The 72,089-nt window shown below is 39.9% G+C and overlaps 1 protein-coding gene and 1 non-coding gene across 3 annotated transcripts; both read right to left on the bottom strand.

Moving 5' to 3' along the window:
• Positions 1–13,450: 13,450 nt before the first annotated feature.
• On the bottom strand, positions 13,451–43,571 carry LOC135965523 (POTE ankyrin domain family member G-like). 2 transcript variants are annotated; one of them, XM_065522597.1, is made up of 12 exons: positions 43,335–43,571; positions 42,964–43,154; positions 38,456–38,570; positions 38,123–38,296; positions 34,821–34,927; positions 33,357–33,494; positions 30,837–30,907; positions 24,953–25,023; positions 23,540–23,584; positions 22,350–22,516; positions 15,332–15,455; positions 13,451–13,672 (listed from the first exon to the last, which is right to left on the bottom strand). In XM_065522597.1, exons 1-12 carry the CDS (start codon positions 43,569–43,571, stop codon positions 13,451–13,453), a joined length of 1,662 nt encoding a protein of 553 aa, XP_065378669.1. The 2 variants fall into 2 exon arrangements, with proteins under 2 accessions (XP_065378669.1, XP_065378668.1); XM_065522596.1 differs by having other exon boundaries at positions 42,964–43,089; positions 43,177–43,571.
• Positions 32,025–32,131, bottom strand: LOC135965796 (U6 spliceosomal RNA). The gene has a single exon (XR_010578909.1). It is a non-coding gene; the product is annotated as a U6 spliceosomal RNA (small nuclear RNA).
• Positions 43,572–72,089: the final 28,518 nt, after the last annotated feature.

Genomic DNA, 72,089 nt, shown 5'->3' on the forward strand with positions numbered 1-72,089 from the left:
GGAGCCAGTGGACCAGCCTCCAACTTCACTCACTGTCGCTCGTGTACCTCATTTCTTATACACTAGAGGTAAGGCCTCACTGCAGTCTGCTTTTCCACAGGCCTCTGCTCCATCAGCCATCAGGTGGCAGCCAGTCCGGCTTTTGGGACCTGGCCATCCCTACTTCCCTGAGTGGGTGAGGTTGTACGCTGGTGCAACTGCTCCAGGCGCACCGTTGCAGAGGTGGCTGGTTGCTCTTTGAGCCACCATGGCCTTGCCTTGCATGAACATGCCCCAGCTGCTCCAAGTGATCTTGTCCTGCCTGGGGCCAAATTTTAAATCTGCCCAGGACCACAGAAGGCAGGTTCCTCAGGCCTCTGCTCCATCAGCACCTGCTCCAGGCACACCCTTGCAGAGGTGGCTGGTTGCTCTTTGAGCCAACTTGGCCTTGCCTGGCATTCACAGACCACAGGTACCGATGTGCTGCTCTGAGTGAGCTTGTCCTGCCTGTGGCCACATTCAAAGTCTGGCCAGGGCCACAGAATGCCTAGTCCCTGGATTGCAATCCTGGCTGCTTTCTGCACTTGAACATAAAGTCCTCCTCAAGACAGCCTGTGGTCTGCCTCTTGGCAACGAAGAAGCCCGCAGTATCATCTGAGCCCTGAGGAATTGACTGGTGTTTTAAAAGCAGCACACGCCCTGCTCCTGAGATTGCTGCTCATTTCCTCTATATGTCTCCATTTGTAAGACAATCACTGCACTGAGGCTTGTGCACACCGGGCAAGGCCAAGCTGGCTCAAAGAGCAACCAGACACCTCTGCAAGAATGTGCCAGGAGCCGGTGGACCAGCGACCAATCACACTCGTTGCTGGTCAGGATATATCATTTCCTCTACCCCAGAGTTAAGGCCTCAGTGTCATCTGCTTTTCCTTAGGCCTCTGCCACATCAGCCATCAGGAGACAGCCACTCAGCATGGGGGAACATGGCCATCCCTGCTTCCTTCAGTGGGTGACATTGAAGACTGGTCCAAATGCTACAGATGCACCATTGCAGAGATGGCTCGTTCCCCTTTGAACCACGTTGGCTTTACCTGGCATGCACATACCCCAGCTACGGACATGCTGCTCCGAGTGACCTTGTCCTGCCTGGGGCCAAATTTTAAGTCTGGCCAGGGCCACAGAAGGCCAAGTCCCTTGGGTTTCAATCCTGGCTACTTTCTTCACTTGAACATAAAGCACAGGCCACCAACCTCACTCACTGCCGCTCATGGTACATCAGTTCTACCCTAGAGGTAGGGTCCCAGTGCCATCTGCTTTTCCTCAGGCCTCTGCTCCATCAGCCATCAGGTGGCAGCCACACAGTCTGTTGGAATCTGCCCATCCGTGCTTCCTTGAGTGGGTGAGATTGGTGGCTGCTCCACCTGCTCCAGGGGCACCCTTGCAGAGTTGGCTGGCTGCTCTTTGAGCCAGCTTGGCCTTGCCTGGCATGCACAGGCCCCAGAAACAGACACTGCTGCATGTGAGCTTGGCCTGCGTGGGGCCAATTTCTAAGTCTGGCTGTCCCTGCTTCCTTAAATGGGTGACGTTGAAGGCTGGTCCAACTGCTACAGGCGCACCATTGCAGAGGTGGCTGGTTGCCTTTGAGCCAGCTTGGCCTTGCCTGGCATGCGCAGACTCCAGGTATTGACATGCTGCTCCAAATGAGCTTGTCCTGCCTTGGGCCAAATTCTAAGTCTGGCCAGGGCCACAGAAGGCCGAGCCTCTTGGGTTTAAATCCTGGCTGCTTTCTGCACTTGAACATAAAGTGTTCCTCAAGATGGCCTGTGGTTTCCCTCTTTGCAACCAAGAATCCTGCAGTGCCATCTGAGCCCTGAGGAATGGACTGGAACCCTCAAGGCAGTGCACAGCCCGCTCCTGAGCCTGCTGCTCATTTCCTGTATATGGCTCCATTTGTAAGACAATAATTATACTGAGGCTTGTTCATGGCAGGCAAGGTCAAGCTGGCTCTAAGAGCAACCAACCACTTCTGCAAGGGTGTGCCAGGAGCCAGTTGACCAGCCACCAACCTCACTTGATGCTGCTCAGGGTACACCATTTCATCTACTCTAAAGTTAGGGCCCCACTGCCATCTGCTTTTCCTCAGGACTCTGCTCCATCAGCCACCGGGCAGCAGTCACTCAGGCTGTTAGAATCTGGCCATCTCTGCTTCCTTAAGTGGGTGAGGTTGTCGGCTGGTCCAACTGCTACAGGTGCGCCCTTGCAGAGATGGCTGGCTGCTCTTTGAGTCAGCTTGGCCTTGCCTGGCATGCACAGACCCCAGCTACCAACATTCTGCTCCGAGTGAGCTGGTTCTGCCTTGGGCCAAATTCTAAGTCTGGCTAGGGCCACAGAAGACTGAGTCCCTTGGGTTCAATCCTGGCTGCTTTCTGCACTTGAACATAAAGTGTTCCTCAAGATGGCCTGTGGTCTCCCTATTTGCAACCAAGAAGCCCGCAGTGACATCTGTGCCATGAGGAATTGACTGAAACCCTAAAGGCAGCGCACACCCTGCTCCTGAGCCTGCTGCTCATTTCCTCTATAAGGCTCCATTTGTAAGACAATTGTTGCACTGAGGCTTGTGCATGCCAGGCAAGTCCAAGCTGGCTCAAAGGGCAACCAGCCATCTCTGCAAGGGTGCGCCAGGAGCCGGTGGACCAGCCACCAATCTCACTCGCTGCCGGTCAGGATACATCACTTCTTCTACCTGAGAAGTAAGGCCTCAGTGCCATCTGCTTTTCCTTGGGCCTCTGCTCCATCAGCCATCAGGCAGCAGCCACTCAGGCTGTTGGAATCTGGCCATCCCTGCTTCCTTCACTAGGTGAGGTTGGTGGCTGGTCCACTGGTTCCAGGTGCACCCTTGCAGAGGTGGTTGTTTGCCCTTTGAGACAGCTTGGCCTTGCCTGGCATGCACAGACCCCAGCTACTGACATTCTGCTCTGAGTGAGCTAGTCCTGCATGGGGCCAAATTGTAAGTCTGGCCAGGGCCACAGAAAGCCGAGTCCCCTGGGTGGAAATCCTGGCAGCTTTCTTCACTTCAACATAAAGTCCTCCTCAAGAGGGCCTGCGGTCTCCCTATTTGCAATCAAGAAGCCTGCAGTGCCATCTGAGCCCTGAGGAATTGACTGGAGCCCTAAAGGCAGCCCACACCCTGCTCCTGAGCTTGCTACTCGTTTGCTCTATATGGCTCCATTTCTAAGCCAATTGTTGCACTGACGTTTGTGCATACCAGGCAAGGCCAAGCTGGCTCAAAGAGTAACCAGCCACTTCTGCAAGGATGTGCCAGGAGCCGGTGGACGAGCAACCAACCTCATTCACTGCCGCTCATGATACATCAGTTCTACCCTAGATGTAGGGCCCCAGTGCCATCTGCTTTTCCTCAGGCCTCTGCTCCATCAGCCATCAGGTGGCAGCCACACAGTCTGTTGGAATCTGCCCATCCCTGCTTCCTTGAGTGAGTGAGGTTGGTGGCTGCTCCACCTGCTCCAGGGGCACCCTTGCAGAGGTGGCTGGTTGCTCTTTGAGCCAACTTGGCCTTGCCTGGCATGCACAGACCTCAGGTACCAAAGTGCTGCTCTGAGTGAGTTTGTCCTGCCTGAGGCCAAATTCTAAGCCTGGCCAGGGCCACAGAAGGCCTAGGCCCCTGGGCGGAAATCCTGGCTGCTTTCTGCACTTGAACATAAAGTCCTCCTCAAGACGGCCTCTGGTCTGCCTCTTGGCAATGAAGAAGCCCGCAGTGCCATCTGAGCCCTGAGGAATTGACTGGAGCCTAAAGGCAGCCCACACGCGGCTCCTGAGCCTGCTGCTCTTTTCCTCAATATGGCTCCATCTGTTAGAAAATTGTTGCACTGAGGCTTGTGCATGCCAGGCAAGGCCAAGCTGGCTCAAAGGGCAACCAGCCACCTCTGCATGAGTGCCTCTGCAGCAGTTGGAGCAGCCACCAACTTCACTCGCTATCGCTCATGGTACATCAGTTCTACCCTAGAGTTAGGGCTCCAGTGCCATCTACTTTGCTCAGGCCTCTGCTCCATCAGCCATCAGGTGGCAGCCACTCAGTATGTTGGAATCTGGCCATCCGTGCTTCCTTGAGTGGGTGAGATTGGTGGCTGCTCCACCTGCTTTGAGCGCACCCTTGCAGAGTTGGCTGGCTGCTCTTTGAGCCAGCTTGGCCTTGCCTGGCATGCAAAGGCCCCAGAAACAGACACTGCTGCATGTGAGCTTGGCCTGCGTGGGGCCAATTTCTAAGTCTGGCCATCCCTGCTTCCTTAAATGGGTGACGTTGAAGGCTGGTCCAACTGCTACAGGCGCACCCTTGCAGAGGCGGCTGGTTGCTCTTTGAGTCAGCTTGGCCTCGCTTGGCATGCACAGACCCCAGCTACGGACATTCTGCTCCGAGTGAGCTTGTCCTGCCTTGGGCCAAATTCTAAGTCTGGCTAGGGCCACAGAAGACCGAGTCCCTTGGGTTCAAATCCTGGCTGCTTTCTGCACTTGAACATAAATTGTTCCTCAAGATGGCCTGTGGTCTCCCTCTTTGCAACCATGAAGCCCGCAGTGACATCTGTGCCATGAGGAATTGACTGGAACCCTAAAGGCAGTGCACACCCTGTTCCTGAGCCTGCTGCTCATTTCCTCTATAAGGCTCCATGTGTAAGACAATTGTTGCACTGAGGCTTGTGCATGCCAGGCAAGGCCAAACTGGCTGAAAGAGCAACCAGCCACATCTGCAAGGGTGTGCCAGGAGCCGGTGGACCAGCCACCAACCTTACTCGATGCCACTCATGGTACATCAGTTCTACCCTAGAGGTAGGGCCCCAGTGCCATCTGCTTTTCCTCATGCCTCTGTTCCACCAGACATCAGGCGGCAGTCACTCAGTCTGTTGGAAACTGGCCATCCCTGCTTCCTTGAGTGGGTGAGGTTGGTGGCTGCTACACCTGCTCTGGGCGCACCCTTGCAGAGGTGGCTGGTTGCTCTTTGAGCCAGCTTGGCCTTGTCTGGCATGCACAGACCACAGGTACCAAAGTACTGCTCCGAGTGAGCTTGTCCTGCTTAGGGCCAAATTCTACGCCTGGCCAGGGTAACAGAAGGCCTAGGCCCCTGGGTGGAAATCCTGGCTGCTTTCTGAACGTGAGAAGAAAGTCCTCCTCAAGACACCTGTGGTCTCTCTCTTGGCAACAAAGAAGCCCACAGTGCCATATGAGCCCTGAGGAATTGACTGGATCCCTAAAGGCAGTGCACACCCTGCTCCTGAGCCTGCTGCTCCTTTCCTCTATGTGGCTCCATGTGTAAGACAGTTGTTGCACTGAGGCTTGTACATGCCAGGCAAGGCCAAGCTGGCTCAAAAAGCAACCAACCACCTCTGCAAGGGTGTGCCAGGAGCTGGTGGACCAGCCACCAACCTCACTCACTGCCGCTCATAGTACATCAGTTCTACCCTAGAGGTAGGGAACCAGTGCCATCTGCTTCTCCTCAGGCCTCAGCTCCATCAGCCATCAGGTGGCAGCCAGTCTGGCTGTTGAAACCATCTCTGCTTCCTTGAGTGGGTGAGGTCAGTGGCTGTTCCACCTGTTCCAGCCACACCTTTGCAGACGTGGCTGCTTGCTCCTTGAGCCAGTTTGGCCTTGCCTGGCATGCATAGACCCCACCTACCACCATGCTACTCTGAGTGAGCTTGTCCTGCCTCGGGTCAAATTCTAAATCTGGCCAGGGGCACAGAAGGCCGAGTCCACTGGGTGGAACTCCTGGCTGCTTTCTGCACTTAAACATAAAGTCCTCCTCAAGATGGCCTGTGGTCTCCCTCTTTGCAACGAAGAAGCCCACAGTGCCATCTGAGCCCTGAGGAATAGACTGGAACCCTGAAGGCAGCGCACACCCTGCTCCTGATCCTGCTGCTGCTTTTCTCTGTGTGGCTCCATTTGAAGCACAGTTGTTGCACTGCGGCTTGTGCATGCCGACCCACTCAGGGAAGCCGGGAATGCATGTTTGTACCATGCATTTCACTGCAAGTACCTTTCTCTGCAGTTGGTGACCTAGGTTTTCTTCTATAGGTTTTTTTATGGTTTTAGGTCTTGCATTTAACTCTTTAATCCATCTTAATATAATTTTTGTATTAAGCGTAAGGGAATAGCCCAGTTTCAGTTTTCTGCATACGGCTAGCCAGTTTTCCCAACACCATTTATTGATAGGGAATCCTTTCCCCGTTGCTTGTTTTTGTCAGGTTTGTTAAAGATCAGACAGTTTTAGTTGTGTGGTGTCATTTCTGAGGTCTCTGTTCTGTTCCATTGGTCCATATATCTGGATTGGTATGAGTACCATGCTCTTTTGGTTACTGTAGCCTTGTAGAATAGTTTGAAGTCAGGTACTGTGATGCCTCCAGCTTTGTGCTTTTTGCTTAGGATTCTCTTGGCTGTGTGGGCTCTTTGCTGGTTCCATATGAAATTTAAAGCAGTTTTTCTAATTCTTTGAAGCAAGTCAGTGGTAGCTTGATGGGGATAGCACTGAATCTATAAATTACTTTAGGTGGTATGGCACTCAGGCACAGAAATGTCCTTGAGTGGGGCAATACCATTCAGGACATAGGCATGGACAAAGTCTTCATCACTAGAACACCAAAAGCAATGGCAACCAAAGCCAAAATTGACAAATGGGATCTAATTAAACTACAGTGTCTGCAGAGCAAAAGAAACAATCATCGGAGTGAACAGGCAACCCACAGAATGAGAGAAATTTATTGCAATCTCTCCATCTGACCAAGGGCTAATATACATAATCTACAAAGAACTTAAACAAATTTACAAGAGAAAAACAAAGAACCCCATCAAAAAGTGGGCAAAGGTATGAACAGACACTTCCCAAAGAAGACATTTATGCAACCAATGAACATGTGAAGCAAAGCACATTACCACTGGTCATTAGAGAAATGGAAAGCAAAATCACAATGAGATACAATCTCATGCCAGTTAGAATGGCCATCATTAAAAAATCGGGAAACAATAGATGTTGGAGAGGATGTGGAGAAAGAGGAACGCTTTTACACTGTTGGTGGGAGTATAAATTAGTTCAACAATTGTGGAAGACAGTGTGATGATTCCTCAAGGATCTATAACTAGAAATAGCATTTGACCCAGCAATGCCATTACTGGGTATATACCTCCAAAATTATAAATCATTCTAATATAAAGACAAATGCACATGTATCTTTATTGAGGCACTGTTGACAACAGCAGACTGGAACCAGCCCAAATGCCCATCAAGGATAGACTGGATAAAGAAAATGTGGCATATATGCACCATGGTGTACTATGCAGCCACAATAAGGGATGAGTTCATATCCTTTGCAGGGACATGGATGAAGCTGGAAACCACCATTCTCAGCAAACTAACACAAAAACAGAAAACCAAACACCACGCGTTCTCACTCATAAGTGGGAGTTGAACAATGGGAACACATGGACACAGGAAGGGGAACACCACACACCAGGGCCTGTCAGGGTGGGGAGCTAGGAGAGGGATGGCATTAGCAGAAATCCATACTGTAGATCACGGACTGATGGATGCAGCAAGCCAGCATGGCATGTGTATACCCATAAAACAATCCTGCATGTTCTGCACATATACCACAGAACTTAAAGTATAATTTTAAAAAAAGGAAATTTGCTTTTAAGTAAACTTTTAGTCATAGAACTTTAAAAAAAAATCCTTTTGAATCTTTTACTACCACATCTTAGCTTGGACAAACTGCTGATATTTTAAAAGTAACACAAACATCAAACAGAAAGAACTAGACTTAGGAACCAAACTCAGGTTTCTATAGTTAACAGGCAGAATCTTAACACTGAGTCACCAAGACTACTCCTTCAGCCTGGCCTTGGCTAGCAAAAGATGACCTTGTTATGTAGGTGAGCCCGCTAATGTACAAACAAAAAAAATAAAAATAAAAAATATTTTCTGATAACTGGAATTTTTTTTTCATTTTTGCAGCCACAGGGCTTTTAGCCAATTCAGATGCCTTGCTCCCCACAATTTGGAACATTTCCTTGGATTTGACCAAGTCAGGAAGAGATTGGAGAAAAGTGAAACAACAACAATAAAACCCCAAACACAAACACAAACAAAGAATTGAGCAAAACAAACAAATGCACCATTTATATGATTACTGAGTGTTCTCATGGTAAGGAGAAATTAAAAGCAGCTGGTGGGTAATCTTAAATTTTAGTCATTAGAAAAAATTTTAAGACAAAATTCTAATTCAACTACTTACCTGGAAATAAGGCTCAGGCTGGTGATCGTTCTCTGCCATCTTAGAAGCTGGAAAAAACTGACACTCACCTTTCCTGTCAGAAGCAAGCCGAAACTCAGGAAAGGAGGTGCCTGCTCTCCATCGCCATGGAAGCAGGAAAACTTGCCTTCGTTGTTGGAAATGAGTAAAACTTCAGAAAAGGACTTGTACAGCAAAATCAACTTTAGATCTCAACCAAATTTTGGGTGATCAGGAACTCTCTGCAGGGGAGAAGCTCCCCAACCTCAGCAAATTATCCTATTGGTTTGGGCAATAAAGATAGCCCAGGTTGGTATCAATCAATAATGAGATTTATCAAAGGTCAGGACCACCTTTGTAATCTCCTTCTTTTTTTTCTTTTCTTTGAGACGGAGTCTCGCTCAGTCACCCAGACTGGAGTGCAGTGGCGCGATCCCAGCTCACTGCAAGCTCCGACTCCCAGGTTCATGCCATTCTCCTGCCTCAGCCTCCTGAGTAGCTGGGACTACAGGCACCCGCCACCGTGCCCGGCTAATTTTTGTATTTTTAGTAGAGACGGGGTTTCACCGTCTTAGCCAGGATGGTCTCGATCTCCTGACCTCGAGATCTTCCCACCTCAGCCTCCCAAAGTGCTGGAATTACAGGCGTGAGCCACCACGCCCGGCCCTCTGTCTTTTTTTTATCTTTATTGCTATAGTCCGTTTGGTCAGGAACTAGGAGTGCAACACTTGCTTTTTTCTGTTTTCCATTTGCTTGAAAAATTTTTCTCCATTCTTTTATTTTGAGCTTATGTATGGCACTGCATGCAAGATGGGTTTCTTGAAGACAGCATACTCAAATGGGTCTTGGTTCTTTATCCAGCTTGCCCCCGTGTCTTTCAATTGGAGCGTTTAGCCCATTTCCATTTAAGGTTAATCATGGTATGTGTGGATTTGATCCTGTCGTCATGCTGTCAGCTGGTTATTTTGCAGACTTGTGTATGTGGTTGGTTTTTGGCATCACTGGACTGTATTTCAGTGCGTTTTTGTACTGGCTGGTGATGGTCTTTTCTTTCCATATTTAGTGCTTCCTTCAGGAGCTCTTGTAAGATAGATCCGGTGATAATGAATTCCCTCAGCATTTGTTTGTCTGAAAAGGATCTTATTTCTCCTTCACTTATGATGCTTCATTTTGCTGGACATGAAATTCTGGGTTGAAATTTCTTTTTAAGAAATTTTCTGGTTTGTTGGGTTTCAGCTGAGAGGTCTTCTAAGTCTGATGGAATTCCCTTTGTAGGTGACCTTGCCTTTCTCCCCAGCTGCGTTTAACGTATTTTTTTTTTTCATTTTGACCTTGGAAAATCTGATGACTGTGTGTCTTGGAGATGATCTTCTCATGGCATATCTTACTGAGGTTCTCTGGATTTCCTGAATTTGATTGTTGGTCATCTGGTTAGGTTGGGGATATTCTCATGAATGATACTCTGAAGTACATTTTCCAAGTTGGTTCCATTTTCCTCATCCCTTTCAGGTACATTAATTCGTCACAGATTTGGTCATTTATATCATCCCATATTTCTCAGATGTTTTGTTCATTGCTTTTCATTCTATTTTTTCCCCATTCTTGTCTGCCTGTTTTATTTCAGAAAGCCAGTTTTCAAGATCTGGGATTCTTTCCTCTGCTTCGTCTGTTCTGCTGGGTGGTTTTGCACATGAGATGGAGCTGGTCAGACCTCTGCCGTCCTTAGTCTCTTTGCCTCTCCCAGGACTCCAGCTTGGGCACACCTGCTTACAGGCACTCTCGGGTGCCCCCACACACTACAATAATTTTCATAATGCCGTCACACACAATCACCATGTGACTGCATTATGAAAATTCTTGTACTGTGGTTTACAGCTCTATCAGGTCAGTTATGTTTTTCTCTGTACTGCCTATTTTGTCTGTCATCTCCTGTAGTGTTGTACAATGATTTTTAGCTTCCTTGTATTGGATGACAACGTACTTCTTTCACTCAGTGAACTTTATTCCTACCCGTATCCTGAACTCTGCTTGTATCATTTCAGACATCTCAGCCTCAGCCCAGTTCTGAACACTTGCTGGAGAGCTGATGCAGTCATTTGGAGGAAAGGAGGCATGCTGACTTTCTGAGTTCTCAGTGTTGTTGCACAGATCCTTTCTCATCTTTATGGGCTTATCCTCCTTCAGTCGTTGAGGTTGCTGACCTTTGGACAGGGTATTTTTCTTTTATTATATCTGATGACCATGAGGATTTGATTGTGGTGTAAGGCAGACTCAGCCAACTGGTTTTGTTTTTGGAGGATTTTAGGGGGCCAACACGCAGCTCCCAATTCCTGAACTGTGCGCTTTAACTCTGGGGAACGTGTATTGGGCCCCATCTTTGTTCTCTGGCTCCTTGAGGTTTGGAGTCCACTGCACTGAGGGGATCCAAGTGTGGCAGCTGCGGCGGAATGCTAGCGGATGCAGGAGTCCCTGCCTCCCTGGGAGCGTTGACCAGGGGTGGAGGCAAGACTGCAGGGGTGTGGGCCAGGGGGCCCCTGCTGACTCTGTGTGCTGTTACACTGGAGGCAGTGCTGGTTTGGGGTGGGCTGCTGGCCAGTGCATGTCTGGGTGCCTTCTCTGAGCCCCCCACCCCAAAGCAACAGTGGTCGCTCAGGGTATAAGAAGGTCCCTTTTTCTCTGCACAGCATTACCTCAGGAATGAGATGTTGACAGGGGTGGGGTTTTTGGCTCTGTTCCAACCACGGCTTCGTCTTCAGTGGCAGTTGGTGTGGGTTGGGGTGTGTGCTGCACTCCCATGTGCTGTCAGGGCAAGTACAGAAAAACCCACCTGTGTAAACACACACAGCAAAGGGATGTGAGAAGTTTCCATATAAAGAGCTGCAGTATGGAGGGGTGATGTGCAGGCTGGTGTGTGGCTGTAGGGGCCACCTTGCTGCAGCTCTCCACTGATCAGGCATGGTCCACTGGTACAGAAGCTATGGTGTGTGTACCCGAGAGTGTCCTGTAAGCAGGTATGGCCTTGCTGGGGTCCTGGAAGAGGCAAGCTGACTAAGGGGTGCTGAGGTCAGACCAGCCCCACCTGATGTGCAAAGCTGCCTAGCAGAGATCAGGTCTCAGAGAACTCTCTCAAAAGTGAACCCCAGCACATCACAACTGCTCTACACAAACATGGCCAGACTTCTTTTATAAGGAAGTCCCCTTTTTAAAGAAGATAACTCTTAGACCTGATCTGTGCTGGGCAATCTTGCACATGAGACAGGGCTGGTCTGACCGCAGCACTCCTTAAGTGCTGGGATAAAGTGTCTCATAAGAGCAAGTAGAGCTAGAGAGATAGCTGCCCCTGCCCTCTGTCCTGCATATCATCTGACTTGTTGCTCTAAAACTTTCCTTGTCTCCTGGAGGCTCCATCTGAGAGAGATGTAAGTTAGCAGTTACTTGATGTAATCACCCCAGGATGGAGGGTCTGTGCTGTGAGCCCAAGCCAGGGTTCCCTATCTGGTGATGAGCAGTGCAGGGTGTGTGGTACCTGTGGGAGATGGACTGGTGTGTTCCTTGGGTCAACTGCAGCTTGTTGGAGGTGTCGATATGGCACTTAGGGTCTTTGCTCCCTTGATATTCTGAGGGAAGCAAGGGCAGTTCCACTGCAGAGGCAGTGGCAGAGAGAATTTCAGTTGCTCCTGGAAGCTCAGTCCAGGGAATTGCCAAGTTGCTACAGGCTTGATAGTTCCAGTGGGGGGCTGGCTGGAGACCCTGGCCAGGAGGGCCTGTCCATCGAGGAGATATGGAAATGGGCACCCACATAACAGTCTGGCCACTTTTCTGTGGGGCTGCTGTGGTATGCAGGGGGTCCACTCCAGTCCCCAATTGCCTCCTATTTTCCAGTACCTGAAGGTATCAGCAGTGAAGTCTGCAAAAAGGCAAAGATGATAGCCTGCCCCTTCCTCTGGGAGCTCTGCACCTCAGAGGTATGAACCTGCTGCCAATCTGTACACACCTGTAGGATGTGGCTGGAGGCAAGTTGAGAAGTCTTGAACAGTCAGGAGGAACAGGAACAGGGACTTGCTTAAAAAAGAAGTCTGGTCACGTTTTTGTAGAGTGCCTGTGCTGTGCTGGGGGTTCAGTTCAGCCCCTGGTCGCCTCAGACACTCTGAAACTCAAAGGCTCAAATGGCTAAGTTGTCGAAACATCAAAGATGACAGTCTGGTCCTTCTCCTGGAGCTCTGACTCAGGGAGGCCTGAAACCTCTGTCAGCCAGAGAACAGCAGTGAAGGTGGCTGGAGACCCTGGTTGAAAGGCTCCACCCAGTGATTAGAAATGTGGTTGGAGACTGACTTAAACAAGAGTCTGGCCATGTTTTTGGAGGGTGGCTGTGCTGCACTGAGACACCACTTCCACCCCTGGTCAGCTTGGGCTCTCCAAAGCCCATGGGCCAGAACGGCTAGGTGCCCAAACAGCAAAGGTGGTGGCCCTCCCCTCTCTCTGGGAACTCTGTCCCAGGAAGGTTTCAAATCTCCGTTGGCCAGGGAACACTGGTGGGGGTAGCTAGAGGCCTCAGGTGGGAGGTCCTGTCCAGTGATGAGGAACAGGATCAGGGCCTGCTTACAGAAGCAGTCTGGCCATGATTTGGTAAAGCAGCTGTGCCGTGCCACAGGATCTTTTCTGCCCTTGATGGATTTGTAGTCTCCAAAGCCCACACACTAGAATGACTAAGTTGTTTGAACAGGAAAGATGGGGGCCTGCCCCATCTTGTCTCTCAGAATTTATCCTGTGTGATGCAGCTTAATGTTTAGGCTGTTAATTTTGTTGTCAACGTTAGAGTTGTTCAGAAAGGATCTCACTGTTATCTTTTAGGTTAGATATATGAGAATTCATTTCTTCCTGTAAATAAACCTGTTCATGTTTGTTCTCTGTAAAGAAGTCTCTTTCATCTATTTGACATTGATCACAGTCATGTAGGGCAGTAGTCAGTCTAAAGCGACATGATAGGATTTCCATTTCCAGTGTTTCCTAGCTGTGTCTTACATTCTGCAGTTCAGAACTGAGCATTCTCAGCGGTCAAAATGCTAAGTGTCCACTCTACTGAAATACTGATTTTTGCTAATGCTTCCTCATTCAATTTTACAGCCTTTAGAAGTTTATCATTGTTCTCAGTTGTCAAAATGCTAAGATGTCCACTGTATTTAAATACTAATTTTTGTTAATGTTTCCTCACTCAATTTTACAGCCTTTAGAAGTTTTTCATTCTTTGCTTTCACACTTTCAATTTCCTCCAAAAGTTTCTTTTCCCTTAGCTGGCTCTGCTGTTTTATTTTGTCTACTTCCAGTCTCAGCATGGCAATTTCTTCCTGCAACATGCGATTTTCATGCAAGAGATCTTTTTCTTTCTTATTGGTAAGAGAAACCTAAGTAAACAAAGGGAACTTCTAATTAGCACTCAAGAGAATGACATATCGTGATTTCTTCTGAAATTGAAGAATGACATTTATTTGTATAAGGAAAGAATTCCCATAGTGGATATTTAACGGGAAAAAAGTTGGACAAAACTTCAAATCTAAAAATGTGTAAATTCCAAAAAGTTGAAATACTTATTTAAAGACCATGAAAAATAAGTCACTAGAGGATTTTTAGAATTTCAGAATTGGAAAAGCCTTTCTCTGAATTATAAAAAAACCAGATGCATAAAATATAAGATTAATATGCTTGCATATATTTTTAAAATTGGGTTTATACTCTGATATCTAACCTATCAACCACACCATTGTAAGAACCTTAGCTATGCATATATTTGGACAGAAGCAATTTCTTAAAGTTCTTTAAGTTCCTTTTTCTGAAGAAAGTTTTATCAATATACTGCTTTTCTAATATTTTTACAGTCAGTTATAGGAATTGCATTTATTCATAACTGTTTAAGCATTGTACCCTTCCACAATATACACATCGGCATCTAAGCATTGCACTTCTACAAACAACACTGAACTCATTTAAGATCATGATTCTTAAAAGGAGAGGTCAGAAAATAAATGCAGCCGGGAGCAATGGCTCACACCTGTAATCCCAGCACTTTGGGAGGCTGAGGTGGGCGGAGATCATGAGGTCAGGAGTTTGAGATCAGTCCGGCCAACATAGTGAAACCCTGTCTCTAGTAAAAATACAAAAAATTAGCTGGGTGTGGTGGTGTGCACCTGTAAACCCAGCTACTCAGGGGGCTGAGGCAGGAGAGTCGTGTGAACCTGGGAGGCAGAGGTTGCACTGAGCTGAGATCGTGCCATTGCATGCCAGCATGGGCGACTTCATAAAATCACGGTTACTTTTGTGGTGTAAATATATTAACACAAAAGAAGCCCTATATTTCAAAATACAAATGGTAAATAAGATACAACTTACAAAGCTTTTCTTAGAAATCGTGAGATTATTTGCCATTGCAATAACTTTTCTTTCCTCTTTATAATGTTTGAAATAGTAATAAGTGTGAAATAAGGGAAATATACTGAAATATTTCTCTGGGAACAAAATGCTTATCAATAAATTATCACTAAATGTATATCATGGCAAGCCATTGTATTCAGAACTCTTTGCATTGAAATGAGAAACTTCTTGGAGCAAACTGTTACTCTCCTCAAAAGCAAGGATAATGACATTTACAATGTGGCCTCTGACCCAGCTATACATTTCCTACTTTCCTATCAGTGAAAATAACAAACTGATTTCTCTATCAATATTTTAAAAAGATGAACTAATGTCCAAAAACTAGAAAATCTGTTGTTAGTAGCAAAACTTATTTTTGATATTGGAAAGATCATCAATTCTTATGAAACATATGAAATGCTTCTCCTTTGGATTGAGGCCATTGTGAAGATCACTACTCTACAGTTGCAGGCAAATGCAGTTGAATTAAGAACATGGTTTTATCCTGTATGTACATATATAGATATATGATAAAGGATCTATGGAGTGTGTGTATATATATGTTTTTAAAATCCTTTATACTTTCCAAAATACATAAAGTTGTCTTTTAAATAAATACACATATTAAAACATTTGAAAATGACTAAAGAAAATACCTCAGAATTCATTTTCTTTTCAGCCACTTCCATCTGCTCTTGTTTACCAGTCAGAATCTCTTCTTGTGATATTCCAGCATTCTGTTCTTCTGAAACTTGCTTCTGGGTATCATTTTGTTCATCACTAAAAGAAATTTTGATTTTCATGAAATACTGGAGGTGTCCCTAAAATGATCTACAGGGCAAGATGGTGCCCTCAGATGTCATTCACACAATGCATATCTGCACATTAATCCAAGACAAGGCAAAGGGGTCTCACATCTCTTAATCCAGCTCTCCCCAACCATGTTGGCACCAGGGACTGGTTTTGTGGAAGGTAATTTTTTTGTAGACCTGAGTTGGGGGATGGTTGCAGGATGATTCAAGCACATAACATTCATTGTGCACATTATTTCTATTATTACTTTTATATAATGAAATAATTACATAGCTCACCATAATGCAGAATCAGTGGGAGCCTCAGCTTGTCTTCCTGCAACTAGATGGTCCCATCTGGGGGTGACAGGAGATGGTGACAGATCATAAAGCATTAGATTCTCATAAGGAGTGAACAACCTAGATACCCTGTGTAAGCAGCTTACAACAGGGTTTGAGTCACACTCCTATGACAATCTAATGCCATCACCGATCTGACAGGAAGAGGAGCTCAGGCAGTAATGTGAGTGACAGAGAGTGGCTTTAAACAGATGTAGCTTTGCTAGCTTACCTGCCACTAGCCTCCTGCTCTGTGGCACAGGTCGTAACAGTCCAGGGGACTGGTACTGGTCCATGGCCTGGGGATTGGGAAGCCCTGTGTTAACCCATACTTTTTACATTTATTTTTGGGAAACACTTTCCACTTATATTCTTGATTCCTCTGTATTTTATAGACAACTTAGAAATTCCTTTTGAAACAAGACAAGGTCTAATATTGTGTTTTTAACATACAACTTTGAATTAATTTTATCTGTGTATGTGACAGAGATGTGAAATAAAGTAATCCTTAATCACTTTTGATTTTACTTTTATTTCATGTATGTTAAGAATAAAACTGGGAAGTCCTAGGCAGAGCAATTGGGCAAGAGAAATAAAGGACATCCAAATTGAAAAAAAGAAAGTCAAATTATCTCTTCACCAATGATATGATCTTATCCCTAGAAAACCCTAAAGACTCCTACAAAACACTCTTAGACTTGATAAATGAATTCAGTAAAGTCTCAGAGGCTACAAAATGTACAAATACCAATGAGTAGTACCACTATACACCACCTATAACCAAGCTGCGAGTCAGGTCAAGAACCCAGTCCCTTTGACAGTGGCTGCAAAAGAGTAAAATACCTAGGAAAATACGTAACGAAGGAGGTGAGTCAACTATAAAACGATAACTGGAAAACACCACTGAAGAAAATCAGAGATGACACAAATAAATGAACATACATCCTATGTTCCTGGACTGAAAGCATTGATATTGTGAAAATGATCATAGTGCCCAAAGAAGTCTACAGATCCAATACAATTTCTATCCAAGTACCAATGTCATTCTTCACAGAGTTATTTTAAAAAGCTGCCATTCATGTAGAACTACAACAGAACCTGAATAGCAGCACACACACCAAGCAAAAGGAACAAACATGTTGGCATCACATGACCTGAAAACTGTAATTATTTTTAATGAGGTAAAAATGTATAAGAATATCACTGTTATTGTACAGAGAAGACAGTGAACAAGAAAAGAAAAGGAATTTAAAAAGAGAATATCACTACCATATACATACATTAACTGACAAAGAGACTAAAATCTCCTACTGGAGATTGAGTTAGGACTTGAGCAAAAGCTTCTAGAAATACCAACAGCAGAAACAAGAGAATTAATTTTAAGGAATAAATTATGCAGAGAAATATCTATTTTAAAATTGTAAACAGATCTTCCTGAGAGCTATTATTAACCAATTCATCGTGACCACAATTTTAAAATGAGGTCTAAAATTCTGGAATACAAAATAGTTTCATTTTGAACATAGTTAATTGAAGGCAACTTTTAAACCGAAAATGTTTGGTTAAAGTTGAGTCTAACTTAGGAAAGAAATGACCTGTACCAATGGTAACAAGAAGCCACCCAGAGCCAGTTTGAAATCTAGTCAACCAATCAATGACCACTGGTCTTGCTCACCAACTAATACAGATGTGAGCAGCTTGCTTCTGAAATACAGCCAAGCAGCAGCACCTGCTCCATCAGAATAGCCAGTGCTTGACCAGTATTCCTCTTACTATAGGAAGCAAAAAATTTCCAACTCTGTCTTTTTATTTCAAATACTAAAGGTTCATAATCCCCTGAAAAGAATTTGTAAGTCCATTAAATGTGCCACCCAAAAATTTTTTTTTTTTTTTAAAGCAGGTGGCCGGGTGCAGTGGCTCACGCCTGTAATCCTAGCACTTTGAAGGGCCGAAGTGGGTGGATCACCTGAGGTAAAGAGTTCGAGACCAGCCTGCCCAACAAGGTAAAACCCAGTCTCTACTAAAAATACAGAAATTAGCCGGGCATGGTGGCATGCCCCTGTAAATCTCAGTTCCTCAGGAGGCTAAGGCAGGAAAAATGCATGAACCCAGGAGGCGGAGGGTGCAGTGAAATGAGACCCCTCCACTGCACTCCAGCCTGGGCGATAGAGTGAGATTCCATCTCAAAAATCAAATCAAATAAAATACTAGTAAAGTTTGCAATTCCTCTGGCTCAGTTTACCGTAATTACAATTATGATTACTAGTAAAAGAATAAATAATGAATAACCACAATATTGGGCTTTTCTCCCTAAATAAAAAAAATTAAAGAATGTAGCTTATTATAAAAAGCCAAAACAAATTTTAAAATGCATATAATTACCAGACAAAACTATTAGAATGACTCATGTCAAAATTTTAAAGTGAGAATCAATCAAACAATATACGCAGGATAAACTCCATTCACTCATTTAATAAGGATTTATTAGGTAGCTACATCCAATATGCTAGGCCTTTTTCTAAGCAGTAAGGATAATGGTAGTGAAAAATAAAATCCCTATTCATGAGAGTGAGATAAACACACAATAACAACAGACAGAGAAGACAAAATATACAGTACGTTAGAGGAGAAAAACTAAAGCAGGAAAATGAAATGTTTACGTGTTTGATGGGGAGGGTGGTGGGAAAGTTGGGATGGTCAGAAAAGTCTCTGCTGAGAAAGGAGATTTTTTCTTTCTAATACAAAAACCTTTTATTTGTATATCAAAGACTCTAAGAAATAATGATATAAGGTTAAGAGCGTTGATGTCAAGATACAAATTGGTTTGAAGTTAGAGATGATAAATCACTTTGTTTCATTGAACCTTCCCTTGGTTACATTAGAGAGCCTCCCTGGTACACTCCCAGCTGAATCTTAAGCATGATGCGTCTGGGTAGTACATGGTTCTTCCTCAGAAAGTGGTTGTTCCATAATGTGATTCTTTTTACCCTTTTTCTACTTCTTAGTCGAAAGGAGGTTTTAAATAAAGAACTGAAGGAATGGAAAGAGTAAGCTAGGAGGATATCTGGGGAAAAAGCATTCCAGACACAGGGAACTGCCAAGTACAGAGGTGTGCTTGGAGTCTTTAAGCACTAGGGGTAGATAAGGGATGGCAAGAAGTTCAGTGTGGCTAAAGCAGAGCAAGGGAGAGAATTAGGAGGAAATTTGACACATACTCAGAGTGAAATGGGAGGCAATCAGAAGGGCTGGGGCAGAGGACTGACACAATTTGACTTATATTTTAAGTACATCCACTGAGTTAAGAATTGATGAAAAGGGAAGTTTTTAAAAGCCAGGACTATCAATTACCAGTCTATGACACTCATGTAGACTGCAGATGAGGGTGGCTCAGATGTAGAAGATATGACTGGCTTCTGGACATATTCTTCAGGTAGACCTGACAAGATTTACTGAGAGAATAGATGTAAGGTGTCAGAGACGGAGAGGGAGATGAATCAACAATGACAATGAGATTTTTGGCAGAGCAACTGGAAGAGTTGCCCTTAACCAAAGTAGGAAAGACTACATGAGGGGTAGATTTCAGGAAGGCCATCAGTAGCCCAATTTTGAGTCTGACAAGTGTGTGATACCCAATAGCTAACCAAATAGAGATGTCAAGTAGGCAGGCTCATATGGAAATCTGGAATTAGGGAGAGAGATCTGAGCCAGAGACATACATTTGGAAATCACTAGCATATACACGGTAGAAAAAGTCACGAGGGGCTGGGTGCAGTGGCTCATGCCTGTCATCCCAACACCTTGTGAGGCCAAGGCAGAGAGATCACCTGAGGTCAGGAGTTTGAGACCAGGCTGGACAACATGGGGAAATGCTGTCTCTACTAAAAATGCAAAAATTAGCCGAGCATGGTGGCACGAACCTGTAATGCCAGCTACTCAGGAGGCTGAGGCAGGAGAATCACTTGAACCCAGGAGGTGGAGGTTGCAGTGAGCCGAGATCACACCACTTAACTCCAGCCTGGGTGACAGAGTGAAACTCTGTCTCAAAAAAAGAAAAAGTCACGAGAGAGAAGATTGAGGACTGAGCCCTGGGAAAAAACAATGTCCAAATGGAGAAAGATGAGAAGGAGCAAGTAAAAGAGGCCATGATGAATGGATTAGAAAGGTAGGAGGAAAAGCTTGAGGGAGTGAGGTCCTGAAAGCCAAGTTGAAGATGCTGTTAGAGAGGAGATGTCCTCCACTGGCTCAAATTCTGCTAACAGATTAAATAAAATGTGTAAGAAAAATGCCTAGATTTATTACAGAAAAAAATTAGTGATAATCTTGAGGAAAAACAATGTTGGAGGAGTACTGAAACTGAGGACTTACTGGTGTGAGATCAAGAGTGAATGAAAAGCAAATTGAGTTCGTGAGTGTAGACAGTTCTGTTAAGGACATCAAACTTAGAATTCATGGCTGAGAATGTTGTAATTTTCTTCCACAGTCATGGAACAGCAATAGACAATTAATATCAAATTTTATATATAACAGGTGTAGTCTTCAAATTTTACATAACAATTATATATTTTAAAGATTATAAAATTATACACAAATGGCATTAAAAATGCCAGACTGAGGTGTTAAATTCTTAAAACTATAGAACTAAATGTCACCTTAAACATTTCTAGATTCCATAAGCTGAATATCACATTGTTCATGCTTATACATAAAGACCAAGAAACACTAAACGTTTCAAGGAGAGTATTTCTGGCTTGATAAAAATCAGCCAATTCTAGAACAGTTGACACTCATCAAATATACAAAGTAATTGATCACAGTAAACTACTGAGTTCTATTCATAGGAATAAAGCGGCAGAAATGCAGAAAATAGTCTTATTTTATAAATGCAAATTTAAAAATTATATGAAGTCACTGTGGAAAAATGTGGTGTGGTGAATGCTGAAATATATCCTTTTCTAAAAGGAAGGATAATGTCACACATGCAGGACACTTTTATGAATAAGAGTTACTGCATGAGCAGCACCTTCCTTTTAGCACAAGGTCAGCACATTAGCACCTGTGGGCCAAATCCCACTGCCTGTTTTTGTAAGTCAAGTATCTTGGAACCCAGCCACGCTTATTCACTCTACAGTTCACAGAGTCAATTAGCTGGGTGTGATGTTGCACATCTGTGGTCCCAGCTAGCAGAGAGGCTGAGGTGGGAGGATCACTAGAGCCCAGAAAGTTGAGGCTGCAGTGAGCCGTGATCACACAACTGCACTCCAGCCTGGGCAACAGAGACCCTGTCTCAAAAATATATACATAGTCTGCAAAGCCTAAAATATTTACTAACTGGCTCTTTGCAGAAAAATCTGGCCAAATCCTGGTTTAGTAGATGAAAGATCCTTTGATACATTTTAATAAAAGTTTTACCCAATATACTGAAATGTTTATATTAAATATAGATCCCCATACAATCCCTTGGCAATATTCAGATTGAAGATCCAATATTTCAGCACTCAGGCACTGACAACAAAAATTTAATAACTAGCAATCAAGGTACAGTGTCAATGGAGCATGTAGCTTCCATTTGCAACACAGCAGATATTACAAGAATTCTAAAAAATTTATCTTAAGATATGTTATCAAAGTAAAGGTTTTAAATACATTTTAATTGTGAAATAATCAGTATACTCTAGATCTAACCTCATTTGTAAAAAATGGTTCCATACTACATTATTTTCTGAGAATGAAAATTGAGCTATTTCCTATTGGTAAGGATTTACTTTTAATAATGATAAATTCCTACTGATAAGGATCCATCTTTTGATATAATGATGCTGTAATAAATGTTCTTATATGTAAGTATATATGTAACAAATCTATAAAAGTATCCTTAACGTACATATATATCCTTACTATGTTATATATGTGTGTGTGAATATGCTACTCAATTAATGTTCCAAATGCATTTACCAACAGCGTACGACATGTCTTTTTCAATGAGACCATTTCCTTTGCAGCAACACAGACGGAGCTGGCGGCCACTATTCTAAGCAAACTAATGCAGAAACAGAAAATCAAATGCCACATATTCTTACTCATTAGCGAGAACTAAACAATGAGAACTCATGGACACAAAGAGGAGAATAACAGGCAAAAGGTTCTACTTGAGGGTGGAGCATGGCTGGAGAGAGACAACCAAAAAACTACCTTTTGGGTATTTTGCTTATTATGTGGCTGATGAAATAATCTGTAGCCCAAACCTCCATGATACAGTTTACCTATATAACAAACTGCACATGTACCTCTGAAGCTAAAATAAAAGTTCACTAAAACGTAAAGAAATTCCTTTCTCCTCACGTTTGCTAATACTCGTTATTTTTCAAATAAATTAATGACTGGAAAAAATGGTAACTCATTTTTTCTGATTTTCATTTTTCTGATTACCAGGCAAGGCTGAATATCCTAGGAAAAATATAAAATTTTTAATCATGAATATTAGTCCAAATTAGGATTAGTTTGACAGCATATGGCTATCTCCTATTAAATGTTGCCATAGGCTTACCTGTGATACTCTTCATTCTCAGTGTCAGGAAATTGCTGACTTTCAGGTGTTCTGCTCTTGCTTTGTGGAATTAATCCATCATCACCATTGCCAGCAGCGGCATCATTAGTCAGGTTTTCTGGTAATCCCGTATTATTACTTCCGTGCTTCTTCATGTCTTCTTCAGCCTTGAATGGAAGTTTGATATTAAGGATATTCACTTTATTGAATAAAAAGAACCTTTTTAATGGATTTTATCAATTGACTCAGTTTGTCATTATTGTAGTCATTAAAAATATTTCACACTTAAGTTTGATCATATATACAGAACAATTACCATCTAATTTTAAGATGTAATTATCATATCATTGTAAAGTTTGCTTCATTTCTGTTTGACTGAATAAAATAGAATTTTCCAAAATTCAAAAAGGGCCCTCCGTCATTTTGTGCTTTTATTCCCAACCACTCTTCAGAATCTTATATATGTATTTATCCCATTTGACTCGTGGGAACACACAAATAAAAAGGCAAGGATGTAAAATGTGTCTTCTTCTGTCTTTACCACCTAGATCTCACATTAAGCAGTCAGATTTACAGGATGAGACACTGTGGGGCTTCAGGAATAGAAAGGAAGATTGCCCTTTTCTGCACTGAGATATTCTTCTCCCCCACTGCTTTTGATCATTCTTTTTTCATTTGGTTCCTGGGATATCAAAAACATGATGGTTCTCACTGAAACATGGGAACCAAAGTTCGCCACAACACAAGGAGCAGAGTGAAACTGCTGAGGTACAAGCGTGGATGCCCAGAAAATAAGATGCTCCCCAAATTTCACATTCGATAGCCGTACAATTTTCTAGCTGGAAGATACACAGAATAAGAAATTATCTTCTTTAGCCACATTATCTATTGATAATCAGACTAAAACCAAGAAAGATAAAATGATGGATCCAAAGCTCCTAAAGTGGCATGACCTAGCACTTTACGGCACCATTCAGGATTATTCCATAATAATGAAAGAATATCTCTGGGGTTTGTATCTCTTTAAAACTCAATCTACAGAATTCTTTCTGAGTTAAATATTAAATTTTTCACTGATGATTTATGCTACTTACATGATAGGATCATGTATGCCTACACTTACAACATTTTATTCAACAACATAATGTAAAAATCTAATTCAACAGAAACATTTGAATATAATGGTATACCTCTCTATCACAATCCTTGTTTGTTTCTGGTTCTTGAGACATTTCCTGCAAATGAAAAAATAGAAGGTTAATTTGCTTGTTGTATTTCTGTGATTTCTCCTCTTTTGGAATGCATGTTTTTAAAATAATTTTATTTTAAGTAATCAAGTATAGACAATGAAAAATTAGAAAATAATTAAAATTAAAATTTAACTGTTAAAATAAATAATTAATTAAAATTAAAAATTAACTTTTTAATCTACGTTCAGCTACTGCCACATCACTGGCTTCTGACTAACATGGGAAAAATAATTCACCTTAGCCAACGGAAGAAGAAAAACATGAACCAGCAAACTTAACTTTGTCACCATTTGTTTGGTCTCAACTTAATTGTTTATGTGTTAAATCTGCCAAAAATGCATCAGCAGATGATTTGTAGTGTTGCAATTCCTCACTTGAAAAGAGTTTACCTCACCAAACCCTAACCAGTGAGCCTCTACAGATTACTAACTGGATTGTAGGCATTCTTTCAATTATTAGAAGCTGAAATCAACACCAAAAAGAAAGAAATGCAAATTCTTAAATTTTAATTCAAATTATATGTTGTAATACGATAGTGTTATGTATCTAGTTTATCTGCTTAAGTCCAGTTCTAATATAGTCTAACGTGTACTAATGACAGTGGATAAAAATTTTAATAACCTGTACTGATTTTCTGCAACTGTAGTAAGTGCGAATGTTATTGTGTTTCTGCACTAACACCAAAGGTCCCGTTCTGCAAGATATGATTCTTGTAATAGGCATTTGGGTTTCTTTTATGACCTGGTTCCCTCCCTGAAGAGAAACGCTGAGGTCAATGAGAGATCACAAGGCAGAATATATCTTTCACCTTGCTATCAGTGACTGCAATATAAAACTGCAGATTTTCAATCACTGGCCATGATTACTCTTCAACCACGAATCCAGCTCAGGGACCATCAGTGTTACATTGTTCATAATTCTATTGCTTAATAATATAATCCAATAATTGATGTTAGTTTCTTTATCACGTCAGGGTGTTGTAAGAATGAAAGAACAATGTTCTGGAATTTCTTTTGCCTCTATTCCAAAAGGAAAGATTACCTATAAGCTAATCAAAAAGGCAGATAAGAATATTTTAAATAAGAATATTGTAAAGTAAGAGTATTTTAAATTTTATAGTGGTTATGTTTTTTAAGTTAAGTTTCAATTGCTAACTTAGAATCTATTGATTCTTCTGTTAATGAGATTGCTGAATTTATTAAATTTTATGAATCTATTAAAAAGTTCTTAGAAAAAAGAATCTATTGACTCTCAAAACCTAGTCTGAAAGGTAATTTCATTTGGACTACCTAATATTATTAAAGCAAAGAAAACAACATTAAATCCAAAATTTAAATGTAAAATTTTCCATGCCTCTGGCTGGCTATTTTCACTGCCTTTAAGCTTTTGTGATTCTTCCTCTGATGTCAGCTTTAAGTCTTGTTCTGTTGAGAAATCCATATATTCAGTTAAAATGAACCACTTAGAACAGTTAAAAACTATTGCCTTTATAAAAATAGATTTAAGACAACATTTTATTTTATCTCATAAATTGAGTGTTTAGTGTTTCATGAAATAGTTACTTAGGAAATCATTCTCTAAGACTTCAACAAACCACTTGGGGAGACACCTGATGAGATTCACTCACAAATTCATCCACCCAACATAAATGAGCAAAACCACCAGAAACACAACTTTAAAATACAGTAGAAACATATAAGGTAACACAGTATGTTGTTCTCCACTTCCTAATCATGAAGCAGTAAATGTAATGGAAAGGAAATTTAGTTTTAAAGAGAAACAAGTTTTCCTGCACTTAGCTACTCTGACTCTAAGGATAGTAACAGGCAGGGCCCAGGTAAGGTCGTGTTGACCCTGTCTGAGAAGCCAGAGCCCACAGGTATGGGTCCAGACATCCCAGAGCAAGGTTAAGAAAACAAATTCCTTTACCGTCTCCCCTTCCCCTCAGCATTTACTCATAGCTATTTGTACAAATGCATATATTTTGCAAGTTCCTCTTTTCCTTCAATGTAGTTGCAAAGTCACAAGTTATGCTGAGGTTGCAAAACTGTCACTATATGATTAACTGCCTTTGTTCTGCTTCTGTAAGCTTGCCTTTATAAGCCAGGCTCTGTCTTTGCTCAGGACTCAGCATTTGGATGCAAATCCACTGAACTGGTGTGCACCTAAATAAAATCCTCCTGTTTCACCCACTGGGTCTCTCCTGCCTCCTGTTTTCTGCAACAATAGTACCTTATAAATTATTTCCAAAACTACTACTGACACCTTTATTAGTGCACAATGTCTTCCTAATATCTAAAATGTTTCCCTCCACTATTCTGACAAATTTATTTTTCTTTTTTTCTTCTTCTTATTCTTTTTTTTTTTTTTTTTTTTTTTTGAGCCAAGGTCTTTCTCTGTCACCAGGCTGGAGTGCAGAATCTCAGCTCACTGCAACCTCTGACTCCCTGGTTCAAGTGATTCTCCTGTCTCAGTCTCCCAAGAAGCTGGGATTACAGGCATGCACCATCATGCCCAGCTAATTTTCATATTTTTAGTAGAGATGGCGTTTCATGATTGGCCAGGATGTTCCTGATCTTTTGACCTTGTGATCCACCTCCTCCAGCCCCCCCAAAATGCTCAGATTACAGTTGTGAGACACAACAACTGACCTTATTTTCATCTTTTAAAACAATATGTGAAGTCTTCCTTGATTCTGCATGTCTTTCCCCAGATAAAAAGGTACCTCCTTCTTGAGGCTGCCTTCTGACTTCACTGATTTTTCTACTGCATCTTTACCACCTGAACTGTACATTATTCCCCCACATGTCTGTCCCCTCTGCTCCAAGACTGCAGAGAACAGTCTTGCACATCATCTTTGTAAAAACAGTCTTTATTTTACTCAGAAATTTCTTATTGAGTCCTGCTACATACATGCTAGGCATTAGGGTTTAAAAACAATGAAAATAAAGCATATCAGGGATGGCTTTTCTAGAACACATGCCCAAGCAGGACTGAAATGTTGAGGCTAGGCAGATTAAAAGCAGTAGAGGGAAGGAAAGGGTAACAGCATTCCACACAGCAGCAAGAGCAGGAGTGAGGCCTGAAAGAGTGAACGAGTGAGTAGGACATTACCAGCAGCTCAGTAATGCCAGAGAAAGGGCGCACAGGGAAAAGGGCTAAAGATGGAGAGTGGGACAGAAGTCAGATTATGAAACCTGATGTGTAATTTTAAGATGCTTGGACATTAATGTTCAAGAGTGATCCCTGGTCCTATCTGCATTTAGAAAAATATCATTTTAATGCCAAAAACAATATTCCTAGTGAGCCAATAGTTATTAAGACAAGGAGACAGATAGCTCTTGTGGACACAGCTGAGATGTTACTATATAGCAAATTCTCAATAATTCTCATGAGCACTTGGAAAGTCAATTCTATAATAAGTCAAAGAAATTATAATCAATCACTTAATATTTGGTTTGGGAAGGTGCTTTCTAAAGTTATAGTGCATACGAATATAATTCATAGTTGTGAATTCAGAAATGCGACAATAAAGCAATGAAAGAACACTGTGTTTGAGTCAGTAATCTTTAGATTTCTATCTCGTCTTCCTACCCAGTCTGTAAATTCTAAGTATAATGTTGATACTCACTCTCAAGTTTACGTTAAATACTAGCCTATAAAAAAACACTCTTTCTCTTACTTCTTTTTGTTATTTATATGTTGCTGTTTTTAAAGGAAGAACACAAAAATGCCCCACTGAAGGGATTCTATTTGGTTGCAGGCTACAAGAGGGGAAAAACAGAAAGCATATTTTGCAGAAAATGGTATTTTAGAAATCAGAACTATGATATGAAGTCAAGCAGGGCACTCTAGGACTGAATTTGCTGTGCTTCTTTAATACACTCCTTGCTCTCTTTCTTTTCTGGCAGCCATGACTCACACAGGTCATGGAGACTATCATTCCCTAAGAGGAACACAACTCTGATAGTCATCTTTATCTATTAAGTTCACCTGTCCCAATTCTGTGTTCTGTGGATGCTGACTTTTGGTCACTGAAGGTGATACACATGGACATTTTCATCAACTTTCAGATTCTTTGATCTTTGACAAGTCTTGTTACTGAGAGTCAAACTAGTAAGATGTGAGTTATAAATGCTGGTTATGCAATTACCTACTCAAAACATCTTACATGAATATTCCATTAAACATGCATAGGAAAAAAATGGTCATTTCTGCTGACCTGCAGCTCTTTGCTCTTCTGTATTCACCAGAAAATTTCCTACTCCTTCCTCATGTCCAGGTTAAATACTAGTGTACGACCTGGAAACCTGTAAATCATCTGACATTTTGCTCGGTCCCCCAAGCCTTTCTCATTCAATTATCACTAAATCATATAGACTACACCTCTCTTCTGCCTCTGCTTTATATTTCCACTGCCACTGGGAACATAAACATTTACAAAATGGCTTCTATTTAAAAGAAAACCGTCAACTACTAATGTTAGTTCTTACATGAAAAAAATTAAGCAAAACAAATAAAAAGGCATAACACCATAAAAACAAAGGCCAACATATTAAAATGAGTAACTGAGATTCCTAACTTTATTCCACCATGGATGGGTGAAAACCTTATAATACATTGATACTAGTCCAAGGATGTGTGACAGAAACTATAGCTGACTATTGCAAAAGCTTCCTTTGTCTCCTGGTTTCTTTCCATGGTAAACTTCCACCAATCCCAGGAAACTATAGGCCACAGTCCAAATTAAATCTGCCTTATGGCTTGTAAATAAAAGTTTATAGGAGCTCAGTCATGCCTGTTTGCTTACATAGAATCATGGTGGCTTTCACTCTACAACAGCAGACAACAGCAGGGGTAAGTAGCTATGACAGAGACCACATAGTCTAAAATATTTCCCGCCTGGTCCTTTACAGGAAAAGCTTGCTAACCCATTTTACACCATAACCAGAATGCCTTAATACTCAACTTTAATCTTGTGACTCCCCTGCTCCCATGTCTCCAATGAGCCCCTGCAGCAAACATTGTCGGCTCCCTACCAATACATTCCTTATTCTTTCTTGCAGAAGAAACACAAGTCTATTGGGATGTTTATTATCCGAATCTCCCTCCTCAGCCTCAGAAAGAGAAACGTTAATTCTAAGCTAATCACGTATTTGCATTCCCAGTGCCTGGTTTGGGAATGAGCAGGTAGTGTAACACAGCCAATGAAATGTTACAGGAAGCCCCTTGTGCGCTTCTAAGTTTTCTCCCTATTTAGAAAACACAGGTGAAGAAAAGAAGCCCTTGAGATGTTGTGTTGTGAGAACAAGATGTTTGGAGCTGTTGCAGATTACCCAAACATGAAAGGAGACATGAATAAAACACTGTCGACAGCACAGAAAGAGGGACAAGAGTGATCCCTAGGATATCACTGAACAAACAAAACAACTCTGGTTCCTACTGTTTTCACCACTGCTCATCAGTATTTGCAGTCCAAAGCATTCCACCTGGTAAACTTCCCATGGCCCACAGGATAAAACCTACTCATTTCTGTAGTATTAAAAAGTCTGTCATAAACTTGCCTTAGCTAAGTATTCACCTCATTCCCAAACTCTGGTATCTCACACTTTTGGTGCTAGCAAAAGTGAACTGCTCAGAAACCCTGCAAAGTTCACTCAAGCATCTTGTCTTTTGCACTTGCTGCTCTTCCTGCCAAACAGGCAATCTCCTTAGATGTTCCTTCTGGCCAACACACAATCTTGTTGCATGTTCCTTCTGTCAAACATTATTCTTCTGCTTCTTTACCTAGAAAAATTCTTCTCACTCTGCATGCTTCCCTTGAATCATACCTACTTTTTTTTTTTTTTTTAACCAGAACTTTCATTCTTCATCACATATGTCTGGCACACAATCAATAATAAATTATAAGCTTCCAGTGGGCATCTAGCACACAGTAAGAACTGAATAAAGTAGTAAAATAAAAAAATAATGACAATGATAATAACAAGCTCCTGTCTGTATTTTTAATTGTGTTCTGTTGTGTTCTGTTGCATTAGAAAAATGGTTAGTATCTAAAAGACATTCGATAGTTATTTGTTAAGTGAAGTGAAAACATAAATGGAAATATTTTCTTTGTAAATTCTATTGAAAAAGCACAGAAATGAAATAGAGACAGCTCTATTATGAGCACCTTAAGGATCAAAACTACATCTGCTCCATCTTTATCTCCTGCAACTTACAAAACCCAACTTACAAAATTCTTTGATAAATTGATGGCTAAATTGAAGGTGTCCTCATAGTGTTTGGGTTATACAATGTATTAGGTGTCCACAACCAGGTAGCATACTAGCATTTTTGTTATTGTGAAACATTTTTCTAATTTTATTACAATCTCTTGAGCCTAGAGTTGAGCAATTTGTATATTTATTATGACAATCTTTTGGCAAATGGTAGCAGAGCATTTGTTCTAACAAAATTGCTGTTATGATAACTAACCAGCACGTAGAAGAGCACATCTTGTTCCAACAAAGTAAATATGTCTCTTTCCAACTTCAAATGAGGAGGAATGAAGTCAGTAATAGTGAGACCTTGTTGGGACAAGCATATGTAACATAACTTTTCTTCAGCATTCTTTTGAGATCAAAAGTTCCTTACTTTTACTTTTTTATCTATGGTAGGACCACCCAGAGCAGGAGTCCTCACCTCCCATGCTACAGACCGGTAGCAGTCCATGGATTATTATGAACCACACCACACAAGAAGAGGTGAGCAGCAGGCAAACCAGGGAAGCTTCACCTGTACTTACAGCCAACCAATAATAATGGCTCATATTATTGCCTGAACTCTGCCCCTTCCTAGATCATTGATAGCATTAGATACTCATTGGAGCAAGAACCCTGTTGTGAACTGCCCATCCGAAGGATCTAGGTTGTGTGCTTCATATGAGAATCTAATGCCTGATGATCTGTCACTGTCTCATATTGCCCCCAGATGAGACTATCTAGTTGCAGAAAAATAAGCTCAGAGCTTCCACAGATTCTACATGATGGTAAGTTGTATAATTATTTCATTATATATTACAAAGTAATAATAATATAAATAAAGTAGCACAATAAATGTAACATGAATGAATAATCCTGAAACTATCCCCACCTTCCCCCAGCCCATAGAAAGACTGTCTTCCACAAAACCAGTCCCTGGTACCAAAAAGATCGGGGACAACTGACCTAAAGTAATTCACTATCACAAGTGTTACCTGGATTGCTGTTTTCAGAAGAGATTTTTAGCATCTGTTTTTCTTTGTAGTCAGAAAGTAATTGGCAAATTCTATGTATAAAAATGTAATAAACCAAATTACTATTTTAATACTGATGTAAAAAACTTACCAAATGTAAAATTCTTAAGAGAATTTCAAACAATATCATAATATCAGAACTTAACAGTATTATCCCATCCACTTATGAGTACATTCTACAAACTTCTCTGGAAACTTCTAAGTAAAGAAGACAAAAATGTAGGGTGAAATGCTCATAAATCGAGAGCAGTGTTACCCAGTAAATTAGCTTGCATTAGCATGACATAATAGAAAGTGTTCCAACCCTGCTTAAGTCCTAGCTCCATAATGAACAGCTATTTGTTCTTGGACGACTTGCTTGTCTTAGGCTCAATATCTTCTTCAACAAAGTGAGGACTTTGCTGCCTTCTTTCACTAGGTTGTTACAAAGATTTAATAAGATAACATTTTTTAAATGCTCAGAGAAATAGTAAAGCAAAGGAATAATCTGTTCCTAAACATTATAACTAAAATTATCTTAGAATCCTAAATAAAACCCAATGCATATTTTGTTCATAGCTTCTAATATGCAAATGTTATAGTTTTCAGCAAATGTTATTAAGTCTTAATTTTGCTTCTTAGTTTTCCTGCTCCTTAGGGCTTATAATTCTGGGCATCTCAACTACGTCTTAGTTTGTAACTAAATTTACTCATAAATATCTCATTAAAGTAGATAATGTGAGTGTCCACTGTTACGGAGTTGACCAATCACACCAAGGGCAGAAAAACCAATGGATGTTAAGACCTGGCTTGGACCAGTGATCCTTTTCTACCGACTCCAACTCTGAGCCAGCGGATGTTTCTTAGGATAATGGTTTATATTGATGTTCAATTCCAGCTGACATGGAGACCAAAACTCTACCTATATGTTTTTTAGTTTCCATGAAGAAGTTGTAAGTTGACATTCTCTAATTTTTGACATACACACTAACAACATATTTTGCACCAAGCACTTTATTCAGCTCTGAGTCACCTCATAGACCATCTTACATGACTATTTTTTAGTGCAAATCACAATTTCAATATTTTGGTGGCACCCATTTTGCTTTGATTCACACTGTGTCCTTAGAGCTAGTCAGCAAATAGTCAAATGACCTTCCAGTGACTGACCAAAATATGGAATGCTTCAAAAATTTGTGCTGCTTCCTTATACAGATGCCATGCTAATTTTCTCTGTATTGTTCCCATTTTAGGATATGTGCTGCAGAAGCAAGCACAAAGCCCTACTTTTACACATGATTAGTGATGAGTCATGCACAGGGCTTGGTTCTGTTAAGTCCAACTAACCTACTTGAGATTCTGAGAATTCTCTTCAATGGATCCCTGTGAGGTAGAATTTGAAAATATTTTAAAATCTTGAGTTACAGATGAAAGTAGCTTGGACAAATTTCATTATCATGTAAAACAGATCACTCAAGGGCCAACCACAACTGGGAGCCACTGCTCAGAGAAGGTTCATATGGGACTTTCTACTGCCTAAGGTTCTATACAGAATATAAAGGTGCCTCAAAGTACAGATCTGATAGCAAAGAAGAAGAAACAAACACTGATCCCTTTCTGTCACATTATTTGAACCCCTCTGACCCTTTAGAACAAGCCCAATTAATATCTACCAGAGAAAAGACCAACAACCGCCTCAAAGGATCTCGTACCATGAAGGTCTCAGCTAATTCTTGGCTAAGATGTGGTTTCCATATTAGGTTCTGAATATGGGGGGAAGTGTCAATTTGCTCACTTTGTCTGCAGATCAAGTCAGGATGCCCAGCTGCCAGAGCAAGGTGTTGGTGCTTTGGGAACAATGGCTGAGCATAGAAGCATAGATATGGGAACTTAAAGACTTGAGGGATCTGAATCAGTAAGGGCATCTTGGTGTCAAAGATCAACCATTACCAGGCAGCAGGACCAGTTTGAGTGGCAACAACGCAGCAACAGAAACAAGGGAAACATCAGAATGATTGGAATGTCCTTTTTATTCTCCTCCTTCTGACTTGATAAAAGGGACTGTCTTCCTTAGATTTAGTGAATCCCTTCAGTTATTGAAAAATTCAAGGAGTATGTAGGAAATAGTCTCCAGAAGACAGTACAAGGCTTTCTGTTAAGCTGGACATTTCAAGACCCAAACAACTAATCAGAAAAATAAAAGATATGACACTGTTTTTTAATCCCATCCATAGGTGTTATACTTGGATGAAATGAACAATGTTGGGATCTCTAAGTATCAAGGTCTTAAAAGTCCTGAGATAAAGAATCCTGTATCCATTGGTACTTCTAAATTGTCTTGCTTTTTTTCTGATTTCTGGCTGATGCAGGGGACTAACTGACTGCCACTCTAAAACTAGCTGAACGGCACTATGACATCTCACCTGATATGTAAGATGCTATTGTTATAATTATTTTAAACCTCAATTTAGCATTAACTCGCCTTTTAATGTAAACACTTACACATTATGATGACTAGAAACAGCATAGTCTCTGGCCGTCTGTCCAGATAGATCTTTAGAAGAGACATTAATATTTTGCTCGAGTAGAAGGCTGACTATACTTGCTGATCCACAACGTACAGCAAGTATGAGAGCATTTCTAAAATGACAGAGAAAATTTCTCCCTTAGGAACTGTAATAAACTTATTTTAAAAGCTAATTTAATATACTTTATCAACTTAACATCTTGCCTGTCCATGCAGAATTAAAGATTTACATGCACTAAAACACACAAGCACTTGGGTGCTTAAGTGTTCATCTTTGTAAAATACCAACAGGGCTTAAAGGAAGGGACAACAAGGAAACCTCTTATCTCGGTGAGGTATTGGAAAGTAGAAGACATTAATTTAAAGTCTTTCAATGGGCAAGAAACAATGCTAGGGCCACTTATCTGAAGTGGACAAAGTTATAAGTGAAGATTTCCTTACAGCTTCCCTAGACTGATATGCTGTAATAGAAAATCAGCTAGAGGGTAAGATAAGTAAGAGCTCTCTGCTTGCTGAAAGCAGTAATATTAATAATAATGGTAAGAATAGTCACAAGAGTTTCAGTTAATGATGCCAATAAGCATGTGCTAGGCACTGAATTAAATGCCATATATATCTTCCTTACTTATGCACAATCAATTTGAAGGATATATTCTCCTACTTTTCATATATGACAACACTTTTGGTGGTAAATAAGATTCCCAAGGTCACACACCAAGTAAGAAAGCTAGGGATTAAACCCAGTCTTGTGTGAATCCAAAGCCTAGCTCTTTTCTCTTTATCACCCACCTACGGCTTGCCTTCATTAAAGGAAAAGTGTATCCACTAAAAACTATCTTCACTCCCTCTCTCCACACCAGTTAAAAATAAAACCATCAAAATACACTGGAAATAAAAAAGGAAAAGCTGTTGGACCCACAGTATGTGGGAATAGCAATTAATTGTCAAGTAGGGATAAGCTAACATTAATATTCTTCAAACAAGGCAACTTAAAGCAGAGTCATTGAATAGAAAAAAGGATTTTCAACTCCTATTTATGTTTCATGCAGCATATTTAGCAGAAAAGCATATACGACACAGAGGTTAAAAACTACTAGAAAAGGTTAAGAAGTTCAATACTGGGTCATAAAGTAAACTAAAAGCTAAAGTTCACATTTCATAAAATTAACATGAAATCCCTTTAGCTAACCTAATATCATCTAACCAAAAACATCATACAACAAATAACATCAGTCAATACAATAAGAGAAGATGAATCCTACTAAAACTGTTCTTCATGTTGCCCAGTCCAAATAATTGTTTTTCTACTTAACTGATTTGTGTTGATACTCATCACTATGTCCCAATAAGTATAATTTAATCTTACTAATTTATTATTTATGACTTGAGTGACTGCTATCAATCTCGAACAACACACAGATTAAAAGAAATAACTATACCTTCCACATCTGTCACGTGCACTTAAATTAGCTTTTTTCTTGATTAAAAATTTCACCACTTGCTGTTTTTGTCCATGTACGCCAAGCAAAAGTGGTGTGAGGCCATGCTGTAAAACAATATAAAACAAAAACAATATGTAATTCAAAAAATTATGTATTTCTCAGCTGAAATGGAAACTTTATATAAGATCCCATGGACTTACACTCACAGAAAGTAAATCAAATGTAGCTGCTTCCATCTCACTCTTCTGTGCTTTCCCACATGCTGCTGCTTCCCTTGGAAACACCCCTTCGCTGCCTGACCACATCAACTCTGATCATCTCAAAAACTCACTTTCGGCCGGGCACGGTGGCTCAAGCATGTAATCCCAGCACTTTGGGAGGCCGAGACGGGCGGATCACAAGGTCGGGAGATCAAGACCATCCTGGTTAACACGGTGAAACCCCGTCTCTACTAAAAAATACAAAAAACTAGCCGGGCGAGGTGGCGGGCGCCTGTAGTCCCAGCTACTCGGGAGGCTGAGGCAGGAGAATGGCGTGAACCCGGGAGGCGGAGCTTGCAGTGAGCTGAGATCCGGCCACTGCACTCCAGCCTGGGTGACAGAGCGAGACTCCGTCTCAAACAAACAAACAAACAAACAAACAAACAAAAAAAACAAAAAAACCTCACTTTCAACATTTACTGCTTCCAAGACTCTTTGCTTCTAACCCAGCATTTGGCATGGCACTTTTGGATGATGATTTTTTTTCCCATTTAAACAAAGAGCTTCTTGAGGGCAGGGGATGTATCTTTTATCTCTATATTATCCAACCCTAAGACAAAATTCTTGTGTATAAAGCAAGAATTTGAATGTAAAATATTTCTTAAGTTTCACATGTTTTACCAAAAGTTCAAGCTCCAATGTGCAATAAAAATTGCTATTAATACTCCTACTGCCCATTTGAAGAATTTTTCCATTCATTCATTTAAAATCTATTTGTATTTACTTTTTCCAGATTGTTAACTAAATCATCAGTTCATAGGATTACTGAAACTAACAGAATTCCCGTCTGTATTCTTAATAACTCCATGGTTTTTAGTGTTTAAACCTGTCATCTTGATTATGTCAAAGCTCTGCAACCATAAGAGGCATAATGGATAGTCCACAATACAGCTTCAATTGATTAAAAAAAAGGTTTAGAATTTGCTACAATTCTAATTGAGAAAACTCTGCTCTTAACAATGACTTACTGACCTAAGCACTTGAATATCTGAACAAAGAGACACAAAATCCTGAGAGGGCCATTCTCTACTTAATGAAAGACTACTCACTGCAAATTTCTAAAGACCTTCTGAATGGCAGGGAATAACTGGAGGTATAAAGGAAAAGGTATTATTCCGTAAGCTGATAGTGCCAATAATATTCATTTTAATGTCTCATCCACATATAAAAGTCAGACTTGGCCAGGAATGGTGGCTCACACCTGTAATCCTAGCATTTTGGGAGGCTGAGGTGGGTGATTCACTTGAGCCCAGGAGTTCAAGGTCAGCCTGAAAAACATGGCATTAACCTCGTGTCTACTAAACAAACAAACAAACAAACAACAACAACAACAACAAAAACTGAGATTGGAGAACCACCTGAGCTTGGGGAGGTCAAGGCTGTGGTAAGCTGTGATCACACCACTGCACTACAGCCTGGGGAACAGATTGAGACCCCATCTCAAAAACAAACAAACAAAAAGTTAGATTAATGTTATTGGAAAGGAAAGATTTAAAGGAATTAGCACATATCCAACTCCAACTCTTCTAGAAATATCTTAAGTTTCTGAGACATAAGAATTTACATATTACACTTATGTATTCATGGTTCTTAAGCAGAAGTGTATCCAGATTTTGAGAAATTTGTTGTTGTTGTTGTTGTTGTTGTTAGAGTCAGGGTCTCATTATGTTGACCAGGCTAGACTCGAACTCCTGAGCTCAAGCAATCCTCCCACCTCAGACTCTCCAGCAGCTGGGACTACAGCCATGCAACACCACGCCTGGCTTCAAGGAAACATTTTTAAATGTACATATTAGACTTACTCTATCAAAATCTTCAGGGGAAAGCCTAGACTTGTGGATTATTTAAAAATTTTCCTGAGGTAACTGGAATGCACAACTCTAGCTGGAAGCTAGTGCAATAGATGATTACTTCAGTCTCAGCGCTCATCCACATAACCAATTCCCTTTATCATTTGAGGATTTGGCCAAAAAGAGGAAAGAGTAGGAGAGAGACTCATTTGCTGAAAACATCACATAATTTTCCCCGGTAAGAGTAGAACAAGGTCTAGTAAACTCAAAATCCAACCTGATCTTGTTCCTTATAAGCCCCTTATCACCCACCTTCCCATCAAGATATTCTAGAGTTGAAAGCAGAGTTGAGACTCCAATTGGCCATTTTTACCAGAATAGGACACTAAGTCAGTTAATTACTTGTCGTTCCCTCTGCTCAAGTGTTTCCCACTACATTACCACCTATTCACTGCCTATCTGGATCCTCAGAGGCTTCCTGAAATTGATCTCTAAGCAGTTTACAACCCACTAACTCCCTCTCCCAAACTGAAAACTGTCATTCTCTAAAATTGAAAAGAACCTTGTCTCACCATACAAAGGAAACAAATGAATGATCAACAGCAACACACACACACACGTGCAGAGACACACACACACAGAAAACCTCTTCATGGTCTTTCCCTCCATTACCTAATTTCCAAATTGGCCTTGATATTTCTGATTGCTGTCTTTTTCCCTTTCCGCTTCTGCCTCATGTGCAATCAGAAATATCTTAAGACTTGTCACTGAGAAAAAGACTTGTCACTGAGAAATCCATCACCTCCTATCTATTACTGTTTTTTGTTTTGTTTTGTTTTTTTGGGAACTTGCCAAAGGGGCAGGATTACTATTCACTGAACTGTGTTAGAGTTTTCTTGGAGTTTTAATGTAAAACCTATTTCCAGGGCAAATTTTGTCATTTTACATTTATTAGGGGAAAAAAAAACCTGGCATGAAAAAAAACAAAGTATTACCTTTTACAAATTCAGTGTTTTTTAAAAAAACATAAACCACAAGAGCATTAAAAAAAAAAAAAAACACTGTACCCTCAAATGCTTCTTTAAAAGTAACAATATTTAAAATAAAGTCTTAGACAATTAACTCATTTCAAAATATTTTCATTCAGGTTATGCTTGAGCTTCCAAATATGGAAAACTGGCCCTTACCCAGGTCAACGTTAAAATGAATGCATTTCGGTATTTTGAAGATGAAATTGGTAGACCTATACCTTGTTTTTTGATTCAATATCAGCACCGTATAAGAGCAGTGCTTTCGCCATTAATTTATCTTCATTGTAGATAGCATAGTGTAGAGCAGTATTTCCATACTCATCTGGAATATTTGGATCAGTGCCATGTTCCAGCAACATTAATGCACATTCATCTTCTTGGCATTGTACAGCCTGTCAGTATTATACCAAAAATAAATTATAAGTCCTGAGAATTAAAACTAACATTCCACAGCTTTCACCAACTAGTTCCATTTAAATGAGAAAACTCATTTTTATGCTATGTATTGAAATCAAAGCCATCTCATGCTGATATAGTTGACTACTGCATACCTTGATCAGAGCTGTCCTCTTTTTGTTGTCAAGGACATCAAGTTGACATCGTCTGTCCAGCAGGAGTTTTACTATTTCTGAATTCCCATTGGCAGAGGCCAGATGTAGAGCAGTCCTATGAGAGTGAGAAGACTTTTTAGGAAATTGTAGTGCACGATCTACAGCTACATCAATGATTCATGCAATAGCAAACACAGAATAGCCTGCTATTACTCTGCCTTCAAAACAAACTTATTTTCCCTTTGAAGAAAGCACACTACTTATTACCTCATGACTCACTGTATGAATGAAAGAGCAGCCTATTTGAATAGGAAGAGCAGAGCCCTTGAATGGCATTCAACGTGGGCTGGAATCCTACTTGAAGCTCTGATGCTTCCCAGCTGTTGCTTACCTTTTTTGGCTCTCAATTTCCTCATCAATAAAATGGGAATGAAAAGAGTCGATTTCTCAGAGGAAACCACAGTAATGCTTAAATAAGACTCTACACGAAAGATATAGAATAGTTCCTAACACAAATAACAGCTCAGTAATTGTAAGATATTATAATTTTTACTAATACCACTAAAGACAACATTTGAATTCAGTGAGATGATACAATTATACCTACACTTTCAGGTATGTTTTAAAGATTACAGGTAACGATGTATTTTAGTGATTCTAAGATGATCATTGTCTCTATGTTTCACCATTTCTCACACTGAAATACCACTTATAATTCATGATTTACTATAACTATAATTGGCAGCATTTAAATAATTCTCTTATTGAGATATACAATAATGGGGCATCATACAATCCCTGGTGCCTTACATTAAGTAAAATATGTTACAATATAACACGTCTGGGGCAGTTCCAGTCTGATGACTAGCACTTAGATAAATTTTAGTTCTTAAAAGAAGTATGGAATAAGAAGGCTGAGGTGAAAACACAAACAAATTTCTAAAATAATCTATTTCTTACTTTGGTTTTCAAAAACTTTAAGCCAAAGAAAGCTTGAAATTCAAATGAATGGCATGGGCTCATTTTTATCAATACTTAGATTTATACAATGTATGTACATTAGATATTTCCAATCATTCATAGGATTTAAGACTGTTATAATTCTTCTCCTTTTAAAATGAATTTATGAAACTATTTGTGGAGCTTTTTTTCAACGTTTACTTTCAGGGGTACAGGTGCAGGATGTGCAGGTTTGTTACATAGGTAAAAACATGTCAAGGGGGTTGGTTGTACAAATTATTTCAATACCCAGGTGTTAAGCCCAGTACCCATTAGTTCTATTTCCTGCTTCTTTCCCTCCTCCCACCCTCCACCCTCTGATAGGCCCCAGTGTGTGTCGCTTCCCTCTAGGTGTCTGTGCATTCTCATCATTTAGCTCCCACCTATAAGTGAGACCGTGCGGTATTTGGTTTTCTGTTCCTGTATTAGATTGCTAAGGATAATGGCCTTCAACACCATCCATGTCCCTGCAAAGGACATGCTCTCGTTCTTTCTTTTATGACTGCATAGTATTCCATGCTGTTTGTGTACCACATTTTAGTTCTTAAAAGTACTAAAACAGTCTTTACCCAAGACTTATACATTTTCAGAAGGGTAGTTGAGGGTTATCTTTTGCTATTGTCTACCTTCAGAAATGCTTTTGTTTGAAAGGAGGGAAGAAAAGTTTCAATTGAGATTACCTCCTAATGCCCCAATTTTAAATCTCTCAACTTGCTCAGGCCCAGCAGGTAAATATGAAGTTTTCAAAGACGGAAGGATCCTGGGAGATGGTAGAATATGCCTTCCACATAATAGGTGTCTGGCTTATGTTTGATGACTAAACGGATTGAAAGAATGCATAAACACAGCTTGGGAGTTCAATATTTTTAAAGAATGCTCCTGTTGAGTAGAGCAATACATTTACAATAGTAATGGTCATTTATATTTGCTATTTTAGTTTTCATAAATATATAACTAAAATAAAATAATATATACCTTTTACACATGTTTATATATAATGAAAAGATAATTTTATAATAAAATGTATATACAATAAAATCTACGGGAACAGGTAAACAGAAACCTTCTACTTCTCAAGAGGGTAAAAGTTCACAGAAGATAGCTATCCACAGGAATAAAAATAAATAATAAAATGTGAGAAATTATTTGTATCTATGCAAGTAGCACATTCCTTCTCTTCCCAAGGATTATTTCATTACTAGTGAAATTTAACTAAAACTTTTCAGATATTCATTGCAGAAATCACAGATAAGAGAAAGGGAAGAACTTCACTTACAAATCCCCAGAAATAAGTTTGATTATGTTTTCTACATGTTTTCAGGTAACACAAGAGCAGATTCTGTTTGTGTAGGTGTATAACAAACTGATTTTTTCCTCACTTGATATAGCAAAGCACATCTTTGCACGTCAACATATCTCTGTATCTACTGACACCTTCAATGGTTACATGTTATTCCATCCTATGGATGCACTGAAAGTTTTTCATAAAATCTTTATGTGAGCTCTTCTCAATACACTGCTATTTTAAGCAATACTAAGAAAAACATATGTGTCTATTTCATATAGACATTTCAGTACAATAGAGTTGATAGGTAAAAGGCATACACATTTTTAACATGTGGTTCTTATCATCGAAGTGTGTTAGAAAAGTTGCAGCAGCTTAAACTTTCAGCAACTACATAAGTACCACTGTTCTTCACCCTCACAAACTTTGTGGATAGAAGACAGTATTTCATTCCTTTATTTATTTATTTTTATTATTAATTAATTTATTTATTTTTGAGATGAAGTCTCATTCCATGATCCAGGCTGGAGTGTAGTGGTGCAATCTCAGTTCACTGCAACCTCCACCTCCCTGGTTCAAGCAATTCTCCTGCCTCAGCCTCCTGAGTAGCTGGGATTACAGGTGCATGCCACCATGACTGGCTAATTTTTTGTATTTTTTAGTAGAGATGGGGTTTCACCATGCTGGCCAGGCTAGTCTCAAATTCTTGACCTCGTTATCCACCTGCCTTGGCCTCCCAAAGTGCTGGGATTACAGGCGTGAGACACCGCGGCCGACCTTTCATTCCTCTTCTAACTTAAATAGAAAACAGTATTTCGTTCCTCTTCTAACTTAAATTCCTTCTCTTGCCAGGAACACTACGTTTTCCTATGTGCACAGGTCACTGGTAGATATGCAAAAAAGTACCTTGCCCAATCTTAAATTGAGCTTATTTTATTATATCTGCATATATATGCTTGGTTCAGTGGCTCAGGCTTGTAGTCTCAGCACTTTGGGAGGCTGAGGCGGGTGGATCACAAGGATAGGAGTTCAAGACCAACCTGGCCAAGATGGTGAAATCCTGCCTCTATTGAAAATACAAAAAATTAGCCAGGTGTGGTGGCGGGCACCTGTAATCCTAGCTACTCAATAGGCTGAGGCAGAGAATTGCTCGAACCCGGGAGGCGGAGGTTGTAGTGAGCTGATATTGCGCCACTGAACTCCAGCCTGGGCAACAGAGTGAGATTTTGTCCCAGAAAAATAAGTAAATAAATAAATAGTTGCATATATAAATAGGCTTTTGTGTTTTCTTCTGGTACTTTTCTCCTTTTGTATATTTAAAAACTTTAATCTATACTCCAGGAACTTACTTTTGTGACATAAAAATCTAGCTAGTTTTCTCCAAACAGCATGCATTTCATTTATTAATGATTAATCTTGCTTTATCAATATGAAACATCGCCATTATCAAGTGCTAAATTCTTACATATATTTGGGTATTTCCGGATTTCTTATTCTGTTCTATTCATTGATATTTTTCAGTTGTTAGTAAACAATTTGTGGAAATAGCACATCACATTTTGATATCTGGAAAAGCAAGTCTTTTTCCATTCTGTTACTAAAAATTAACTTATTATAGCAATAAAATACAGGATGTGCAGTGTAAAAATGCTAAAACTTTGCTATTTTTATTTGGCTTACGTAAAAGTGATAAACACAGAAAAAGCTCACATCTTAAGAAAAACGAATCTTCCTATTCAAGGACACAAACCATCTTCCCATTTCAGTTTCCTTGTAAGGTTCCTCAGTAAAGGACATATTTACATAGGGTACATTGATATCAAATCCATATTGGATTTTATTTGAAAAATATTTAGCCCAGAAGTTGATATATTATGGGACTTAGTTCTCAATATACACCTTTCTATAATGTATAGAACATTGTTTTAAAATGTGTACATTAAAAATAATCTGCTGCATCGACTTGATTTTGCGAGTTAAATCACTTTCATACAGTCTATTAGTGCTCTATAAGGGAAATTATAATCGGATAGGAAATCAGCTAAAGTTTTGTTTCTGTGTTGTTGTTCATAAAGGGCCTGTGCCCTGACCTCTCTGAGGTTTCCACACCCAGGGTGGTGTGGGGCCTGCGGAGGAACAGAAAGCCAGGACCCCGATCCCGCCAGGAGGGTATGTCCCCATCATCCCCCCACGTCCCACCTCCTCCCAGCCCAGGCCCGGTTACCTCTTTTGTTTGTCCGTCTTGTTCACGTCAGTGTCCCTGAGCATGACGATGAGATCCTTTCTGGGGACTTTACCCCACCAGGCAGCTCTGTGGAGCTTGTCCAGATCTTCTCCACGGACGTGATACCTGGGCTCCATGAAGGCGCTGTCGTCATAGTCTTCCCAAGCTTCCACGTTGCTCTCCCCGCGCCCCTTGCAGCTGGGGACGTGGTACCTGGGCTCCATGAAGGCGCTGTCGTCATAGTCTTCCCAAGCTTCCACGTTGCTCTCCCCGTGCCCCTTGCAGCGGGGGAAGCAGTGGCAGCACCACTTGGCCATCTTGCTCCTGTGCGTCTTCATAGCGGAGTCCTCCTGGTCTCCAGAAGGGCCCACAATGCTCTCGTCACTCCCCCTGCAGCAGGGGAAGCAGTGGGAGCACCACTTGGCCATCTTGCTCCTGTGCGTCTTCATAGCGGAGTCGTCCTGGTCTCCAGAAGTGCCCACGTTGCTCTTGCCGCTCCCCATGCAGCAGGGGAAGTAGTGGTGGCACCACTTGCCCATCTTGCTCCTGAGACCAAATGGCTTCTTCACAGCTGAGGCAGCAGGTATTGAAGAAACCTCAGCCACCATCTGCTTTGAACAGCCAGGGGAGGCCGGTAGTCGCGAGCACATCGCCTCTACCAACCAGTTTCACCAACTAGCAGGAAATTCTGGGTTTCTGATCTGTTTGAAGAGAAAGGTCAATCCCAGCCCAAACTTGCCAACCCCAGCAGGGGAGCCCGGCCCACCCCACCCCGGAAAACCCACACCCAGCCGGGGAAAGCCCACACCCACCCGGGGTGATCCCACGCCCCGCCCCCCCCCCGAAGGGCCAACCCCCGTCCCGCCCCGCCCAAAGGAAACACCCAACCCAGCCAAGGGAATGCCAAGCCCAGCAGCGAAAAGGTCAAGCCCAGCAAAGGAACGCGATGGAGGAAACGTCAATCCAAGCGAGAAACACGGGCAAAGCGATTAAGGCCGAGCCAAGCGAGGAAAGCCAAGCCAAGCCAGGAACGCAGAGCCAGGCCTAGCCGTTACAGGCTAGCCAAGCCGTTGCGCGGGCGCGCGGGCGCGCGTGCGGTGTGCGCGCCTCAGGCGGCGTCATTGCACGTGGCACAGACAGTGGCCAATGTGTGCAACCTGCGCACAAGTCTTGGTGCCACGAATATCAGTGACAGCCTTGCGTTCCCAGCAAACTTCGTGGGAACTGGCCGAGCCTTCAGGCTATGGAGGAGAGGCCTCTGGTTGGAAAAAGCCTCTTGAAGCAGGACAGGGGCTAGAGCGCCTGGAACTGGAGGATGCTGACAGGCTCCTCTGAGGAAAGCCCGCAAGACACTCGTGGCAGTGCTGTTGCCGGTGGCCACGGCTGCCGCTCAGAGCTCGGGCTTCTTTCTTATATTTGTTTTGGTTTTATTTTGCTACTATTTTCTACTTTCTTGATGTGATAGCTGAAATTTTATTTGAGAAATTTCTACTTTTCCGTCATACACATTTAGTGAAACACATTTTCTGCCAGCACTGGCTTCACCTGTGTTGAATCAAGTGTGATATGTCGTATTTTTATTCAGTTTAATATATTTAATAGTTTCCCTTGAGACTTTTCCCTTAGGAGTGTGCTTGCTGTTTAGCGCTATTCACAATAGCAAAGACATGGAATCAATCCAAATGTCCATCAATGATAGACTGGATGAAGAAAATGTGGTACACATACAACATGGAATAGTATGCAGCCATAAAAAAAGAATGAGATCATGTCCTTTGCAGGGACATGGATGGAACAGGAAGCCATTATCCTCAGGAAACTAATGCAGAAACAGAAAGCGAAACACCTAATGTTCTCACTTATAAGTAGGACCTGAACAATGAGAACACATGGACACAGGGAAGGAAACAACACACAATGGGGCCCCTGGATGGGGGCGGGAGAGGGAGAGCATCAGGAAAAATAGTTAATGCATGCTGGGTTTAATGCCAAGGCAATGGGTTGATATGTATAGCAAACCACCATGGCACAAATTTACCTGTGTAACAAACCTGCACATCCTGCACATGTACCCCACAACTTAAAATAAAATAAATAAAAATGTAAAAAAGAAAAAAACCAACAAAACTAAAATGTGTGCTGTTTATCTTTCAAGTATTTAAGATTTTGCTGTTATCTTACTTTTTTATTTTGAATTGGATGCCATTTTGGCTGGAGGATACATTCTACATGATTTCAGTTCTTTTAAAACTCTAATGTTTGTTAAAATGCAGGACACAGACCATCTTGGTTTATGTTCTGTGGGTACCTAAATGTTCTGCTGTATTCTGATGCTAGGGGGTGGAGGAGCAGGGGTTTTTGTTGTTTCATTTTGTTTTGTTTTTTTGAGGCAGAGTCTCGCTCATTTTGCCCAGGGTGGAATGCAATGGCCTGATCTCGGCTCACTGTAACCTTCGCCTCCCGGGTTCAAGCGATTCTCCTGCCTCAACCTCCCCAGTAGCTGGGATTACAAGCACCCGCCACCACACCCGGCTAATTCTAGTATTTTTAGTAGAGGCAGGGTTTTGCCATATTGGCCAGGCTGGTCTCCAACTCCTGACCTCAGGTGATCCACCCGCCTTGGCCTCCCAAAGTGGTGGGATTACAGGCATGAGCCTCTGCACCCAGCCAAGGGTGGAGTACTTTATAAATGCCAGTGAGCGGCAGCCACCAACATCAGTAGCTGCTGACGCTGCTAGCGGCTGGGGCGGACAGCGGCCGGAGCCGGGACCCAGGCTTCCTGCCACCTGTGCGTGCGGCTCACACCTGGAAGCTGTCCTCCCACAGCCTACGCGGTGGGGGGGGGGGGGGGGCACAGCAAATCTGGTATTCATGTTTGAAGGAAGGAAAAAAATCGAACAAGTAACCTAGCACTGTTCTTTCCAGATCCATCCCGCTGGCCCTCTTGTTTCCCACGTTTGTGAAAACTGGCCACTCTGACCTCAGATCCCTAAATCGCAGCCACTGAGACCTGGCTCTCAGAAGCCAAAGCCCTGGCACTTTCCAGGCTGAGCAGGAGGAGGTGAAGGCAGGCTGGAGGCTGGTCCAGGACAGCTGAGGGCTGACCATGGGGGGTTGTGCAGAGGCCACCACTGGGGCCGCTACACGTGACATGGGATTTGGGCCATTGGGTAGAAGGCATGGAGATGGGGCACTGCCGGCGGAGCCACGGAGGAAAGAGAACACTCTCCAAATTGTCTTCCAGGGTTTCCACGAGCATTTTATTAACTCAGAATCTGTCAGGAATAATACTAGGGAGTTACCTTTCCCTGAAGATGGCTCTTGTCAGAGTAGTGATATAGGCGTGGGGGGGGGGGCGGGGGGGGGGAGGAAGAGGAATGTGAGGCTCAGTTTATACATATTAAGATCAGCAATGGTGTGCCGCTGGCAGGAGCAGAGCGAGCCTGGAGATTTGGGTGGCTGCAGTTGGTAAGTGGTTGCAATCCAGAGAGTGGGACTGAGGTCCTCCCTTGTCATGTTAGCATCCCGTTTCCTGGGCGTGGCTCTGACATCCTGCAGGTGGTCATTTCACTCATGGAGGCTTTGTCTCTCTTCCATCACCCCAGACTCAGCTTCACACTCCAGGGCTGCACACCACCAGCCACCGTCATGTTAACCCCTTCCCAGGTCAATGTGTCCCTCACCTGGAGCCCAATCTGCTGGACAGCCTGGGACCGTCCATTTTTGGAGTGGTGGGCAACCTGGTGGCCATCGTGCTGCTGTGCAAGTCGCGCGAGGAGCAGAAGGAGACCACCTTCTACACACTGGTATGCGGCTGGCCGCCACCGACCTGTTGTTCACTTTGCTGGTGAGCCAGGTGACCATCGCCACGTACATGAAGGGCGGGTGACCTGGGGCCAGCCCCGGTGCCAGTACAGCATGTTCATCCTGCTCTTCTTCAGCCAGCCCGGCCTCAGCATCATCTGCACCCTGATATCTATACAGGTAATTTGTGTTCGACATTCTCAGAGGAGTTTCATAAGCTTTATGTTTTATCTGGGTTATAAACAGAGTCCTCAAATGCGTAAAAAAGAAATCATACCAGGATTGAATTCCAGCAGGAATAAGTTTATTTTACCTATTCAAAATTAAAATACTTTCGTTTTGTTTGATAATGTTTTTGTTAAAGATATGTTTTTGAAAAAAATTTAGGTAAATATTTAATAATGTCCCCTTTTCTATCCCAAGAAGTAATTTCATAGTTTATTTAAATTTTTTAACAAAAATGTAGCATAGATTTTTTAAAAAAAAATTGCATATTTTAACTCATTATATCCAAAATACTGTATCAACATGTAATCAATGTAAAAATTACTAGAGATAGTTTGCATTCTTTTTTCATATGAAACCTTTGAAATCCATTGTGTATTTTACATTTTAGTATGTCTCAACTAACTAAAATGTGAAATATTCATCGAGAATATCTGAACTGTATTTAGATTAATAAAAATTGCAGTTAAAAAGTTCAACACAGATTTAGTAGGGGGCGTGCAGCCAGCTTGCAAATCAGCTCTCTGCTGAGTGGCCAGGCAGCCAACCCCCGAGGAGCGGCCTGCTGGCATCCCCAGCACCCAGGAGTTGAGGATGTCCTACAAACCCATCACACCTGCCCCCAGCAGCACCCCCGGCTCCAGCACCCCTGGGCTGGGCACCCAGGTCCCTACAGGAAGCGTCCCGTCGCCGTCGGGCTCGGTGCCAGAAGCTGCTGTCCCTTTCAAACCGCTATTTAACGACTTTGGACCGCCTCCATCGGCTGCATGCAGGCCATGAAACCACCTGGCGCCCGGGGCTCCCAGAGCACCCACAGGGAACTGCTGTCGGTCACAGGGGAGATGGGCAAAGGGATCCGGACCACCTTTGCTGGGAGCAAGAGCACCACGGAGCACCTGAAGAGAGAGATCATCCATCCCTAGTCAGAGTGCCTGGCAGAGACAGGGCGGAACCCACGCACTTAACAGGAAGCTCCTAAGCCTCCGTGTCTGGACTTTTCCCGGCCACTCCAGAGCACCTGCTTCTCCCTGGCCCTCATCCCTAGCTGCACTAACCATCCTGGGCTTCCTGTCCTGTGTCCCTTGATGGTGCCCTCAGGAACCAAGGGGCGGCTCTCACTCCAGGTGGCAGCACTAACGATCCTCCCTTCCCCCCACCCAATTCTGCCAACGCAACAAGAGTTAGCAGCGAGGTCCCCGTGAGTCCCACCCATGACCTGCCCACAGTGTTGCCCACTGGAACTTTCTGCGGCCCCCACCACTCAGCCCTTCCCAGCACTTCTCCCACGTGCCCCGAGCCTCCTTCTCCCTCAGCACGGGCTCAGGCCTCAGGTCTGACACTTCCCTGCCTTGTGTCTTTTGCTAAATATGACCTTTCTCCATTAATAAAAGATGATTTGGAGTTGCGCTCTCTAAAAAAAAGTTTAATATAAAAGAGAAATAAAGGGAAATTTAGCAAAGGAATATATAGATGAATATTTAAGTACTCAGAGATGACATTACTACCAGACATAATGAGATCATCAGATATTTCATTTACTTATGATTAATATGTTTGCATTTACCTTTTAATTTAATTTTATTTATGTATTTATTTTTATTATACTTTAAGTTCTAGGGTACATGTGCACAACGTGCAGGTTTGTTACATATGTTTACATGTGCCCTGTTGGTTTGCTGCACCTATTAACTCATCATTTACATTAAGTATTTCTCCCAAGGCTATCCCTCCTCCCGGCCCCCCACCCCATGACAGGCCGTGGTGTATCATGTTCCCTGCCCTGTGTCCAAGTGTTCTCATTGTTTAATTTCCACCTATGAGTGAGAACATGCTGTGTTTGGTTTTCTGACCTTGTGATAGTTTAAACAAACTAGGAAGTTCAGAAGTCACTTTATAAGAGAAATAATGAAAAATAAAGTATTACTGACATTGGTAACAGAATAAAAATTAGAGTTAGACAAAGTATTAACAAGCAAGCTTATTTATTTATGAGATGGGAAATATTAAAAAGGATTTAATCATGTCTTGTCAACATGAAGAAAAAGTGTATTATATATAATTCCTTTGTTAACTTATTATTGTGTTTCCTTGTATAATTTTCACTTGGTTTTGTTGATTTTACTACTTGCTGCATTATTTCAAAAACTACATCTTCATTGACCATTTCAACTTTTGCTACGTGGGCAGAATTATAAAACCCAATTTCAAAATTTCAACTGAACATTGTCACCACTTTTCTTTGGGCTTTTAATAAAAAAAAAATACCGAAGTAATTGTGTGTGTGCGTGTGTGTATTTTAGCATTATCATGAGTCTAATAACAATAAAATCAAACAAAAGCAAATGGATAAGCAATATGTTGGACTAGCATCTCAAGTATGAAAATGGCATTGCAAACAGTGATATGATTTTTTTCAAAATGGTAAACTTTTTAAATTGTGATCTTATTTTAACCTAAAATCTTACTATCAGAAAATGCAGTGTATATTAAAATGTTCGGAAATGTTTTTATTCACATTTATTAAATGGTTGTACTCACTCAGATATCTACAAATTGGTTTTTCTCTTATGTAATTGTCTTATAGAATGTTCAAAAGTCATGCAGAATGTGAGATAATATTCTATTGAATAGGATAATTTTATCATTGCAAGACATCAAACATCCCTGTTTCCTGCCAAATAAATGTACAATAGCAATAAATGTAAAGATGTGTTTTTTTAAAAAGGCACATTTTAGAGTTATAAAACAAGGATTTTAAAACTTGAATTGTTACACTGAATATGTCTTAATGTTGGCTACAGTCACTTTAGATAAAAAGTTACCTCACATCTATTTTCAGTATTACTTAAAGGTGTTTATGTAATGGCAAAGGTTTTTTTTGTTTTTTTGTTTTTTTTTTGCCTAGAGGCGGGTATTTTGCCACATGGCTATTTATGGTATGAAACTATATTTAAACACATGTACACATGTAAAAGCTGCCACTGTGGCTGTGAACTATTAAAAGTTATCAAGATTGAGGCCGGGCGCGGTGGCTCAAGCCTGTAATCCCAGCACTTTGGGAGGCCGAGACGGGTGGATCACGAGGTCAGGAGATCGAGACCATCCTGGCTAACACAGTGAAACCCCGTCTCTACTACTAAAAAATACAAAAAAACTAGCCGGGCGAGGTGGCGGGCGCCTGTAGTCCCAGCTACTCGGGAGGCTGAGGCAGGAGAATGGCCTGAACCCGGGAGGCGGAGCTTGCAGTGAGCTGAGATCCGGCCACTGCACTCCAGCAAGGGGGACCGAGTGAGACTCCGTCTCAAAAAAAAAAAAAAAAAAAAAAAAAAAAAAAAAAGTTATCAAGATTGAAAAATAAACAAGTACAAATATTTCTGTTTTTCTATGAAATGTCTTTACTCCAGTCCAAATTTAGACATTTAAAATGCTTGAAATAAAAGCAAGTTTTTCACATATTTAAGTTTAAATGGCCTTTGTCCTAGTTTTATTAGTGAAGCAGCAGACTGCATTTTTTTTCACTCTCATACAACCTCAAAACGTGGACAGGGCCGGGCGCGGTGGCTCAAGCCTGTAATCCCAGCACTTTGGGAGGCCGAGACGGGTGGATCACGAGGTCAGGAGATCGAGACCATCCTGGCTAACACCGTGAAACCCCGTCTCTACTAAAAAAATACAAAAAACTAGCCGGGCAAGGTGGCGGGCGCCTGTAGTCCCAGCTACTCTGGAGGCTGAGGCAGGAGAATGGCATAAACCCGGGAGGCGGAGCTTGCAGTGAGCTGAGATCTGGCCACTGTACTCCAGCCCGGGCTACAGAGCAAGACTCCGTCTCAAAAAAAAAAAAAAAAAAAACAAAAAACAAAAACAAAAAAAAAAAAAAACGTGGACAGAAAGCTTTGATAAAACTTGTAGGGCATTATCTGATGAAACACATTAAATACTAAAGGAGAAATACAACCTCATTGTTTATAAAAGACGTATAAGAAGGACCCCTGCATACATATATCCATCAGTTTTGTATTTTCATGAAACATTTGCCTTAAACTGAGCTTCATAAAAGTACATGTTCTCCCACAAAGCCAAGGAAAGTAAGTTTGACACAAGGATCTGGACGTCTATGTGTGTGGCGTAATTACATTGAATACATTCCACAAGTAAGGCAGAAATGTATAGTAGAGTGTCCATTATGGAGGAGCACTCAGTACTTATTGAATAAAGTGCTTAAAAATTCTCATTGTTGACCTGGACAAAGAGCAGACGTGTTAAGTTTGCCGGTGACAGATATTAAAAGTGAAGATTGAAGGAAAAATGATGTATAGAAGAGAGATTTTACTTTCAAAGTGACATAAATAATTTGAAGAAATCAAGGGAGGTGACTTGCTTAAATATCCATATAGTAAATATTTATTGTGTGTTTACTGTATGCAGTGGGAATTAAGCAGTGAAAAAAATACAAAGGAAAACACCAACAACGTCTCTTCTATCATGGAGTTTACATTCTAGCAGCAAGAGAAAGACCATAAACAAATACATATGTAGTACAACATGACTATGAATGGTATGGAGGAAAATATGAATAGTAAGGGGGATGTGGGGGCCTGGGGATTTATTTTGTGTAAGGATAGACAAGAAAGGCCTCATTACCAAGTAATTTTACTCAATCGTTTATTCAATGTATTTATTTGCTGATTCCATAATACTTATTTACGTATTTATGCGTTTTTAATTTATTTTTTATTTTTAGAATCAGGGTGTCACTCTGTCACCCAGGCTGGAGTGCAGTGGTGTGAACATAGTTCACTGTAACCTTACTCCTGGGCTCAGGTGATCCTCCCATCTCAGCCACCCAAGTAGCTAGATCTACAGGCACCTGCCACCATGCTTCGCTAATTAAAAAAAAAAAAAATTTTTTAGAGATGGGGTTGTGGTATGTTGGCCAGGCAGGTCTCAAACTCTTGGCCTTAAGCAATCCTCCTGCTTTGGCCTTTCGAAGCATTGGGATTATAGGCCTGGGCCAGTGTGCCTGGACCCATAATATTTACTTAGAGTATACGTTGTGATAAGCCCTGGAAAGTGTCTGATAGTTCAGTAAAAAACTGCAATGATGTTTACAACAGGTAATTAAGTTTGGCCATGATTCTTTGGACTGTCATAACACTGTCTTAAGAAAAAGTCTATATTTCCACTTTACTGGGTCTGTGAAACTCAAACTCAATGTTAAAAAGCTCTGATTTGTGGTGGAAATCACAATCCAGCTGAAAACCAGGAATGTGGAGCCATTTTTAAATTTTAAGTGAATCCTAAGCAGTCTTGTATTTAAGACAGATAAGATTATTACACAGTGTTATGTTTTTCTGTACTTAAAAGGAGAGAAAACCATGAGGGTTGTAAATGTTTGAAAAAAGAAGGCGTCTATGAGGAAGCTTTATATTGGGAGAAAGTGTGAAAGGAAAATAAAATCTCGGGACCCCAAACTCACTATGACAAAGAAAAATTAAGCTTGGAACCTGAGTCATTCAAAAATTGCCATCCTTTTGTTCCCAAACAGATAGCTGTAATTTCACATGCTTACTTTAACTTACGTAAAATGTAGATTTACTGAGAGCGAGGATGAATGCACAACTGACTCTTTCCTTTTTTTTTTTTTTTTTTTCCACATGTAACAAATAGACTCAGTGAGAACTAATCAGAGCCTCGCAAGAATGTAGCAATTAGCTTCCTTGCCTACTCTCTCTCTTTCTTTTCCTCCCTGGTTTTAATTTCCTGCCTGCTTGCTCTTTCTCCTTTAAATATTGAAGTTCCCGAAGCCCTCTTTAGAAAAAGCACGGGACACCGCCTACTTGTGACTTGTGCTTCTTTTTCCGGGCTGTAAGGCACTATTTTTATCTTTATTTAAAAATGTAGAAACTGAGCCAAAGAGGGGATACGGTATTTGCCTGGGATCATAGGATTAGTAAATGTTTGAGTTGGGATTTAAAGCCAGGCTCCCCGATTTCATAGCCCACCCACAGTTACATGCCGCTCAAGTCTTCCGGCTCCAAGTTCTCTGCAATTTACACAGCCCTACACTGCCTATGTCCTAAACTCTCCAACCTCCTATTTTCCCTTTGCAAGTATCCTCCACCTTGCAAAGCAAAATCTCTAAAGCACTTGAGATCTGACTCATTCACTTTTTGGCTTACAAAAGGAAGTTGGAAAAAGCCACTCTTCTTGCAGTGCACAAATGACTATTTTAGAGTAACTTTATTGCCTATGCAATCAATCATATATTTGATATAATTATAGTTTCAGAGGATAAATGCAGATATAAAAAATCCTTCTGTAAAAGTGTCTTTTTTTATTTCTCCTCTCTCCTTTTCTCTCCTACTGTGCTTCAAATTCTTTATTTTCATATTCACTTTGCTGGTTTCAAATAATTTCCAAACCTACTCTAAGCTGTTCTGACAGGACCACAGACTTTCACATCTGGTTGTAATATCACATGCTCACATTGTCTACCTACTTCATTTTACAGTTGAAGAAATTGAGACACAAAGTAAGGTGACGTGTCTAGTTCCAATCTAGTTATATAATAAAACACTGGCTAATATTTAATAAATAATATGAGTCGGGCACTGAGAAAGTAAGGCACTGTTTTTATTATTTTATTTATGTATTTTTTGAGACGGAGTCTCGCTCTGTCGCCCAGGCTGGAGTGTAGTGGCGCGATCTCGGCTCACAGCAAGCTCCGCCTCCCGGGTTCACACCATTCTCCTGCCTCAGCCTCCCGAGTAGCTGGGACTGCAGGCGCCCGCGATGCCTGGCTAATTTTTTGCAGTTTTAGGAGAGTGATGGGGTGTCACCGTGTTAGCCAGGATGATCTCGATCTCTTGACCTCGTGATCCGCCCACCTCGGCCCCCCAAAGTGCTGGGATTATAGGCGTGAGCCACTGCGCCCAGCCATAAAGCACTATTTTTATCTCTATTTAAAAATGTAGAAACTGAGTCAAAGAGGGGATATGGTATTTGCCTGGGATCATAGGATTTGTACATGTCTGAGTTCGGATTTAAAGCCAGGCTCCCCGATTTCATAGCCCACCCACAATTGCATGCCGCTCAAGTCTTCCGGCTCCAAGTTCTCTGCAATTTACACAGCCCTACACTGCCTTCGTCCTAAACTCTCCAACCTCCTATGTTTTTCAGCTCTAAACTTGGATTCCCTAAACACAGCAGTCAGGGACAGGTGGAAAATTGTTGTGGAAAGAACAGGCAGCAGCATTTTTGTTTAGCCTCTTTTTATACCTATTTTATTCTACAGATTAGGGTACTTTTCTCAATTATGCATACTTTTTCATTCTGCCAAAATTTCTTTGAAGGCTGTTAAAGCTGTAGTCAATTTTCTCACTTTGATGTTTCAAAGGAACCTGCTGTGTCTTTTTTCATTCTATGCAAAAATAGGCATACTGGGATTCACTCAATGCTTGTCATTGAGTAGCTACAAACTTTCTATTTGTTTTCTCCATTGTTGTGTTTTCAAAGTTTTAGAATCTGAGCAGCATTTAATTTGTCTATGCTTTATATTTTCCTTTAGAGAAAGAACACAGTGATACTTGCTTGTAGTGTTAGAGGAATAATCCGAAAGAGAGAAATTATTCTTCAAATATCCACCATGACTGATCACTAAGTAATACTGAAACCTACTTATAAAACAAAACAGAAAACCTCCAAAAAACCAAATAAACAACAATAAAACTCAAAACCAAAAAAGTACTGGAAGTCTCAGAAGCACATAGCAGTTATTCTTGTTCCTTCAAATGAAAAGATGCTTTATCATACCCTCTATGGAGAGAATTCTGACAGTATTTATCAAAGACCTTACATTTATTCACATCTCTTGCCCTACCAATTTCATATCTTAAAAGTACATACAAAAATGTATAATATAGCATTTTTTGTAAAGAAATAATCAGAAAGAGTCTAAGTGTTCAACAATAGGGCACTTGTTGAATTGTGATACAATCACAGAATAAGGTCTTTATAGAGCCATTAATATGATGTTATTGACATTTATTAATATGAGAAATCTTTGATAATTTTTGGTTAAGACCTTTAACAAACACAAAGTCTATGAAATAGTGTGCACAACAGTCCATATTTTCATCAGGGAAATGACTTTTAAAACTACCCTGCAATCATCTCATTTTACGCAAATGTCTTACCTGATTGCTATTCTTGCCACATTTTATGCCTTTGAACCTAATCTACTGACTTCTTTCTCACTATATTTTCTATGTGCTGAAGGAGTGAAAATGGAATGAAAACAGATATTAAGTCATCCCTGCTTTCCTGATGCTTGCCAATTACCAACTGATGCTGCTGTTAAAAAAACAAACAAAATGAAAATGTGAAGACTGCTAGGAAGGAAAAACACAGGATGCTCTCTGTGTTTTTATGTAATAGCAATCTTTGGAAACCTAAAACTGTAAGACTAAGATTCACACAGGACTTCAGAAAAGAAGACCCTTGCCTACCTAGAATAAAAGAAGTCTACTTTTGTAACATGGTATTATTAGGTTTTGTCTTTTTTGAAATTGGATTTGTAGATTCTTGGAAGTGAAGCTTCATCCTTTTTTCCTTTTTCTAAGCCTGGGGTGATTGTCTGCTTTCTTCATCTGAACTCCTCTAGCACGATTTGTCAGCTAACTCATTTGGTTCATGGCAAATACCATATTTGTGTGTGCATATTACCTTTCTTCTCAACATCATGGGAAATTCCCTCAAAGCAAAGACAGTCACTTCTGATTCCTCCCAGTATTTATTATAAAACCCGATAAACAATAGAGACTAAATAAAGAACTGTTGTACAAAAAGCCTCAATTCAAGTCTAGTTACTACTGATATGTATTCTATATAAAAGCAAAGTAAATATACATTATAATCTTTAGGAAAACATATATAATCACTCTATGATCAAAGGCTTCCTAATTAACATATATTTATTCACTCGCTATTAAATAACTCTAGGAGGATAAAAGTCAACCTCCAGGAAGCACGCTATGAAGGACAGAATGTGATCTTTGGAACCAGACACACCAACATTGAATTCTATCTTTTGAATATCCAGTTGGGTGACCTAATGCATGGATTATAGTTAGCATGGGGGAAAACGGTAGGGAATCTAAAATGTTTGGAGGAGTTCATGAAAAAACATTGATAAGCAGTATAATTCCTTTCTTTATATAACTTTTATAATTACTGAATCTCATAACCCGTGTTCTAGTCCAATTAGAAAACATTTTTCCTTTAGATAATGCAATAGCCTTTTAAATAATCGCTCTATTTCACCCTTGCCTTATGTGTTCACTCAAAATTCATATGCTGAGTTCCTAACTCCCAGTACCTAAAATACAGTGACAGTATTTGGTGACATGATCTTTAAAGAGGTAAAGCTAAATTAAGCTAAAATGGAAATTTGAACACAAACAGGTACATTACGAGGGAAGATGAAGTGAAGATGCGTGGAAAAGATAGCCCTCTACAAGCCAATGAGAGAGGCTGGAGAAGACACCAACTTGACAGCACCTTGATCTTGGACACATTTAGCCTCTAGACTTGTGAGAAGGTATATTTCTTTCATTTAAACTACCTATTCTATGGAAATATGTTATGGCAGCCCAAATTAAAACAATGTCCTACTCAAATAGTAATGATATGCTCTATTTATTTTTTAGTTTTTTTTTTTTTTAAGTTCAAATTGTATTTTAGATACAGGGGGTGTGCAGGCAGGTTTGTTTCCTGGATATTTTGTGCCATGCTGAGGTTTGGGGGTATGATGGATCTCATTACGCAGGTATGAAGCTTAGTACCCTGTAGTTTTTCAACCCTGGCTGCCCTCCCTACTGCCTCTAGTAGTCTCCATTGTCTATTATTGTCATCTTTTCTTTTTTTTTTTTTTAAATCTGTTTTTCTGATTTTTTTATTAGGTAAAAAATGGAAAAACAAAATATGATTTCCATTCAATACATATTTCATCCTTATGGACTTTTTTTTTCAGAAATCAAAGTCAATTTAGAATGATAGCAGTTTATCAATCAAATAATTCATCTTCACACAGTTTCAATCACTTCAGAAAGCTCCTTCATCTCTTTCTCTGTAGAAATTCTGAAACTGTGGAATGGTCATCTTTAAAGTCATAAATATTGTCATCTTTATGTCCATGAGTATCCAAAATTTAGCTACCAACTACTACCCAAATCTGATTAACAGATCATGTTGATTCTGTTACATTATACTTGTCCTATCAGATTTTTATTAAAGAAATCATTAGCTTATCAATTATTGTTACTGGGGCTGTAAGAAATGTTTATAATTCATTTGGATCAATCCTCTTCTTTATGGTCTTATTTGAGAATAAAACTTGGTTCTGTCTTAGCCTGTCATTTAATAAGCCAGTGACCTGGGCCGAATCTAACTGCTTCATCTGTAAACTATGAATAATAATAGAGGTCCTGCCTATTACACATGGGTGTAGTAAGGTTCCATTTTAACACTGGCTCTTTTTATGTTACCTGAAAGGCATTCTATAATCATGAATGGCAAGGTGGTCTCAGCAACAGTGCAGTGAAGATTGGGACCATTTTCTGTCACTATCATTTCTATTTTTGTGATACCCTCTTTAAATTAGCCTTTAGATGTAATTCAAAGGAGTGACTTAATTGGATTTTCTTTCTTTCTTTCTTTTTTTTTTTTTTTTGAGACGGAGTCTCGCTCTGTCACCCAGGTGGGAGTGCAGTGGCCTGATCTGGGTGCACTGCAAGCTCCACCTCCCGGGTTTGTGCCATTCTCCTGCTTCAGCCTCCCAAGTAGCTGGGACCACAGATGCCTGCCACCATTCCCAGCTTTTTTTGTATGTTTAGTTGAGATGAGGTTTCACAGTGTTAGCCAGGATGGCCTAGATCTCCTGACCTCATGATCTGCCCACCTCGTCCTCCCAAAGTGCTGGGATTACAGGTGCTAGCCACCGTGCCCGGCCCATAATTGGAAATTTTTGTACTGTTAGATCTAAGAATATTTTATGTGGTATAATAAAATATTAACTTAGTGAACTTCATTAGATAATTAGCATGGAATATATTATGCACTGCCCCGCAAGGGCCTAAGAGAATGGTCCACAGGGCTTGTGAATTTGATATGAAGACAGACAACTAGACAGTCTAGCTGAGTAAAAGTCTGTTGACATCTCTAGGGAGGAGCGGTTAGAGAAAGCCCTGACTCTCTGGATAGCTGGCATAATTTACACTAGAAAAGAAGAGCAGAGAGTCTCAGAGAGTACTTGAGGTTTAAATAAGAAAAGAGGATGAAAAATTACTTTGACTAACTACAAATTTTCTCAAGAATGGACTTATTCTCTACTCTCTATTGTCTCTTGAGAAATCATTATTTTGCATTGAGTCAAAGTAATTAGTAAGACTAATTGTGGAGGGCATTCAAAATAGAAAAACAGCAGCAGTCCCTAAGATGATATTTTATTTATGAATGATCCCTCATTTGTAACTTCTTCTTCAGCTAGATGTTTTTCAATATAAAAATACCTTTTCAGCACCAGTTCAATTTGTGAAACGAAATGTGAAATTCAGGCATATATGTAATTTTTATGCATAAAATATTCCATGCTTTTTTCTGTTAATTAAGTAGGTATGTTTAACATGAGACATATCCTCTTAATAAATTTTTAACTGCACAATACAATCTTGTTAACTATAGGTGCTCTGTTGACAGCATACCTCCAGAACTTATTCATCTGTTATAACTGAATTTTATACCCATTGAATAGCAACCCCCATTTCCCCTCCTTCCAGTCCCTGGCAACCAGTATTCTACTCTGTTTCTAGGAGTTTAACTATTTTAGATACCTTATGTAAGTGCAATCAGGCATTATTCAAACACACTTTCAATTAGTAATGACTATAATTCTGATAGTTTAAATAAGAGAAAGCAAACATCACTACTACTAGCTTTTGGGGGAAAAGATTACAAATGGGGATGTTGTGATAAAAGCGTACAATATTTTTTACATTCAGGCACTTAGATCCATGTTCAAACTTTGCCACCTACACATGTATAGCACATTGGAATATGTGCTACAGTGTGCCATTTATAAAGACTGAAAATAACATTTTATAAAACATTATTATTTATTTTGCAACCTCATGAGTTTTGGCTTCAAAAATACCTGAATTACATAGCATAATCCTAGTGATGGAGAACAGATCAGTGGCTGCCAAGGGTTAGGGTTGGTTGGAAGATGTGATTAGTGCGGGATAACCTGAAAGCATGTTACACTTTCTTTGTGGTGATAGAGCTGTTCTGCATCCAGATTACGGTAATGGTTACATAAATCCACACTTCATAGATCTATACACACATCACACATGCACTCACACACACCTACACAAGAGTACATGTAAAATCCTTCAAAATATGAATAGGGTCTGAACCTGAGTTAATGGTATAGAAACAATGTCAATTTCCTGACTTTGGCAATGTACTAGGTTAAGTTAGATGTAATCATTGGGAAAAGCTGGCTGAAAATAACACGGTCATTCCTTTTAGTATTTTTTAACTTCTGAGTTGAGTCGAATTATTTAAAAATAATAGGTATTAAACAAAAAATCTAAAAGTTCTAAAATCAAAACCCTTATGAATTTGAACATATTATTTGATTTATTTTATAGACCTCAATTTCTTTCACCTGTAAAAATGGAATAAAAGTACAATTCCTATTTCATTATTGTCATGCTCAAATCATAGCATTTATGTAAGTGCACAGTACTGTGTCTGGCAGAACAACAATGCTTAGACACTGAGTTCCCCACTTATTTTGTGACTATTGGTTTATAGATGGTTTTAAAGTTCCTAAGTGGAAGTTTGTTTAAAAAGAGGCAGTCAAAATAAATGGCAATGTCTCAGAGCATCATCTGAACAAGAAAGGAAGGTGTTATTAGCAATTTTTAAAAGTTGCCGTACAATTTGTCATATTTCATTGTGTTCCTTAATGACAAATATGTCCAAGATTATACTGGGAGATGCCATTTTCTGTACCTTATCCCCAGATTTCGGAATGATACTTATTACAGCTTTCTGCATTTCAACAAATAGTGGCACTACTTTTAACTAGACTGAAGTCTTTTGTTTTTCTTTTGTATCACTTCCTGGACATTTGTAAATTCACAGGATGTCTTCCTCAAATCACAAAATGCCTATCTTCTAATTCAGTTGGGAGGTCACACTGGACCCTCTTGTCAGATATTGCTTTAATTCTGGAGTCATATGGATAGTGCCTGAGTTAGTGGTATAGCTGAATATCATGCAAATGTGGAAGAAGTCTATTGAATCAATACCATTTTATACATGGAAATAAGCAAATAGTTGTAAATAATATGGAACAATAAAAATCTTTCTAGTAAACCAATGTTCATGCTTTTCAATTGTCTTGCTAAAAAAACATTGATTCTTTAGCAAGATGTTATATACCATGATGGAAAATATTGTGTGCTGGAAATAAAGAAAATAACAAATTTTGGGTCTTGGCTTAGGTTATCAGTTACCCAGCCTTAAACAAAAGATATATCCCCAGTGAAATTTAGCTTTTAAAATCAGAAAAGAAAGAAAATAAGCCTTGTTAACCATGAAATATGTTGCGAAAATTAGATAACATTTAACTGGACTTATAAAAGACTTTTTTCAAGAAACAATAAGAAAATGACCTGAAATAGTATGTGTTTATTCATAAGTAAAATGATTGCTAATTCACTTTACAAGAGTCTACTTGTATTAATGGTTATCCTTGCATATTAAGTCTTACAATCCTATTAATAATTGCTCACCTACAAATGACATTTATCAAGGGATCAAAATCTTCATGTACCACATAAAATGCTTATTATAACAAAGTAAACCAGCTGTGTGTCTTTGATCACTGCATCAATAGCTCGCTATTTTACCTTCTGTTTCTGTTCCATTCTGCTAGTCAAGGGTCTTCATAAAAATACGAAGGAAAATGAACAGCTAGTAACACATTTGATGTGCCACTCTGATGAACTTCAGAATGCTTAATATCATCTTTTTAATTTCATGTTTCAAAAAGCTTCTCAATTGCAGGATCAGTTACTTTCAATCTCCACATCAGTCAGTCCAGATGGTTCTCATGATTTGCTAAGGAGAGCTGCAAATTGAACTTTTTGAACCCATGATGCATATTGTGTTAATCCTTGATGTGGAAGGGTCCTTCTGCAGAATAAGTGGAACTGAAAAAGGTGTTTACATTCACAAACAGAATATTAGTTAAGGAATAAAAGGGAATCTTTAAAGTATTAAACCCAGATGAACACTGAAAAATACAGTCGTCAGAAAAATCAAGTCATTTCACTTCTGTATTCATTGCTGAAATAAGAACATCATTTCACTTCTAATTTGAATTTTAAGATTAAAAACACTTTAGAATTGTTTCGTATTGCAGAATAATCTGTAACTTGTTCTGTAAACACTTCATTGCTAGGCGAAAACTGTGAGCTATATTTATTTGTGTATGATACCATTCCTTTATGGTCAATTTTTCCTGAACTCACAGGTAGAATATATGTTCTTTTTATTTTTATTTTTATTTTTTTTGAGACAAAGTCTGGCTCTGTCACCCAGGCTGGAGTGCAGTGGCGTGATATCGGCTCACTGCAACCTCCACTTTCCCGGGTTCACACCATTCTCCTGCCTCAGCCTCCCGAGTAGCTGGGGCTACAGGCGCCGCCATCACCCCCGGCTAATTTTTTTGCAGTTTTAGTAGAGACGGGGTTTCACCGTGTTCGCCAGGATGTTCTCGATCTCCTGACCCTGTGATCCGCCCGCCTCGGCCTCCCAAAGTGCTGGGATTACAGGCGTGAGCCACCGCGCCCGGCCGTAGAATAGATTTTCATTTGAATAATTTAAGAAGTAATGTCACCAATATGGATAGAACAGTAATTTCACTTTTGATACTAATTTAATTAAGAAGGTGATTTTTAGGCTGGGCGCGGTGGCTCACGCCTGTAATCCCAGCACTTGGGGAGGCCGAGACGGGCGGATCACAGGGTCAGGAGATCGAGAACATCCTGGCGAACACGGTGAAACCCCGTCTCTACTAAAAATACAAAAAACTAGCCGGGCGAGGTGGCGGGCGCCTGTGGTCCCAGCTACTCGGGAGGCTGAGGCAGGAGAATGTCGTGAACCCGGGAGGCGGAGCTTGCAGTGAGTGGAGATTGCGCCACTGCACTCCAGCCTGGGCCACAGAGCGAGACTCTGTCTCAAAAAAAAAAAAAAAAAAAAAAAAAAAAAAAAGTGATTTTCAGCAATATCCATTTCTATTTGGTTGTGTTTTTATCTATTTCAATTATTTTCTATATTGGAAGTAATCACAAATTTTAATTTTTTTACAGCCCTCATATCTTTTACTTTAAAAAATTTAATGTTTAATGAATTTGGAGGGAGGGCCAACCTTCATTCTTACATTTATTTATACATTTAATGGGAAAGGAGTACTATTCTCCTGAATGTTCAAACAAGCAATGGAAATTCGCAAGAGAGAAATAATTTAAAATCTTCATCACATTGTATTGAAATTTTTTCGTTTTTTTCCACTAGATCTTACTGAAGATGCATTGCCCATAGATGTTCTTCATTAATTTAAGCAATATTTTCAGGGAAGTTATTCTGGGAATATGCCTGTAGGACTGAACTGGTCTTTGAATTATGGATAATATTTGGAGAGCTGGAGAGGAGAGTGAAGGACACTATACAGGTGGGCAAACATCTTGAAATTTTCAAACTCTGTGTAATTATTTTACATGTAACTACCTGGGCATGACCAACAGGTATAAGAATAGCATCTGTTGGTTGCTAAATTTTTAGGTAATGTCCAACAGGTACCAATAGATGCCACTGACGATCTTTCGTGAAGTTCCCCCTAAGAGTCATAACTGGTGAACATAGTTCATCCATGGGGAACACGGACTATAACTCACTGATGGATTTAGGAAGGAATGTACCTAGCATTTTTGGAAAAAATGTGAATAAATCCACCTGATCAATGTGGTAGGTTCTTCTAGAAAATAGAAAAAAATGGGGTTAGGCTAAGTAATGTGGAGATTTAAGAAGATAGATCTGGGGTGACAGAATATTAGATACAACAAAGGCAGTTCCTTCAACTTCACCAAGTTTTTCCTGTCAGTTGTGCTGGTGTCTATCAAATTGTATGTGACCGCTTACTTTCATTATGGCAAATGCATCTTCAGAAACATTATAACTAAGATAACTTTTCCAATAGAGTGCAAAATGTCCATCTCTAGAAAGGTTTACTCAGAGAACTCCAGCAATGCAATGCCACATACATGCAGCATTATGATCTTTAGTTTGATTTCTCCTTCCCTTAACCCTGATTAGGACTCTATAGTCAAGGAAGTTGAATGGAGAGGGAATTTGAAAACTCAGGCTGTGTTTGTTAAAAGGGTTTTATGATGTCTTCACTTTGAGTAAATATACAGGCTATTGTATCTCCCTCCCTCCCTCCCTCCCTCCCTTCTCTCCCTTCTTTCCTTCCTTCCGGAATTATTTTTGAGAAACGCTGTGATGTGTCGATTGGGAGCACATCCTCTGGAGCTGGTTATTGGATTAAAATCATAACCCTTCCTCCTATTAACTATGTGACCTTGAACAAGCTACTAGGCTGTAAATTAGGAATAATAATGGCATCAATATGATCCTGCTATAGATTGAATTGTATGAGTTAATGTATGTGAAGCATTTTTATACGGTAAGAATTGGATGAAAGGTAGTTACTATTTTATTTATCGAACATTTAGCATTTTTTAGCTTTTTATTTTGAAAAGATCACAGATCCATAGGAAGTTTCAAATACAAAGGTCTCATGTACCATTCTACACAGTTTCTTCCAAGAGTTACATCTTGTATAATGTAGTACAATATCAAGACCAGGCATTGACATTGGTACAATGTGAATACATAGGTCTATGTCAATTTTATCATGTGTTGATTAATGTGACCATTATTACAATTGAGTTACAGAACTCTTCCATCACTAAAAGTGTCTTCCTCACATTTTATAGTCATATTCATCTCACATTCCTCTACAATCACTAACCTCTGGAAATAACTAATCTGTTTTCTATATGTATATTTTATTAAAGTTATATACATGAAGTAATATACTATGTGTCCTTTTGATATTGGCTTTTTTCACTAAGCACAATGCCCTTCCGATCTATGCAAGTGATTGCATGTGTCAAAAGTATATTCTTTATTTCTGGGTAGTATTTCATCATATGGATATACCACAGTTTACTCAACCATTCACCTGTCCAACATTTTGAATGGCAAGAATATGGGAATAAAGTTAAACAGATATGACTTAAGTGTTATCCTGATCATTTCTGATTTTGCTTCTAATGTTGTTCTGACCCTGCTAAATCTCAGTACCATCTCATGTTCAATACTCAATTAGATGCTATACATTGATATATATATATTTACATATGTGTATAAGTGATGTATAATAAAATGTGGGAGGAAGGAAGACCTATGCTCTCAAGGAAAGAAAAACATAAATGTTATTTTCCCACAGTTTTGTATATGTCACAGCCCCTAGGTAATTTGAATTTTTAAAATGTGTAATTAAAAAATATCAAATATGTTAAACTAAATTAAAATACCACATAAAACAAGTTTCCTTTAAAACTTTGACGCTTTGCAGCTGGAGTGAAAAGCATTTGTGAGTCTCTGTGAAGATGTTCATATAATATTTTGGCCCTTCCTGAACGGATAAAATTAATAATAATGATACAATAATGTAATATCCATGTATATTTTTATTTTACAACAACTTTTTTTTCCACTTTTTAAATGCCTGCTGTGTATCAGGGGGTTGGGAAGGTGATGTATATGTATCCTATTTGATATATTTATTTTTAATTGATACCAAATTGATAAAAATAATTTTATCTTAAAACATTTTTCCTAATTCAAAGTAGAAAAATGCCTTTAAAAAGTGCTTATATTTTGAAAAGTATATATAAAAATAATTCAGAAGTATAAAGCAAACAACTGTAAGTTTATTAATAACCTGCATTCTCATGAATATTCATTATGGGCTAAATATATCCCTTGTGTACATTATAGGACTTTCTTCAAAGATAAATAAAATGTATATTCATGGAAATAAAATCAATTTTGTTCCGGAGAATGGTTCATATTCTCAGAGTAGCTATTTAGAAATGTCATACTATAGGCTGGGTGAAGTTGCTCATGCCTGTAATCCCAGCACTTTGGGAGGCCAAAGCTGGCAGATCACCTGAGGTCAGGAGATCAAGACCAGCCTGGCCAACATGATGAAACCCTGTCTCGGCCGGGCGCGGTGGCTCAAGCCTGTAATCCCAGCACTTTGGGAGGCCGAGACGGGCGGATCACGAGGTCAGGAGATCAAGACCATCCTGGCTAACACAGTGAAACCCCGTCTCCATTAAAAATACAAAAAAATTAGCCGGGCGTGGTGGCGGCGCCTGTAGTACCAGCTACTCGGGAGGCTGAGGCAGGAGAATGGCGGGAACCCGGGAGGCGGAGCTTGCAGTGAGCCGAGATCGCGCCACTGCACTCCAGCCTGGGCGACAGAGCGAGACTCCGCCTCAAAAAAAAAAAAAAAAAAAGAAACCCTGTCTCTACTAAAAATACAAAAATTAGCCAGGCATGGTAGTGTGCACCTGTAGTCCCAGCTATATAAATATGTATACTTACATTCTCAACAATCCACTGGACATGGAGCTAGAGCTGTGTTTAATGCAAAATATGGCCATGTGAGAAATACGGGCACTGAAGTGGAAAATATTTTTGCATTCTTCTGTGCCAGCATTGCCCATTTCTGTCAAGTTGCACATGCATGTGTCCACAATGGGAGCAATATTTACAAGCTGCATTTTCAATAATTCCAGAGAATGACTATCTACTCTTCCACTGAAGAGAATTCTCCTTGGCACCCCTGCTTGTCATTCAGTCCTGCTGGTTCGTTGGTTCTATTGTGTATCCTGCAGCGTGATACTTTGCAGCATCTTTGCCTGTTGTAGCTGAAGTGGAGTCATCCATCATTGTGATCACAGGAACTGAGGCCCTTATGGACCTGGAGTAAATTATGAAGCTATGAGGAAAGTGATCATTTTTGCAGAAACAGCTATTTTATGTTCCTGTTTTCTATACTATCCTTTCTTTCTTGTCTGGGATAATGAAAGAGTAAAAGCCACAGGACCAGTTTTTGTCCTTTTGATTCATGCTGAAGGAAGAAAATACAATCAATAAAAATGTACTTAACAAGCCTAAGATTGACTGGTCTTTTTCTGTTTATTTTGAATTTCAGATGTACTTCTCTGTTGACCTGCTGTTAATGCTGTGTAGCTGTGGATTTCCCAGATTTAAGTGTGTTATAAATAGATAAACTTCACCACATGGGACGATTTACACTAACTGATTTGAGATCCAGGCTGGGCATGACAAAGAAGTTGTCAATTACCTTTAGTGAATTTCAGTCATGTAGAACCAAACTAAATAACTCATTCTTTTCATACCCTTTCATCTCTCCCCTTCTCCTGCAGTGAAAGCATCAATTAATACCTGAAAATACAACCTAAATTCATAAGTTACTCCAAAATTTATATTTGCTGTATGTAATTTACATGTCTTTATTTTATCCTAGTGGATTTAGAATCAGTTTAACATTCATAATACGGTAAAATATGTTTAGGTAACTTATAGAAAAGTGACTTCCCTGATACAATTTTTAAAATTAAAATGAAGATTAAATAATACAATTTAAATAATGCTAATACATAACCAAGTGAACTGAATATTTTTTCTTCTGTCAGTTATTCTACAGTTACACAGTTTGATCTTGTAAAACCTGTCAGTACTGGTCTGCTTTGTCATTATTATACATTCATTGGCTATGTTCTAATAGATGAGTATTATACTATTATGAACACTTACTACTCCTTTCATACAATTTTTATATCTAAGAAGTGAATATTTGCTTTATTAGAGAAGGCTAAATAGCTTCACTTTAAAGACTGATTTTCTTTAACATAAATAATATGATGACTCCTCCATATGGTTACTTTGACATGGCTCTAATAGCAGAATTATGTCACATATAAATCAACAAACTAGATAATGGAATCTAAATATTTTAAATTTGGAAGGTACATTGCTTTTTACAGACAATAAGATTTTAAGGTAACAGTCTAATTAAATTCTGCATACTGGAAAGAGACTAACCCTAGGTTACATCTGGTTGCTGTATATGAAAGACAAATATTTAATGAAAATGCAACTAGCATTATTGAAACAAATATTTACCTTTTATTTAGATTGACCACACACATACTTTTTTGTACCATAGCTAATGAATGTTTATACAAAGTGCCAACATACATAGTGGTAGTAAAGTATAATGAAAATAAATGTTGGAAAAGAAATTAAACTTTCTTTGTATGGGAACAGTGTTTTTTATATGAAGCATAGCAAAGCAAGATAATCCTACTATGTTTAAATGCGAATTTTATTGAGACAAATCAAAGGCAATGAAAAGGTAGACACAGTAGTTTTATTCTATTTTCAACTACTTTATTGGCTACAGCTGCTGTTTTTGAATGAAGCCAGTCTCTTATACTTCATTGTCAGCAGCCTGTATCCAGTCAATCTTTCACTAAGAAACAGAAAGTTCACTACCCTGAGGAATACTTCCATCACTTTGCTTTAACCACTTAGCAAAATAATGAAAGGGCCACTCTGTGTTAAGAAAAATTGCATTTCTATATTATTAGTTAAAAGTTTAAAATTGTGGTGCTTAGAAATATAGGACCTACAGGAGCGCTAACTAAACAAAGATGGTTCTTGAAACACTCTTACATGTTGCATTTGTCATTTTCAGTTGTGCCAAGACTGTGCATCCAGTGGTAGCCTAGATGGAATACTTCTAAAAATTTCTAGAATTAGCCTAAGTTCAGACGCTAGATAGACCAAGATTCTAGGATTTCACATGTCCTTGCAATGAAATATTGAGACTCCCATTTCAAAGATAGATTTATAGGTGCATATGTAACACAGGTTCCTCAAATTTCACAGGAATATCCAAAATAGATTAAATTCATATGGTTTTCTATATGAGACAGAAAACAGCATTGGATGTACTACCTTTGTGTGTCTGCTTTTACTAAAGGCTAAGTTGCATAATCCATAGTTTGTGGCCTCTGGTGCTTAGTAAGTGTTTTTACTGTTTTTTTGCAAGATAGTTTGCAGATCTACAGCATAATTTAAAAACAATTTATGTAATTGACAGAGCAAGAGATTCACATGTCATATCTTAAACAGTCATCTGACTGACATGCACCCTAACATGACTAAACCTTTCCAGTAGTGCATTAATTTGCTGCATGAAGAAATAATAAAATTCATTGTTGAACTACTTCGAACTAGGGAGGAACGTTAGTCTAATTCTTGTTGTACATAAATTTCAAATGTGTGGACTCTAAAGTACTTCACCTTAATTAGATAATATAGTATAATTAAGTCACTGGTTTTGAGCCTTTTCATTCACTTGGAAAACAATTTCCACATATAAACTAACATAGCTAATCAAAAAGTTAAAGAAATTTGAGAGAAAATACACATACTGTCCACATCAGAAGCAACTAAAAAGTGCTCAACATTGTCTGACTCTACTATTTCCTGTTCAGAATTTGGAAGTTTCACTTGGTAGGTTTCTATGTTCAGTATCTTTATATTGAAGCACAAATGTTCTGATACAAATGACAGGAGCATGCATTCCATCAACTCGAAGTTTTCTCACAAAATAGCCCTTAACTGCTACAAAACTTGATTTTCATATTCCAAAGAGGAACCCCGTTCTCTATTTGATGAACACTGGGATTATTGTTCCATAGGAAGGCAATCATTATGGTGCCTTTGGCACCAGCGACTGATTTTCCCCATTTACATGTTCCTACATATTGTTAATCCTTCCCTTGTGTACTGAAAAGGCATCTAGCATTAATCAGTAGCGAAGTGAATATCTTCTATTTGCTTCAAAGATATGTTTAAGGCCCCATTTCTCTGATGTAGAAAATGCATGATTATTCATTTCTAAAGCCAGTTGTGTAATTTACCTATGGTTGTTTTTCAAAATTGAAACATTGAAATACATAAAACCCAAGGTAGGAAAAGAAAATTAACTTTTAGATAGCTGTATAATAGCAAAGGATTTTCACTTTCTACAAGTTGAAGTGATGCTTAATAAAACATAATTTTTGCAAGAATTGGTGTATTTTATCAGACATATACTCTATCCAGCTTGTTTTTGTATTTTATATAATCACCAAAAATAAAATTACAAAACGCTTGTCAGAATGGGATTTTTACTGGGATCCTGGACAACAATGACATAAAAATACAATGTCAGAAGTGTAAGAATATCTCTAGGACATCTACAAATGATGCGGAAATTTCCAAATACCCTGTGACCAATGGCATGCCCAGAAAAGTTCTCCTTTTGATCTAAGTAAATCACAGCGTTTAGAATCCCAGGGTAAACTTCCCCCTGAATATTTCCTGCACTTTTCATGCAGTCTGCTACCTCTAGTACTTTTTATCTGCTTCAACCCTAGTGAAATATTGAATAAACATCTCTCAAGAATCAGAGAAATGGTCACCCAGCATTGCCCCAGTTTTAATTTCTGTGCACTGATGTTTGCAACTTATTGAATTGGAACCAATGGTAAGACTTGGTCAACTGTTGTCATTTATTTATACCAGACAAGACTAGAAGGCACAGTGAGAACAGCCAACCGATACATGGAATTTAAAATTTAGCTAAGATCTGTAACCATGAAGAAATCAAGAGTCTTGTCATGATTCCAGATATGGATGGAGTGTCCACTAAAATTTAAGCTCTATGAGGGCAGTTCTATGCGTTCATAGAATTTAAGTTTTGTGAGAGCAGATATTTTTGTCTGCTTTATTCACTGCCATAACTAGAGTAGAACATAGTTGGCACCCCACAGACATTTGTTGAATAAATGGATGAATCAATAATATATACAACATGAGAACAAAATGCAGAACAGAGAGTAAAACAGAAGATGATGGTCAAGAAGAAAGATCAGGAACTAGAAGTCAAATCAGTTAGTAAAATATAAATCAAGCAAGCAGTCACACAGACAAGAATAAGAAAACTCCAAAATATGAGAGCAAGATAGTCAATGAAGTACTTGAGCATAATAAAGATGACCTTTTTGGGAGTACTTGTTATGTGTAGCTATTGCTCTAAGTATTGTACATATGTTACTTCTTTTTGCCCCTCACATTATCCTACTATCATCATGTTACAGAAAGGAATGTAAGTCACAAGAAGACTCCATCCAGTTTAAGGTCTCTATTTCAGAAAGTGGTAAAAATTGCATTTGAATCAGAGCTTCTGTTCCTGAACACTTTGCTATATTGCCTCCATTTGGACTTCCTGAATATAATAAATATTAAATGGAGCCTGGCATTAGAAGCAGAGAAATGGATGCACAACAGTAGGAAGAGAGCTAGATTTCCAGCCAAACATTGAGGCCAGCCAGGAAAACTAATAAATCGGATTACAGTTTGGGCAGACACCAAATCCAAGGCTTAGTTGACCCAGGAATTCATGATGGAACAAGACGTTAGAAGCACATGGTAAGATATGGACAGATTATGAGAGCAGGTTGTTTTTGTCTTTTATGTCACACTTCATCCACTTTAATTTTCTTAGTCCTGTAATTTCCATTTTTTTGAACATTAAACAATTTGTGGGAATCCTCCCTAACTCATTTTATGAGGCCAACATCATCCTGATACCAAAGCCTGGCAGAGACACAACAACAAAAGAGAATTTTAGACCAATATCCCTGATGAACATCGATGCAAAAATCCTCAATAAAATACTGGCAAACTGAATCCAGCAGCACATCAAAAAGCTTATCCACCATGATCAAGTGGGCTTCATCCCTGGGATGCAAGGATGGTTCAACATAGGCAAATCAATAAATGTAATCCAGCATATAAACAGAACCAAAGACAAAAACCTCATGACTATCTCAATAGATGCAGAAAAGGCCATTGACAAAATTCAACAGCCCTTCATACTAAAATTCTCAATAAATTCGATATTGATGGAATGTAACTAAAAATAATAAGAGCTATTTATGACAAACCCACAGCCAATATCATACTGAATGAGCAAAAACTGGAAGCATTCCCTTTGAAAACTGGCACAAGACAGGGACGCCCTGTCTCACCACTCCTATTCAACATAGTGTTGGAAGTTCCGGCTAGGGCAATCAGGCAAGAGAAAGAAATAAAGGGTATTCAGTTAGGAAAAGAAGAAGTCAAATTGCCCCTCTTTGCAGATGACATGATTGTATATTTAGAAAACCCCATCATCTCAGTCCAAAATCTTTAAGCTGATAAGCAACTTCATCAAAGTCTCAGGATACAAAATCAATGTGCAAAAATCATAAGCATTCTTACACAACAGTAACAAACAAACAGAGAACCAAATCATGAATGAACTTCCATTCACAATTGCTTCAAAGAGAATAAAATACCTAGGAATGCAACTTACAAGGGATGTAAAGGACCTCTTCAAGGAGAACTACAAGAACCACTGCTCGGTGAAATAAAAGAGGACACAAACAAATGGAAGAACATTCCATGCTCATGGATAGGAAGAATCAATATTGTGAAAATGGCCATACTGCCCAAGATAATCTACAGATTCAATGCCATTCCCATTAAGCTACCAATGACTTTCTTCACAGAATTGGAAAAAACTGCTTTGAAGTTCATCTGGAACCAAAAAAGACCCTGCATTGCCAAGACAATCCTAAGTCAAAAGAACAAAGCTGGAGGCATCACGCTACCTGACTTCAAACTGTACTACAAGGCTACAGTAACCAAAACAGCATGGTACTGGTACCAAAACAGAGATATAGACCAATGGAACACAACAGAGC

The sequence above is a fragment of the Macaca fascicularis genome, chromosome 10 (assembly GCF_037993035.2).
Source record: "Macaca fascicularis isolate 582-1 chromosome 10, T2T-MFA8v1.1".
Classification (NCBI taxonomy): domain Eukaryota; kingdom Metazoa; phylum Chordata; class Mammalia; order Primates; family Cercopithecidae; genus Macaca; species Macaca fascicularis.

What these genes read in the sequence shown, in the direction of transcription:
- LOC135965523 (XM_065522596.1), bottom strand. Translation starts at nt 43,571, where the DNA reads ATGGTGGCTGAGGTTTCTTCAATACCTGCTGCCTCAGCTGTGAAGAAG. An exon ending in ATATTGAATCAAAAAACAAG is followed by an intron (nt 34,928 to 38,122) that starts GTATAGGTCTAC and finishes ATTGTTTTACAG; the next exon opens with CATGGCCTCACACCACTTTT. An exon ending in AAAAGAAAATGAATTCTGAG is followed by an intron (nt 13,673 to 15,331) that starts GTATTTTCTTTA and finishes TTGTTTACTTAG; the next exon opens with GTTTCTCTTACCAATAAGAA.